This window comes from Adiantum capillus-veneris, chromosome 23 (assembly GCF_014529385.1).
Source record: "Adiantum capillus-veneris isolate H3 chromosome 23, ASM1452938v2, whole genome shotgun sequence".
In the NCBI taxonomy this organism is placed as follows: Eukaryota; Viridiplantae; Streptophyta; class Polypodiopsida; order Polypodiales; family Pteridaceae; genus Adiantum; species Adiantum capillus-veneris.
Genome location: NC_140953.1, coordinates 101,995,962 through 102,068,050, shown reverse-complemented (window position 1 = coordinate 102,068,050; position 72,089 = coordinate 101,995,962). Strand labels below are relative to the sequence as shown.

The 72,089-nt window shown below is 41.5% G+C and overlaps 2 protein-coding genes across 5 annotated transcripts; both read left to right on the top strand.

The window, feature by feature from the left end:
- The first annotated feature begins 52,972 nt into the window (after positions 1-52,972).
- LOC147428259 (pentatricopeptide repeat-containing protein DOT4, chloroplastic-like) lies at positions 52,973-55,466 on the top strand. Its single transcript, XM_086497209.1, has one exon. The coding sequence runs from the start codon at positions 53,480-53,482 to the stop codon at positions 55,457-55,459; it is 1,980 nt and encodes a 659-aa protein (XP_086353335.1). The 5' UTR covers positions 52,973-53,479; the 3' UTR covers positions 55,460-55,466.
- A 636-nt stretch (positions 55,467-56,102) lies between these two features.
- On the top strand, positions 56,103-57,730 carry LOC147428258 (uncharacterized). 4 transcript variants are annotated; one of them, XR_015186027.1, is made up of 4 exons: positions 56,153-56,561; positions 56,653-56,852; positions 56,962-57,005; positions 57,323-57,730. XR_015186027.1 is itself a non-coding variant. In XM_086497210.1 (3 exons), exons 1-2 carry the CDS (start codon positions 56,107-56,109, stop codon positions 56,956-56,958), a joined length of 219 nt encoding a protein of 72 aa, XP_086353336.1. In that variant the 5' UTR covers positions 56,103-56,106; the 3' UTR covers positions 56,959-57,005; positions 57,323-57,708. The 4 variants fall into 4 exon arrangements, 1 of the variants encoding a protein (XP_086353336.1); XM_086497210.1 differs by lacking the exon at positions 56,653-56,852 and having other exon boundaries at positions 56,103-56,295; positions 56,929-57,005; positions 57,323-57,708; XR_015186026.1 differs by having other exon boundaries at positions 56,153-56,852.
- Positions 57,731-72,089: the final 14,359 nt, after the last annotated feature.

Sequence of the window (72,089 nt, the reverse complement as noted above, 5' to 3'; positions counted from 1 at the left end):
GAGGTTCTTGTCAGGCTCTGGGCATTCATTCTTCCAATTATCATCTACACCACAATTATGACAGTTTCCAGTTCTTGGCTTAATCATGGGTCTTACCATAGGAGGTCTAACACCTTGATTAGCTACATAATACATTGGTGCAAGCTCTGGTGTAGCATAAGTCACAGGTTCTTCCCTTGGTGGTGAATGTGAATTATACCGCTCTCCTTCTACCATTATTGTAGATGGACTAGGCTCATCATAGGGTGTAGCAGGCACTAGTGCTTGGTCATCTATGACTCCCTCTAGATGCATGTTCTTTATAGGCACTGCATTTTGTCTCGGATATGGAGGTTGTTGGCCCAACACGGGTTGAGGTCTTTCCATACCCATCTGTGGTCTTTGAGCTGGGGCCATATTAGGTTGATATTTGTACATGGGTTATCCTTGTGGCCTCATAGGCACTTATTGAACATTCCCATCATACTTTGGTCGATAATAGCACTCATTGGTCTCATGGTTGGTCCATTTACCCTCGATTGCACACCAATTCTGCAGCGTAATTGGTTATCCTTGTTGAAGTATCCCTTGTCTTGGGCCCCTCATAGGTGCTTTTTGCATGTTATTCATCATGTCATTCATCCTTTTGAGCATGTCTTCTATGGCTGAAAGTGGTGCTGCAGCAGCCGTTCCCACTTGTGCTAGTTTGGTGGATGTTGTTTTCTTGCTTTGGTTATCCTTAGGGATATCTTCTTCATTGAAAATATCACAATTTTGTCTCCTAAGTCAATAGCATCTGACACACACACTCTTCTAGGGTTGTGTGATTCTTGCTATACAGTATAGCATGAAGTTCTTTGTTTAGCAGTCCCTCTAGAAACAATGATATTAGTCTTTCTGCTGCAGGTATCTCGAGCTCTGGGCATCTTGCAATATATTGCTTTATTTGAGTTGCACAATCCCTAATAGATTCACCTTGTTTCTGCTTAAAGCTATAGATTTGAGCTACCGTGTTGTGCTTGATCCCCATTTTGGAACAAGCAACTACAAATCCTTGAGATAATGTATTTAAGTCCATGATTGACCTTGGTGGAATGTTTTGGAACCATGTCAATTCTTTCCCTTCTAATGTCATTCCAAACCCCTTGAATTGAGTATGGAAATCAAATATGTGTTCTGCTCTTACTTGTTTAAAGCTTGCTAAGTGGTCATATGGATCCCCGATCCACTGTTTTGACCCATTTCTAAAATTCAGCTGGTCTGACACGTCTATTTGGTTCAAGTCCCGATCTCCTGGCAGTTGGTCCTATTCCAAGTCCTTCAAACCAGTCTGTTGGAAATAGTGACTCATGTAGCCCTGAACCAGCCTTAGTGTCACCCGGTTTTCTTCGTGATGAGGTGGTTTCTAGTTTCTTAAATTACTCTCAGAAGATCTCTCATAGTGTTCATCTCTTGGAATAGTTTCTGGTCCTTGGCTCAATATAATCCCTTATGGAGTACCCTTGGTATTTGGTTTGTTCTACCTCCTCAAGGAGTCATCATAACAAAGTTATTATTATAGCAAACCCTAAACAGGTAGGTTGGTAGATCTGCTAAACCCTAATTTTTTATCTTGAAGATATAGATGATCTTCATGGGTGTTAGTTGTCTTCATTTGGCATGCAAGGTCCATAGAAGATCTTTGACGTTTCTATCCTCCCAACAATAGACTCCAATCCTAGGATTGTCCATACTAAGCCTTTTGAAAGGCTTCAAATCAACTTGATCGTATCCCTCAAATTCTAAAGTAGGTGGTCCTTCTTTTGCTTCCATATCTGGAATTATGGTATTTACTTCTAACCCCCATTTGTCTATTACGTCAGGGTTTTCAACTTGTAAATAATGAGTTCCATTTCTATCCATATACATTTTTCCTTGTTTGTTTGTCATGATCTTCTCTTCAAACTCAATACCATGGTCATCAATGAAAATAGCATACTCTTCATTAGGATCCAGGTAAACGTGAGCTCCATGGCGATTAGTTTTATAAAAAGAGAGTCTATGCTTATAGCGCACTATTGTTCTGGTTTCTGAGTGAGTCGAATAGGAAGACATTTCAGATGTTGAATCCGAAAAAGTATCTGAAACTTCCTCAAGGATAGTGTGCAAGGGATTGCCTTGATTCACACTTTCTTTGGTGGATACTCTAATGGAGGTTTCTCCAAATATGCCTTGGTTTCCTAGTACATGGCCAGATCTAAGGTTCATAAAGACTTGTGATGCCCTGGATAGAGTACATACCGTCGAAGTGACTTGTTGTCAATTTCTTTCACTTAATTTGATTGCAAATTCTGAAAAGCTTTGAATTCCTTGTCTGCAACCTGATTCCTGTATCAATTTTGATCAAGTTAGCTATTCTTTCACAAAGAATGTATACTTCTTGCCAACTATTATGACTGGTCTATGTGTATCACTTCAATTCAAGCTAAGTAAGTTAGCAGTTGAGACTTTCAGATATCACTTTTGCAAAAAGCCAAAGGACTAATCTGCAACTTGGAAACTGAGTGAACATGTACCAATTTGGATCCGATTGAACCCAAAATTTCCCGGTGGCCTTGTATTCTGTTGGTCTAACACTGTACAAGTTCAAAAGTCAACAATGGTGTCTCCGTGTAGGAGAAGTAAATAATCGTGATTATTTACTTTTCTCAAATTTTTGCACTTTATGGCTTGATTTGCCTAGTATACAACCTGTTAAAGTCTCTGGACAATTTTCACTAAGTTTGGACAAAATTTGTTCATGTTATCATATGTTTCGTGTCCGTAGACTCAATTTTCAAGAATCTAGCTTAAGTCTGACTTTTGTGATCCAAATTTCACCAGAATTGATTTGTGTGGTCTACTTGATATGCTTGACCTTGTGTTATACTCAAATATGCAAGATTATCAATTTTTGTAGCAGATGTAAATAATCACAATTATTTACTCCTACTATGTTTTTGCAAGTTTTTGTCCCAATCTTGACACATATCTGTTAAGCACCTCAACTTAAGCTCCCTAGCCAAGTTTCATCAAGTTTGGACAATTTTTGTTCAAATGGTCATCAGTTTTATATCTGCAAACTGACTTTGCAAATTTGGCCACAATTTTCAATCCAATGGTCCAAATCTTACCAAATTTGATTTGTGGGCTTATTATAGCATGCTAAAGCAAGTGATATGCTGACTTGGTCAAAAAAGTTGAAAATTGGGACAGATGTAAATCATCACGATTATTTACTTTTGGCAAATTTCTGCATCTTTTTTATCAATTGAGCATGTACATGTCTATCACATCAATATAAGCCTATGAATCAAGTTCCATTGAGTTTGAACCAAATTTTTCCCGTTTACACTCAAGTTCTCGAAAGTCAGTACAGATTTTAGTTTTTACCCAGTTTTTGGTCAATTTGATGATCCAAATTCTATGGTCCTTTACAAAAGTCGTTTGTATATATGCATAGAGTCTCTGGTATCAACCTTGGTTAATTTTGAGCTGAAAGTAAATAATCGTGATTATTTACTTTAGGCCCAAAATTAACACTGTTTTGAACTTTTTCATTGGACAGTCTTTTCATGAGCTATTTTAAGCCTCTAAGTCGAGTCAAAACTTAATTTGGCCTACAATGTCAAGAAAAAGTAAATAATTTGAGTTTTGGCATACTCTCCAGTCGGATTGAGTGGTTGACAGTCTTCTGGTGCTATTTCTAGCCGTAGACCTGAAATAATGTAACTTCACATAACAACTCACAACTGATTCTTTCGGAGAGAGAAATGTTTTGAAATCCATCTCGGATTCTACTTATCCTACTCCTAGATTCTATTGTAATGGAGTTGTGGAAAGTGTTCACAAACACTCGTTTTCTTGTTTTTTATGGCTTCTTGAGCATTGATCTTAAGACTTGTCTCATCCATCAATCATTCTCAAAACCCTAATCTAATTCTGCAATCCTATAATCCTAAAGGTACTCAACAAGTACGATTACTTCCAAGCTATCTCTACATAGCAAAGGACAACAATCTTAAGCTATGCGGTTTTAAAAAAAGTGTTTCTACTCTAGGAGATCCTAGAGGAAGGTAAAGGATAACTTCACAAGATGCTCATGTTTTCCCTAATTTAGGTCTCTTCGATCCCCAGCAGCGGCGTCAAATGTGGGACGGGTGTCTAACCTCACTCCTATCTTATTGTAGATGTAGCAAGAACCACGAATAAATTGTCAATCCGGGATGAAACTGACTCGACTAGTGCATAGAGGCTACAAGAGGTTGTTAATCTCTTGGAAAACAACAAACAACTCGCATCTAACTCAAGCTACACTCAAGTGACTGAAATCACCAAAAGCCAATCGCTCATCAGCAAACAAATCACATCCATTACAACATCAAATGATATCTAAACGTAGTAACGAAACTTCTAGGAGATGTTTATAAGACCTAAGCACACATGCTTATGGTCTCAATTCCCACTTTAGGTCAAGTGCAAAAATCGTCATTATTAACAGCAGTGGATTTTTGACCTAGTCGTTTTCAACCCATAATGCATTCAAATGCTTAGCAATGATGCCCCAATACCCCGCCTATCCTTAGTTTTTTATTTTGAATTGTAAATTCCTACTTATAATGAAATTAGGCCGCGAGTCGGCAACACCAAAAGCTACAAAATACCGTGAAATGCTTACGTCAATGCGTAGAGCTCTTACCTGCGGTTGCAATGCAATAGACGCAACTGCAATGTGACAACCGGGGAGGGAGTAGGAAGCACGAGAAGGAGAGAAGTGAGCACCGTTAGCTCATGTTGTGTATTTCATTATCCAAAACTTAATAATAACTTACAAAAATTGGCTTTTTATAACTTAGCCAAGGTTTTTGGTGGTCAAAACTAATAATCTGGGAGCTCTAACTAAAGATAGGTTGACACAATCTGCAATCTTGTAGCCCTGGCTCATCGATTACAAAGTTTATCCTAAAAATAGGAGTTACAATATTCTCGATTCATCAAAATAATAATTGTTTTTACAATGAAAGCTCCAAAAAATGGTATCCGGGTTAGCTTGCTGCTAATAATGAGCAACTACCAAAAGTTGATAACTGAGAAGTCTTTGACTCACCATTCGTTTGCAAGTACAAGTAACAAACAAACCCGTGGTTGAATTCCACTAAGCGACACTTTTTTAAGTGCTTCATACACCTGTCTTATACAAGTAGTGCATTGGAGGGACACTTTTCTAGACAGCGATTCAGTCTCCTTCCCGCACTTTTGTAAGGGTCAAGGTCGGTTGAGTGCACATATCTCATGCCATCAATTGTCATGAAATTGTCACAAATGACTACCTCATACTGTTGCAAATGGGTTTGTAGGTACTCAAATGAGCAATCAATGATCCTCTATATAGAAAACTGTGCAGTAAACATTATTGATAGTTTTGGTGCACGGTGATGAGCACAAGCGTTGTATAAGAACGTGTATAGTTTTTCTTCACATGTATCTCGCCCATATCATATGTCTCTAGGACTATGATCCCCATGTCTGAAAGAAAAAGCAAGCCAAAACTACTATTCAAAATTGGTATGTATTTGGTGTCATAAACAAGCGAATATTGGGCCCGGAGTATCCCTCAAGGTCTCTATTCGCTTGGTTCTATCCCGTGCGCTAATATCATAATAGGTGACGTGACTAGAGTCAGAACCAGGCGAATAGGGGCTCCAAGAATCTTCAAAGGGCCCTATTCGCTTGGTTCTGACCCAAGTTGAATTCACGTTGTACCCACGTCCGTTCGATACAAGTGGATTGGAATAGAGCATTTAATGTTATCAATGAAAGATATGTAAGCCTACTCATTCACTATGCCCAAACATAGCATTGAAAAAAAACTCAAGCATGGTCACATTAGGAGTCATTATTCCAACCATGCCTTGAACCTCACAATGCTGCATGGAGAATATCAACTAATACATACGATTTGTAACTATGCCATTCTTGAGGTTGCGAATCGTCTAATCTTACCCAAATGACCACTCTTGGCCCTTGGAGTGTTGTTCCCCTTGTGCCCCAACTTCGTAACGCAGTGGCTCACAGTGCACACAAAGTTAACAACACACAGGTAGAGAAGAGCGACCGGGGGGGGGGGGGGGGGGAGAGAGAGAGAGAGAGAGAGAGAGAGAGAGAGAGAGAACGCAGAAAAGCACGAAAAGCTAAAAACAACGGAATTTTTCAAAACTGAACCAAACGTCCATCTAACCTACTGGAATATGGAAACGACCTTACTTTTCACTTTAGAACCTTCCAATACTATCAATCAAGCATCTTAGGTCAAAATCTGGTAAAATAGATATTGAAAGTTATTTTTCTTCTTTTTAGAAGAGACCCAAAAATTGGGGATCTTACATCCTCCCACACTTGAAAAATTCGAGGTGTCCTCACCTCGACATGAAGTCTGGATAATTTAGGCTCATTACATCATCATGTTCCCAAGTGGCATCTTCTTGAGGTACTTGACCATTTAACAAGGTGTTCAATAATGGTCCGATTATGAAGAGGCTTGGTTCTGCTCTGAAGTATTGCTTCGGGATATACTTCAAAAGTTCCATTAGTAGATGTAGATAATAGAGAATCGTCAAGAATATGTTGTGGATCAGGTACATGCTTCTTGAGTAAGCTGGTGTGAAAGACATCATGTACCTTTATGTGTGGTGGTAACAAGAGTCTGTAATCTTGATCATTAATTCACTCTATGATTACAAAAGGTCCACAATATCTGCACTAAGCTTCTTACACTTACCCATTGATAAAGAACTACGATTTGGGTTTCACCCTAAAAAATACCATATCGCCTTCTTCAAAAATTCTAGTAGATCGTTTTGGATTAGCATAACTCTTCAGTCTATCTTGAGCAGTTTTAATATCCTGCCGAATAAGTTCGGTTTGTGTTTGCATTTCATCCAACATTTCTTTGGACGCTTGAACTCGTATGAGAGGGTCTGTCCATTGAGTGGAGTAAGACACTGGCCATGCAATGCTTGAAAAGGAGACATTCCAATTGAGCATTGGAATGAGGAATTATACGCAAATTCAACCAAATACAAATATATGGTCCATTTACTTTGTTCATGCATACAATAAGCTCTCAAATGGCTTCAATGATTTGATTTGTTCTTTCTGTCTACCCATCAGTTTGAGGATGATAAGTAGGTTTAAAGGCTAACTGGGTTCCTGTAGCTGAGAATAAGGCTTTCCAAAAATTAGAGGTGAACTTCGCATCACAATCAAAAATTATCCTTCGAGATAGACCGTGATACATGAAAACGCCTTTCATGAAGACTTGAGCTATATCCTTAGCCGTAAATGTTGTCTTGACTGGAAATAAATGGGTCATTTTTGTAAGCATATCAACAACCATAGAAATAGAGTTATATCCTAGAGATGTAAGAAGTCCTGTAATAAAATCCATGGATATGCATTCCCACTTCATTTGTGGAGCATAAATAGGTTGAAGCTTATCAGGATATCGAATTCATTCAGCTTTAATACGTTGACATGTTAAACATCTTGTAACATAGTTCAAGACATCGCGCTTTAGTCTTAGCCAAAAGAAACTCTTTCTTACAGTAGAATAAGTTTTAATGTATCCTGGATGTCCTGCTATAGGTATAGCATGAGCTTCCTGTAATATATGAAGTTTGATTCCACCTTGATTTGCAATACAAAGACGATTACCGAAGTAAAGGTCATCACCTTCAATATGAAAGCCTTTGATTTGTCTTTACTGCTCCTCTGTGCGATTATTTAGGTCTATCAAGTAATGGATCTCCAAGTAATACGGTTCCTGAGTCATACCTTCTCGAATAAGGTCAATTAAAGAAGTAGTAGAGGTTGTGACAGCCGCTACAGTACTCTTCATGCTTAAGGCATTGGCCACAAGATTTTCCTTCCCAGGTTTATATTTGATTCCAAAATCATATTCGCATAACAACTGCATCCATCTTCGCTGCCACATATTAAGGTCAGGTTGGGTGTAGATCCACTTCAGGCTTCTATAGTTGGTATGTAGTTAAAATCTCCTTCCAAGAAGATAATGTCACCGTACTTTAAGAGCATGCACAACGGCCAATAATTCCAAGTCATGTGTAGGATAATTCGACTCATGTATATGTAACTTACAAGATTCATAAGCTATTGGTTTTCCTTCTTGAGACAGAACGCCACCAATTGCTTGTCCACTTGCATCAGTGAGCACAGTGAATGTCTTTGAGAAGTCTGGAAGCTGTAGTATCAGAGCATTCACCACAGCTTCTTTGAGTTTCTCAAAACTAGATTGAGCACGTCCATTCCAAGTAAACACTTTAGCTTTCTTAAGCATATTAGTCAATGGAGATGCAATCTTAGCGTAACCTTCAATAAATGTACCATACCATTCTGTCAAATCAAGAAAGCCACATACTTCTTGTATTGATTTCAGTGTAGGCCAAACTCTAACAGCTTTGATCTTACTTGGGTCAGTAGAAACACCATCTTTGGATACAATAAATCCCAAATATTTCACCTTGTTAGTGAAGAAGGTGCATTTGCTACGTTTGGCATAAAGTTGATTTTGACGGAGAAGTTCAAGTACTCACCGCACATGTTGTTCGTGTTTTTCTCTGTTTCTTGAGTAAACCAAGATATCATCAAAGAAAACAAGAACAAAATCATCAAGATGTTCTTGAAACACGTCGATCATAAGACGATTAAAAGTTTCAGGAGCATTAGTAAGACTAAAAGGCATAACTGTAAATTCATAATGTCCAAAACGAGTATTAAATCCGGTCTTTGGTATGTTCTCCTCCTTGATTCGGATTTGGTAATACCCTGACTTAAGATCAATCTTTGTGAAGATAGAAGATCCATGTAATTGATCAAGAAATTCATCAATTCTTGGTATTGCATATTTATTCTTGACTGTTGCCTGGTTCAGTCCACAATAATCAATACAGAGACGTAAAGGACCATCCTTCTTCCTATTAAAGAGAACATGAGTACTCCATGGAGAAATGCTAGGTCGAATGAAGCCTTGTTCAAGAATTTGAGTTAATTGCTCCTTGAGTTTCACAGATTTGGGTACTGACATTTTGTAAGGTCTACGAGCAACTGGTTGAGCTCCTGGATTAAGCTCTATTGCATGCTCACCATCACGCTTGGGTGGTAGATGAGAAAGTTCTTTGAGAGATACATCATCAAACTTTGTTATCCATTCGGGTTCAGGTGAATCTATCTTCTTCTCTTTAGGGTTAAGCTTTCCTGTGTAAATCCTCTCATTCTTCCTATGACTCTTCATAAGTGTGGTAAAGTTCACTAGTTTGAGCTCAGGCTTTCCCCATTTCCCAGTAAATGTAACTCTAGAGTTTTGATCATTTTGAAAATTCAATGAAGCGTCTTTACAATATATGTAAGCATCATTGGCTTTAAGCCAATTAATTCCTAGGATTCCATCATAAATTCCGATGGGTAAGACTCTGAAGTTTGTAGAAGTATTATGACCATCCAAAACAAAATTCAAGTTACCTACTGAAGTAGAAGATCTAACCTTCCTACTTGTAGCTAATTCTATTGTAAGGTCTGCATCAGGGTGTTCAGCCTCATTTTACCTGGACGTTTCTAATAAATCCTAGTGGCTCTAACATAATTCACTCGGTAATATCCATTGTGACATCCTTCCACCAAATGGAGCATAGTTGTCCCATTCCTTGAGTATGTCTAATGGTTAACTCCAATAGTCCTTTATGATCTTTGGCTGGAACATTTCTTTGTTGGCATGTGAGTCATACCATTCTTGAGTAAGAGATCTGTTTGTTACAGGTACCCCCATTTCAGTGTGAATAATCGCCTTCCTATACCCGAAGTAGTCAAAAAAGAAAGCAGATTCCTTTGAAAACGCATTCAGTGTGTCCCATCCAACTGAGCTGTGAATATTTGCACAATCTGCAAGGCACTGAGGTCTACTATAGGCATTGTATAAAATTTTTACATTGTGAGGGTTGTAGATTAGTGACCTCCAAAATAAGTCAAAGAATAACTCCCAAGGTACTGGACTATAGGAATGTCGATCATTGTTTTTGCACTATCATCCCCATACATTAAACATAACAATGTTAAAGCATCCTATAGCCACTACTAAAGAAAGTATGTTTCTGGCCATCCATGTTTCTTTTGTCGGTCTTAGGATAAGTTCATATGCATTTATGTACAATATTTGATTAGTAACAACAATCTCTATTCCCAACTTAGACTTTATCCACTCGATACTCCCAACAGGCGAGGGTTTATGCTGAGGTGGTCTAAACTCGGGGTTCCCTGCATCATAATGATACCAAGCTTTGAAGGTATTTGGTACAATGAAATCCTGTAGACATCAAACTTTTCTTCTCTTCCTTGTTATACATGGTAGTGACAAGTCTTTGTACTTCCACTCCAGTTTGGAAATGCTCCTCCACCATAAGGCGAGAGAGTATATCCGCCCATATCCCTCAAGGTAAGATGTCAATCATCTACACACACACCCCATCACTCATGTTGGTTAGAATGATGAAAACCAAGATTCAAACTCGAGTATCATATCCTCAAAACAATATGTTTTATATCAAAATCAAATTTTTATAGCTGCAGAAGATCAAAAAGATACATAGTGTTTCTAGGGAGATACATAAATAGGAAAGGGTCCAATGAACCAATTCTAGGTACCTACAACTGAGGTTCTACCCCTATATTTGTTCACATCTCGGGTGTCAAAGTTTAGCACTTCAACTTGGGCACTAAAAGTTGTGTCTTTCTTTTCGTACCATTCTTCCTCCCGTGACACATCCTTGGGTGATAATCCATTAAAGCAGTTTACATGGGCATGCCGTTCATTTACATCATTTCTGTAGAAATATTTACTCGATTTCACTGCTATTGGTTGTGCTCGGGCAAAGTCATTAATGCACCTTTGTTTCTCGTAGTCATCAAAGGTAATGGTAACATTGTGAGGGTTATATCTAAGAATAGGTCCATAGACTCTACTGAACCAATCTTGGGGTACATAATAGAATTGGTTGCCGCCATTTGACTTCTTCCATACTTTGATTATGACCTTCTCACAAAAGCCGTATCTTTGGTTTAGCATAGGGCCTTCTTACTAAGTATGAGTTCATGACTCGGTATGTTCAAAAGAGAGCATAAGTTAAGGTAAAGAACATACCCTTGCACTTTAACATCACCTTCTTGGATCTTTTCCTTCACCCAAAGCTGTGGGTTGGTCATGAACCTAGCAAGCACTTGTGTTTGATGTTCAGGCTGAGCTTCAACATATAACTCCCATGCTACGTAAGTGTTGGGTATAAGGAAATCCCTAGTCCTTTTGAAACTCGAGTCACTTCAATTCCCCAATGGAGACTGAATCCAACCGCGTAACTGAAAAAGATTCTTTGTGCAAAATCACTTGGAAGTTCATCTAGACAATTAAGAAGATCTATCTTAAACAAGACAATGAGAGAGAGAGAGAGAGAAAAATTAGTACACATGTCAACCAAAACTAAGTCTATACTTCTTTTATTCATCAAAATTTGATCTTTATGATTTCATTACAACATTATGGGCGTTTTGGAGCTAATGCTCTAAATATTCTTTTAACTCTCATAACAGGGTATTCTCTCATACCTCCCACACGACAACATGGTCTGTAGTTATCCTCTAACGTTTCTTTTCCTATGACAGCTGCAAGTTCGGCAATTCTTAACATTTGGGAACGCATCGCCAAGTAGTAGAACATGTCTTCTAGGCCTAGCCATATTCTGAGTTGAAGTAGTCTGAGGTTGGCAAACCAATCTCTTGGACTGTCGTCAATATAGATGAAGAATTGACGGAAAGGTTTCTGGCGACGGGTAAGGTAACTACGGTCAACACTCTTCCAACAAGTTGTGCTTCTTGGTATGCCAAATACTTTGGTCCCAATTTCTAAGTAAAAGAGTTTTTGTTCATCCCTGGACAATCGTGTCGCCATATTGCTGAACACTATGGCCAAAACCTTATTCCCTTGGCTAAAGCATTCAGACGTCACTCTAGGATCCATTGGTTACTACAAAATAAACGTTCAAATAAAATTACATCACCGTTGTTGAATACTTCAACCACTTTATCATAACACAAACCAAACACTTCCACTCAAGAAGACAAGTCAAACAAGTACCATCAACCAATATCACTTATAGATGCATCATGAATACAATATCCTTTCTCAAACAGCATGCATTGAAAGCGTGCACAATGCATAGCTAACCCAACCAGTATCAGGCTTTAGGCTATCTCCATAACCTTAAGCATTGGCTCTGATACCAGGTGAGAGATACCACTCTCCAGGGGTCTATGCACAAAATATATAATTTACACTTTTATACAATTTTCAATATACATCAGAGTTGCAGAAGCATTTGCATAGGGGAGGAGTTCTCAGCACTCGACCAATCATGGAGTTTAGGCCATGAGCCAGACTGCATCCAAAGGTACCTAGCGACTAGTGCTACCCGTGAATGGGTGTTATGAATGAAAGTGTACTCAAGGAAAATATAACATTGTGGAGAGTAAATATATGTGTACAACGCGTTGCGAGAAGAGAGAGAGAGAGAGAGAGAATATAGTGGAGGGTGAAATAGAGTGCACAGAGACATGAGAAGATGACAATAAAGAATCTTTAAATTCCCATCTAGATGGAACAGGCAACCGTGTAGTGATGCAATGACAAAATGAGGCCGCTGCTCCTTCCATGAACCCGAGCTCTGAAAGGATCCCAAATACCAGCAGGTGGTAGGTTATCAACACCAACCATACCAATTTAGGCGCCACGCCTCTTCAATGCCCAGAACCGGGTGTTTAGGCAAAGCCAAGGCAAAATCCCTGACACGTTAGCCGTGTAGGTCATTGTCATAATAACTAATATCTAATTCTCCTAAATGATTTTCTCATGCTAAACTGATCATTTAATATGCGGAAGTTCCAGGAGAGAAAAAGCTAGAATATTGGTTAAGCTGACAGACCGTGGCCACAGTAGGGATCCAGAGGAGGGAAAATAGGAATCCAAGGGGGGATGGGGGGTGGGCATCTACACAAGAGGAATGTGCAACAATGCACTTTAAAGATTCTAAGGTTCAGCCCATTAAGACTTCCAAAATGCTAAGGTTCCAAAATTCAAAGGTTGTGTCCAAAGGTCAAAGCTTAGGAAAATTGGATACTTTGTGTGTGTACAAAAAGTTTTCAATGATTCCTACATAGGAGGGGGCGAGCCCTGAAAGTAGGGGATGAGAGAAAATCACACACACACACACTCACAAGCTTCCTTTACACAAAGGAAATGAGGGACACATGTTAGCTCCCTAGCCCAGATGCCCACAAGGTGTACTCAATTCCTATTGGATGGTCATGGAGGTGGACCAATGAGAATTAAGCTAGAGTAAATCTAGTTTAATTAATTTAAAAACACTTAAAAAAAGAAACAATAAGAATTAAGCTCTCTAGAAGACTATTGGACAGTCTCCCAAGGGGTCCAGCACCATATCCATGGTTATACACCATACTATGGTGGCTTCTTGAATCAATTTCCAAACAGGGGCTAAGAGAAATCTTAAGCCCACGAAAGAAAAAGGGTTTCAATGAGCCTAAGGGGAAGGACAATGTCCAAAAGTCTCCTAAGGGAAATTCTAATAACAACAAAGCTAAGGAGAAGGGAGTTTACAAAGGCAAAAACAAACTCTTTCCTGAAGAGCTCTTGAGCGTTATCGCAAGGATAACCACTGTTCAAGTGCGGCGAGCAAGGGCATGTGTACCACGTTGTCCCCAAAAGAACACCCACCATGAGCCTCCTAGAGCTACCTTGGTCGAAATCCAAGAAGAGGAAGCTCACCACAAAGGATCTCCTCTATGCCATGCTTGGGAAAAGGTAAGAGAACATGATGCTTTTATTCTCTTTGACCCTATACACAGAGTTGGCCACCAAGCTAGGCATCCAAGCCTGTGAGATGCGAGATGTCCTATCCGCAAATGGTGCTTTCAAGGGGCAAGAAGCTTCAGTTACTCCCTTAATCGAGAAATTGAGGCTCCATGTCCAAAGCTATGTGGACAAAGAGGACTTCTTTATCTCTCCTCTCAAGCACGAGGATGTAATCCTAGGGGTACCATGGTTTGATCGCATGACCGCCAATGTTAAATTCCCTAAAAGGAGAATCTACTTTAGGTTCATCGAAAAAGATATGTACATAGATGCCAAAGAAATGGGTAACGCCATACTCATTGTACATACGCAAGCTTTCAATAAGTCAATAAAGAGCTCTATTTCCGTGTACATGATTTTTGTTAAAGATTCTCAAAATGAACCTAATGCTTTAGCAAAACAAAATATAAACAACCACAAGGAATTAGAGTTATCCAATTTTCTCAAGGGGTTTCAAGATGTCTTTATTGACGACATCCCTTGCAAACTACCTCCTAAATGAGGCAATGATGACCATGCAATTGAACTTCTTCTAGGAAGTTCACCACCTAATAAACCTTCTTATAGAGTTTCTCAAGCTCAACAAGAGGAGATTATGCGGTGATGAGGGCTTTTCACAAGCCAAGCTCCCATACCCCTCTTCTCTCGTCCCCACCCCATCAAAACCCCCTCTTAGGGAGGGAGTGATAAAAGGCATTGGAAAAAGTAAGAAAAAAATAAAGTATGATTATGTAAATATATAAGAAAGGTAAAATAGGCCACCTCATGCCTGCGGGTAGCCCATCCCCACCTTGCCTCTTTTTTCTTCACTGTTGCCCCGTCGGGTGTCCCTTTTCCTCTCCTCCACTCAAAAGGTCAACCCCCTCTCTCTTGCCCTTGTCCTTTCTCCTTTCTCTCTCCCCTCAAGCTACCCCACCTCTCACCAATAATGCATTCTAACTCACCAATAATGCACCCTAACTCACATGCAACTTACCATATCTTCCAAAATAGTATACCCCACCCCCCCTTTCTCTCTCCTATCATATCCCATGACCCAAATACCCCCCCCTCTCTCTAAAGGGCGCCATGTCTCTTGTCTTGTAGCTAAATAACCTCCCCCACACTCACACACACTCAGTTTCACTAAAAAAGGTGCCCACAGACCCATCCCCACCCGGTGGTTACCTGATTTTTCTTGTGTTCACACACATCTGCACACAGATTCACCTCTGAACACACTCCTCTCTCTCCCCTCTTGTAATTACTTTATTCTCCATGTCACCTCTCACTTTTTTTCATCAACCCATCTCTCTCTCTTAGTCTCTCTCTCATGAGACTGCTGTTCTGGCACATATACACACAGCCAGACAAGTGGGGCCCACAGTCACATGGCCTATGTAGATAATGATTTCTTCATTTCTAAATTCTAGAATTTCTCCCCCCTCCTCCCCTATATAAAGAGGGGTCACCATCACACAAAAACACACAACATCACCAAAGAACACACTATGCACTGTGTGTGCCTAGTGCACACACACACACACCCACACCATCACCATCACCATCACCGCAATCACCATGCTTGTCTTGAGCATGACCTCTACACCCTTGGCTATGGAAGATGAAGGGCAACTAAATGAAGGATGATGGCCATAATCCTCGTGCGAGTCTTTGCCATCAACTCCCACCTATCCGCCATGTGCTCTACCACTCTCTCCCTTCTCATTCCCCTACCCTATGCTCCCCATTTCATCGCCTAATTCTCTAAATAAAGCTTGACGTTTTGTGAGTATGTTTTCTTGCAATGTTTTGCCCATGTGAGGTGTGCGGAATCGCCACCTAGTCTTGTGTTTTGGAGTGAGCTTGTGTATGTGTGAATGGTGTGCGGATTCGCCATCCTTTTGTGGTGCCTAAGTACTAAGCCGCTATACCCCCTCCCTCAATCTCTCTCTCCCTCTCTCTCTCTCTCTCTCTCTCTCTCTCTCTCTCTCGATCTCATTCCCTTTCCTCTTCATCATTACTCCCAAGCATCCATCTCTCTTGGATGAAACCTTTGTTATGGTGGTGTGTTGTTTGCGTCCTAGCCGCTGAAGCTAGGTGGTGCCCCCTGTTTGCTTTACCATGACAGGCTCGAGGCGCGCCATTCGGTCCCGGTGTTTTAGAGGCCGTCGGGGGTTCGGGGTTCGCTTTGCTCCCGTCATTTGGTGCCCCCACTGAGGATCTTTTCATGAAACCCTTCAGTTTACAAGACTGAAACCCTTAAACTATTGTGAATGGATGAATGGCTAGCAGGATTTGCTAATTGGACAACAGAAGAAGAAGAGCTCCAAGCACAACTAGACGAACTCCGCATCTCCATCGAAGCTCAAGTGCCAGGCATAACGGTAATCGATTTGCAGTGGGAGAGTCAACCAACACGCCAAACCCAGTGGATATACATAGGCCAAGTGCCAAGAAGAAGAAGGAGAAGGTCGAAACCATGTCCGCAACCTACAACCAACCCACAACAACAAAATGGAAGGAGCTCTACACAATAGAGAATCAACACTATTCTACTTTGAGAATCGGGTAACTCAAGTCACCGAGGTAATTATCACAGTCAGTTTTCAAGTCACACCTGATGCTGCAGCACAGATAACGAAAGCATTGGCTCACACTCTCACTAGAGAAACTAGGGATCTACTGAGTTTGTTTTAGGAAAAAACACCACCCTCTCCCACAAGCTTGGACAGTGACTAAGCACCTCTAAGCTTCACATGAATCAGTACAACCTACCTCAAGACAGATCACACATACCAACACGTGTACGCTCAATCAAGGTAATACTGGATTTGAAGGCTCACTACCAGCACGTCATTGACACCATGCTGGGTGGGGAGCGATTTTTTGAGGTTCTGGCATCAGATCAACCATTTGTCCTACCTTTGGTACAAGGCAATGTACCGTTTGAAGTTTTAATCTATGTCCTAGTATAAGAGGGTATACACGCCTCCTTGTAAAGAAGAAAAAAACTTTTGCAAGTTAAGCAGTGTGTCTTTCTAGCTCTCTCTCAGTAATCATGGCAAGTGTAGCATTTCCAACATTTAAAGGAAAGAAGGGGGAGGATTTGGTAACAGACTTCCTAGATGACTTTGAAGTAGTATGTGTAGTGAGCAACAAAGATACGGATGAATCCCGGGTTAGAATCATTAAGCATCTCATGAAGCTAGAAGCTAGATCATGGTACAATGCACTTCCACAAGCAACCAAGGATGACTGGGAACCCTTAAAAACCGCTTTTAAGAGGCGCTTTGGGGGAGGTACCACTTCAGAAAAGTTGTGGGACAAGATGAGAGACTTGAAGCAGGAGGGTCTTTTAGAATATGCCACCTATGAGTCCAAGTTTGTGGATTTGTGGGAACGGTGGGTTGAGTCATTGGCAAGGGGGGAAGCTGCACCCGATTTCCTAAAAAAAGATCGGTTCACGCATGGCTTATGGCCGCTTCTCAAGGAGAAGGTGAAAGGTAGATTCCCGGCTACGTACGAGTTAGCCGTTGAGATTGCTCGCCTTAAGGACAAGAAGCTGCGAATGAAAGCCAAAGAAACCGAGTCAACAGAATCAGGAACATCGCGTCGATCAGCAACTACGACAACCACCATTCCACCACCACCACCGGCTCTTGGGGTAAGAGATGACCAACAAGATATGTTGGCCCATATTACTGACCAACTGCAGAATTTGTCTGTCCACTTAATACAACAAGGGAGGAGTCAAGAAAGAGATCAAGACCCTGGAAGAGCACGACGACAAAACAGGGAGTATCATTGCTACAACTGCGGAGAAGACGGTCACGGTATGTACTACTGTCCCAAACCACGACAAAACTATAATAGAGGAGGTAGGAGGAACCAATTGTCACCCCCTAGAGAAAGAACACCCCCACCCCGAGCACCACCCCCACCAACACAAATTCTACGTCCACCCCAGACACCACTACAAGCATCCATTCCACCTCTTCCACCAGCCCCACCACCTGATCGCCCTGTAAACATCATAAGGCTAGAAGAGAAAGGAAAAGCCGTAGTAGTGGATCCACCCAAAGCAAAGGAGAGGGACAAGGGTAAGGAGAAGGTAACCTTTTTAGAACCACTTGAGGCCATGACTGTGAAAAGAGCTAGGATGGAGAAGGCTACACAATCAGATGATGAGAGAAGCATGAGAGGAGAAACTAGCAAGAGGCCATCTAGGCCACGACGGAAATTGGGCATCACCGACTTCCAGCTAGGGGAAAGTTCTAAGCCCTATGATCTAACATTGGATGTGGCAGATCAAGGACCGAAGATTACATGACCACAGCTGCTACATCTTGCACCAAAACTAAGGTGACAATGGTCTAAAATGGTAAGTACAAGACGCTCCAAAACAAAGGTAGCCGGAGCAATTTTGGGATGCAACATGGATGACATCCTTCCAATTGTCGACATAAACATAAAAGGAAAGAGGGTTGGAAACACCTACATTGATGGAGGTGCACAAATCTGTGTAATGAGCGAAGCTATGATGCTTCGATTAGGGCTCGAGGTTCACAGGCCTTCTCCATGCAAGGCAAAGATGGCAAACAACGCAAAAGTAAAGTGTGTGGGTGTGGTAAGTGCCGTGAAAATCAAAGCTTTCAACACTGAGGTAGAGGTAGATGTTTTTGTAACGCCTACTAAGGGGGAGGGCTATCCACTAATTTTGGGAAGGCCATGGTTGATGGCCATGAAGGCAAAACAGGACTGGGGTACTGGCCTTCTACGCATGACCGGTAAGAAAGGGGAGACAATCTACTACGACATGAGGATTGGCAAGCAGAAGCAAATGAATCTGGAAACATCGGCAGATGATACCACTAGCGAATCTTCCAGTTCTGAGGAGGAGACCACATCCACCGACGAAAGTGACAGTTCCATTGATGTGATGGGTATCATTATGAAGGATCCACAAAGGGTAAGCACAACTGGTGATCCATCACCAAAAGGGCAACCCAATGAAGAAGAGAGCAAATCACCTAGCCTAGGAGGAAGTAGGTTGAAGGGTATGTTGTCTACGGAATTAACACTTGAGGAGAAAGATAGTTTTTTGCAAATGTTGATGGGATTTCCTAGCCTGTTCATTGACAACTACGAAAGAATCACAGGCATTACAGTGGTGGAACATCATATTAAGCTGAAGGAAGGGGTAAAACCAATTGTGCAAAAGCTACGACGACTGGGGGTCATACAAGAAAAGGCACTCTTGGCCGAAGTAAGGAAATTGCTGGAGGCGGGATTCATCTATCCTGTAGAAAACACAGAATGGGTGTCACCCGTAGTGGTGATGCCTAAAAAGAATGGTAAGTGGAGGGTCTGTGTTGACTACAAACCACTAAATGCAGCTACAAAGAGAGACCACTTTCCTCTCACTTTCTTGGATGAAATTCTGAATGAAGTAGCGGGTTTTGAATGCTATACCGTCTGTGATGGTTATTCTGGATACTTTCAAATACGCATAGCCTTGGAAGATCAGCTAAAAACCACTTTTATCACGCCATGGGGTTGTTTTGCATACAGGGTTATGCCATTTGGTCTCACAAATGCACCTGCCACATTCCAAAGATATGTCACATATGTTTTTCAACCGTTCTTTGGAACATCCATAAGAGTGTTCATTGATGATTTTTGTATATAGAGCTCCCGTATTTCACATTTAGAAAAGGTAACTGAAGGTTTGGCCAGGTTGCAGAGCATAGGTGGGCAATTAAATGTGGATAAATGCCACATTGGGGAGAGTAAAGTCATTCTACTAGGCCATGAAATTTCAGCAAAAGGTATCAACGCCGACCCAAGTAAGGTGTCTGCACTCATAGCCCTACCTTCACCAACGACCGCACGTCAACTGGTCTCTTTTCTACAGAAGGTGAGGTACTTAAGTAGATTCATACATCTACTATCACAACTTGTTCTACCACTGCAACAACTCACTCAAAGATCAACTTTCACTTGGGACGAGGAAAGCGAACATCACTACAACAAGGTAAAGGAGGTCTTAGCCACTCTGCCAACTATCTCACCACCTAAGTGGGATGAAAAATTCTATGTCACCTCAAGTGTTGGTGATGACTCATTGGGGGTTGTGCTACTCCAAAAGGATACGACGACATCTTTCATGAGGCCAATCTACTTCTCTAGTCGAATGATGACAGCAGGAGAGAAAGGTTTCACCCATGTGGAACACTTAGTCCTAGCTCTTAGATTTGCAACTACAAAGTTTAGGTCATATTTGCTGCCTAAGCAATTTGTGATTCTAACCACGGATGAAATATTTCCCTATGTTGTACAACACATGGATGTGTCTGCTAGAATTACTAAATGGCTAGTTCGTCTGCAAGAGTTTGACTACACGGTACAGGTAGAAAGCACGACAAGGGCAAGTTTGGGGGGACTCATGACCTACCAAGTCTTTGAAAGGAAGGAGAAGAAATCTAAGGAAGGAGAAGTCCGATTACCTCCAGTACCACCGATGGTAGAAGGAGCATACTCTCTCTACTTTGATGGAGCCTACAAGCGAGCGTCCGACAAAGCAGCTGCAGGCATAGTGGTCTTTGATGACAAAGGGACAAAGGTATTTTCATTGGGCCAATTGTTAGATTCACATTCTAACAATGACGCTGAGTATGCAGCACTAACCAAGGGTCTACAATGGTGCGTCTCGCAAGGTGTACAACGCCTTAATGTATTTGGGGATGCTCTACTTCTGGTAAGGCAAGTAAATGGAGCATGGACATGCAAGAATCCTAGTTTAAGGACTCACTTAAGTGGTGTAAAAACCTTGTTGGGTAAGTTTGAAGAAGTTCAAATACACCATGTCCCAAGGGCTCAAAACCAAGAAGCAGATGCCCTAACAAGTGAAAGACTACAGGAAGTGGTGGTTGGAGCAATAAAACTAAAGCTCCCTCTATTTCAAGGCAGTGATGCCTTGCTTGACATCATGCATTTTTTGGAAACAGGGGAATGCCCATCAGATTTAACAAAGGGACAGAAGCAATGGCTCACGCAGAAGGCCACAAGGTATCGACTCATCAATGACGGTTTGTACTGTAAGGGTAAGGACCAAATACTCAGGAAGGTCCCTCTCTCTCAGGAAATCACGGGAGTAATTGCTAGCTGTCACGACGGGGTTTGTGGTGGTCACTTTGCCCTAGACATAAAAAGTAGGAAAATCTTGCAGGCAGGCTTCATATAGCCTAGCCTCAACCGTGATGTACACCACTGGTGCAAAACATGTAAGTTGTGTCAAAAGGCCGGCACTAGGTCACTTATGCCTGAACCACAGACACCTATTCTCTCATATGGCCCATTTGAAAAATGGGGTATCGATGCCATTGGGCCATTACCTAGGGCCAACTCAGGAAAATTCTACGTTATCATGGGGGTCGACTACATGACTAGATGGGCAAAGGCTACAGCCACCACTAGAATCACAGCGGTAGAGGTAGCTAAATTTATCTACGATCACATATGCTGTAGGTTTGGCACACCTTTAGAGATCATCTCTGATAGAGGGCCAGGTTTCAGAGCAGACTTGGTAGGAGAATTAATGCAGAAACTGGGCATTACAAGGAGGCACTCTTCACCATATTACCCTCAATGTAATGGCCTAGTTGAAAAGGTAAATGGAATGGTTTCTAAAATTATTACCAAGCAGGTAAACAATCATCCTGGAGACTGGGATAAGTATCTACTACCATCTTTATGGGCCTACAGAACTTCATTTCGTACATCCTTGGGATTCACACCGTATCATCTAGTATTTGGTAAGGAAGCAATCTTGCCCATGATGGGGGCTTTTCACAAGCCAAGCTCCCATACCCCTCTTCTCTCGTCCCCACCCCATGAAAACCCCCTCTTAGGGAGGGAGTGATAAAAGGCATTGGAAAAAGTAAGAAAAAAATAAAGTATGATTATGTAAATATATAAGAAAGGTAAAATAGGCCACCTCATGCCTGCGGGTAGCCCATCCCCACCTTGCCTCTTTTTTCTTCACTGTTGCCCCGTCGGGTGTCCCTTTTCCTCTCCTCCACTCAAAAGGTCAACCCCCTCTCTCTTCCCCTTGTCCTTTCTCCTTTCTCTATCCCCTCAAGCTACCCCACCTCTCACCAATAATGCATTCTAACTCACCAATAATGCACCCTAACTCACATGCAACTTACCCTATCTTCCAAAATAGTATACCCCACCCCCCCTTTCTCTCTCCTATCATATCCCATGACCCAAATACCCCCCCTCTCTCTAAAGGGCGCCATGTCTCTTGTCTTGTAGCTAAATAACCTCCCCCACACTCACACACACTCAGTTTCACTAAAAAAGGTGCCCACAGACCCATCCCCACCCGGTGGTTACCTGATTTTTCTTGTGTTCACACACATCTGCACACAGATTCACCTCTGAACACACTCCTCTCTCTCCCCTCTTGTAATTACTTTATTCTCCATGTCACCTCTCACTTTTTTTCATCAACCCATCTCTCTCTCTTAGTCTCTCTCTCATGAGACTGCTGTTCTGGCACATATACACACAGCCAGACAAGTGGGGCCCACAGTCACATGGCCTATGTAGATAATGATTTCTTCATTTCTAAATTCTAGAATTTCTCCCCCCTCCTCCCCTATATAAAGAGGGGTCACCATCACACAAAAACACACAACATCACCAAAGAACACACTATGCACTGTGTGTGCCTAGTGCACACACACACACATCCACACCATCACCATCACCATCACCGCAATCACCATGCTTGTCTTGAGCATGACCTCTACACCCTTGGCTATGGAAGATGAAGGGCAACTAAATGAAGGATGATGGCCATAATCCTCGTGCGAGTCTTCGCCATCAACTCCCACCTATCCGCCATGTGCTCTACCACTCTCTCCCTTCTCATTCCCCTACCCTATGCTCCCCATTTCATTGCCTAATTCTCTAAATAAAGCTTGAGGTTTTGTGAGTATGTTTTCTTGCAATGTTTTGCCCATGTGAGGTGTGCGGAATCGCCGCTTAGTCTTGTGTTTTGGAGTGAGCTTGTGTATGTGTGAAGGGTGTGCGGATTCGCCATCCTTTTGTGGTGCCTAAGTACTAAGCCACTATACCCCCTCCCTCAATCTCTCTCTCTCTCTCTCTCTCTCTCTCTCTCTCTCTCTCTCTCTCACTTGATCTCATTCCCTTTCCTCTTCATCATTACTCCCAAGCATCCATCTCTCTTGGATGAAACCTTTGTTATGGTGGTGTGTTGTTTGCGTCCTAGCCGCTGAAGCTAGGTGGTGCCCCCTGTTTGCTTTACCATGACAGGCTCGAGGTGCGCCATTCGGTCCCCGGTGTTTTAGAGGCCGTCGGGGGTTCGGGGTTCGCTTTGCTCTCGTCAGCGGCAAGTGCATGAATTAGTTGAAAAGGACATGGTTAGGCCTAGCTCATCTCCATTTTGCTCACCCGTTTCATTAGTGCAAAAGAAAGACGGCACATATCATATGTGTGTCGACTATAGAGCACTAAAATAGGATTTCCCATTCCACATGTAGAAGACCTATTTGATAAGCTACAAGGATTGACCTACTTCAGTAGGATTGACCTAAAAAGTGGCTACCATCAAATAAGGATAGTTGATCAGACATTGTAAAGACCACATTTCGCACTACATTTGGTCTTTACGAATACATTGTTATGCGTTTTGGCTTGACCAATGCACAAACCACATTCAACCGCTTGATGGAGAAGCTATTTAGGCCTCACCGAACCTTTACTGGAGTGTTCTTTGATGATCTTATCATCTACTCTAATTCACTAGACGAACACAAGCAACACCTCTAGGTAATATTTCAAGTCTTAACAAAGAATAAACTTTATGTTAATCGAAAGAAAAGTGAGTTTTTTTACAAGAGATTCAGTATTTAGGTCACATTATCTCTCAAGATGGCATCCAAATGGATCCATCAAAGTTAGAGGTAATAAAAGGATGGCCTAAACCAAGGAATCTTCATGAACTAAGAAACTTTATAGGTATGTGTGCATACTATAGACGCTTCATAGAAAAGTTCTCACAAATTGCAGGACCATTACATGACCTAAAAAAGAAAAATGTTAGGTATACATGGTCTGCCAAGGAGAACAATGCTTTCGAAAATCTTAAAGAAAAGCATATCTCTCAACATGTGCTTACACTATCGGATCTCTCAAAGCCATTTGAGGTCCAATGTGACGCTTGTGGTGATTTCCTTGGAGCTGTTTTGCTCCAAGAAGGGCATGCCATAGCCTATGAAAGTCGAAGGCTTGACCCTGTTGAGCAAGCTCTAGGCATATATGAAAAGGAACTCCTCGCAGTTCTACATGCCTTAGAATCATGGAAGCACTATTTATTTGGGACTCTTTTCATTCTGCGGACCGATTACCAAAGTCTTAAGTACTTCATTACGTAGACCAAGCTCTCCGACAAACAAATGAGGTGGAAAAATTATCTTTTTCAATTTCATTTTCATATTGCTTACACTGCTGGCAACATAATCAAGTAGTCGATGCACTCTCAAGACGGCTGAGAGTGAATGTGGTTTCCATAGCAACTCACAATGATCTATCTTCTATGATAGATGAGTATGCTATTGATCCCGATTTTAGAGATGTGATTTCAGCCCTTGCATTAGGAAAGAAAGAGGAACCATTTACTTTACAAGATGGTTATCTTCTCTATGGAAATAGACTATGTGTTACTAACTCACTACGTGAGAAAGTAATGTATGAATCTCGTGCTCCTCCTTATGCAGAGCATAGAGGGATTCAGTCTACCCTAAAAGGTATTGAAACATATTTCTATTGGCCTACCATGAAAGAAAACATACAAGAGTAGTTGCCAATCCCTAATTCACCATGGGAGAGCATATCCATGGATTTTATCTTTGGATTGCCTAAATCTATCCATCGGAATACGGGAATATGGACGATAGTAGACAAGTTCAATAAACAAGCTCATGTTATACTTGTCAAAAGGACTATCAAAACCCATCAAATGGCAACCCTCTTCATTTCACATATCTTCAAGTACCATGGATTGCCAATGTCCATAGGATTGGTTAGAGATCCTAGAATGACCAGTAATTTTTGGAAGGGTCTCTTTGAGAATTTAGGGACAAGGCTAAACTTCTCTACGGCCTATCACCCGCAAACGGATGGCCAAAGTGAAATAGCTAACCTAACAATTCTTGACCTACTAAAAGCCTATGTAACGGAAGCAGATTAAAGGTCCCAATGGGAGAAGTACTTACCCTTAGTGGAGTATGCCTACAATAACACTGTACATACTTGAAAAGCACCTTTTTCGAGGTAATTGAGGGAAGATCAAAAAGTCCCCTTCTACTCAAAGTACACGGGAAGATCTTCGTTGCAGATGAGTATAGCCGAGACCTACAAGAATCTTTCCAAAAGATTAAGGATGCTATCTCTATCTCACAGCAAAGGCAAAAGGCTGCTGCTAATAAGCACAGAAAAGCCCAAGCCTTTAAAGAAAATGATTGGGTCTTACTTAAATTTCCTAAGGCTCGATTAAGGCACACACGATGGGCAAGAATCCTACGGGACACCAAAAGTACTATGCTAGGTTAGCAAAAAGGTACTATGGTCCCTTCCTGATTCTTAGACCAATCAATCAGATGGCCTATCAACTCAAGTTGCCCAGCCATTGGCTGATATACAATGCTTTTCATGTGAGCCTACTAAAGCCTTACAAAGGAGAGCCACCTCAAGAACCAACTATTGAAGACCCACCGAAAATCGAGGACCTAGAAGAGGTATTGCATCCCGAGTCCATTCTCCGACATGAAGACAAGGTATTAATAGGCGGTAAGACTATCTGACGATATCTTATTAAGTTTAAGAATCATCCTTTTGAAGATGCTAGATGGATGCAAGACATACAATTAAAGGATAACCTAAACCTTGTCAATGCTTACAATGCTTCCCTAGAGTAAGCAAATGTACAAATGTCTAAAATGAACAAAGTTTTTGTCGTATAAGACTCTCTTTTTCTTTATTGTGCACAAATGTTAAGTAGTATGCATGCTTAGATCAAGTTTGTGAAGACGACGTCTCCCAAACACCAAGTAGAGCTTGTCACTCTACTATGAAAGATTGATAGGACTAATGTGCAGACATGCTTGCGGCAGCTTAAGCTCTCAAGCGCCAAATGGATTAGTCATCCATTCTGGAACGATGTCGTAGGGTAACATAGGGATCCTCTACCTGCTAGAAAAAGGACTAATGAATAGGCTTTATCTTCTCTACCCCATAGTCAAGGACGACTATGATTTCAAGAGAGAGGTAATGTCATAATAACTAATATCTAATTCACCTAAATGATTTTTTCATGTTAAATTGATCATTTAACATGGAGAAGTACCAGGGGAGAAAAAGCTAGAATATTTGTTAAGCTAGCAGACCGGCCACAGTAGGGATCCAAAGGAGGGAAAATAGGGATCAAAAGGGGGGGGGGGGGGGGGGGGGGGGGGCATCTGCAAAAGAGCAATGTGCAACAATGGGCTTTAAAGACCCTAAGGTTCAACCCATTAAGACTTCCAAAATGCTAAGGTTCCAAAATTCAAAGGTTGTGCCCAAAGGGCAAAGCTTAGGAAAATTGGATGCTTTGTGTGTGTACAAAAAGTCTTCAATGAGTCCTACATAGGAGGGGGTGAGCCCTGAAGTAGGGGATGAGAGAGAATCACACACACACACACACTCACAAGCTTCCTTTACACAAAGGGAATGAGGGACACATGTCAGCTCCCTAGCCCACAAGGTGTATTCAATTCCTATTGGATGGCCATGGAGGTGGACCAATGAGAATTAAGCTACAATAAATCTAGTTTAATTAATTTAAAAACACTTAATAAAAGAACCAATAAGAATTAATCTCTCTAGAGGACTCCCAGGGGGTCCAATGAGCATTCAACAGCCCACTGGCTTGCTTGATTCCTATTGGCCAGGAGACAAAGGGGTCCAATGAGAGTTTAGTTGCATTAATTAATTACCTATAGCTCTCACAAAAGGGGAAAGGGGGCCACATGTCAGAAGGCTATCACTTATGTTGCTTAATTTTCATTGGCTAAGCTGGGAGAGGTCCAATGGGGTGCCATGAGTAAAATGCAAGAGGGGTCAACCAAGAGAGAGAGGGGGCTGATTTGTCAAGTCATTATCACACACACACTCACACAATCTCATGTGCGGAGCAAGAAGACTCTCTCTCTCCTTCTCAAGCTTCAATGGAAAGCTTATCACCTACTCCAAGCTTGTGAGAAGCGAGGCCTACACCAACAACTCTTGGCTTTGTGATGCAAATCCAACCAAGAGCCAAGCTTCAATTCATGCTCATCTCCTCTACCATGCTAATTACTAAGCTATGCTATGCTAATATGACTGATTACGTGAGAGATGTACATCTTTCTCGTAAGACTACTCCTTCTTCCTCTCAATCTACTCTCATACCCCGCTAGCTCTCACCATCTTCGAAGGTGTGTGAGGTCTTGGGTCTGAGACCGTGAGGGAATTGATGTTGTGTTTTATAAGTGTTTTGCTTAGTGCTTGAAGCTTCCATCATCATTGCACTAGCTAGTATTGAAGGAACACAAAGAATTGTATTGTAAAATCTCTTGATGGGAGAAACCTATAATGCAAAGCCTTTTGGAGGGGGGACCGGCTCATGTAAATTTGGTCCTCAACTGCTGTCAATAGCTATCTAACTAGGTGTTATGCTTTTTGTTTCTCTCTCCACCCAAGCACTCTTGTTATGCTCATTAGTAATCTATTCTAATGAAATCTCACTATGTTCATGCTATTTTCCGCTACACACAAGTTAGTAGGCCATTAAATGTTACAGTCATTCAACCCCCGACGCACTAACCGTGTAGATGATTCTAACAAAAAAGAAGAAGACCTAGGCAGCACCCTCGATCTAGCAAAGCCCATGTCAGCAACCCTTTAGTCTAAGGCTAAGCGATGTAGGTGATCCTAGTCTTGTAGCGACGTTGCCATGAGAAACATAACACATGAGTCCAATGACAATAGCACTTCCCAGATGCATAAACAATCCTTTTCCAAACAGTTAGACTGTATAGGGTCTCTACCGTTATACGTCTACCATAAACCATCTTGATCACTTCATGATCCAATCCAAAAAAAACATAAACCATAATCCAATCACAACACACGGGTGAGCATTCCACCCTTCTTGGGTGACGCATGACCAATCCTGCATAACCACTTTAGAACATAACATGGTTGCAAAAATGTTGGCAGCATTTTGGCATAATAACCCAATCCAAAAAAAAAAAGACCATAAACCACATCGGCTTTCACCATAAAATTTCAACCATAATCCATTAGGGAATCTCAGCCCATGACCATAAATCATAATCACACTGAACCAACTCCCACACTTGGAGTTTGACACATCTCCTGTAATCAATCAAACTCTACACACATGTGACCCTTAAGAAGTAATTCTTTCATGCATGAAAAGAGTCCAACCAGAAACTAATCATGATATTAAAAAATCCAATTTTGACAACATCCAACCATGCAAAGTAGATGCATCACAGCTGCACTTCACCACTCTAGCACATAGAGCTAATTTTGACCTAGAAAGGTGGAAAGTAGTCATAACCGCACATATGAGACATCCACATCAATCCATGAGTCCTGATACATCATATGATAACATTCCAACACCATAAACATGATGCAAAACAACTCCGACCTTTAGGTCAACCATAAACCATAACATCACACATATGCAAAAAACAATTTTTTGACATTGTCGGAAGGATTCAAAACATGCAAATAAAATTTTTGACCTCAAATCAATGCATCAAGTTCAGCTCCATAATATAGCATATCACTCCATCACATCACTTTGACCATATGGTACTCACACAACAAACGGTAACCCCAAAAGAAAGCCACTTTATTCATATATGCCTATGCGGTTCGGGATGTCTAACCATAATTTTATGGCCATATAATAATTGAAATCAACTCACCAAAACCAACCATAGAACATATCAAGACGGCTCGGTTAACTCACGATGTCATATGGTATCCTCCCTTGATAGCACTCCTACGTGTGTAGATAAAAATGATAATAGAGTGATTAATAACTCGCATTCCCGAAGTGATAACAGGAGACCTAAATTCATTTATCATCAAGTTTCATCAAGATTTTCAATTGGTTAAGTGGGTTTGCCCATCCGGTGAATCTATATAGTGGTAAAGGAGCCTGGAGTCAAAAATATTTGGTTTAGTGGGTAGCAAACTATTTTTTGACCGTATCTCTTAGCTCGTGGTGTGTTTTTCACATGACACCAAAGAGAGAAAATGTTCTAAATGGATGTGTTTTATCTCTGGCATAAAAGGTTTGGGCATATTCATAACGGTTTGTGATTTATGACCAAAACCGTGTTCCTACCGCCTCTATGACGTGAAACAAAAAGTGATTTTTATGCACGCACGTGATCATAAACGTATCATGTGCATAAATCAGCGTGTTAAACATGATGAAATAATCATGAGGTAACTTTGTATGTACTTAGTTAATCCATACAAAGTTGCCGGATCACCAGCATCATGAAAATGCACTTTCGAACCTGTTTCCATGGTAGTGGCCGTAGGTTTGCAATCCTCAAGTCCAAACTTGCGTAGCAATGTCTCTATGTAACTTGTCTGACACGAGGCAATTCCACCATCATACTGCTTAAACTCTATACCTATGTAACAATGAAACAACCGCAAATCTTTCATCTTGAAATTAGCAGTCAAAGCAGCCTTAAATTCAGCAACATGTCTCTCATTTGGTCTAGTGATCAACAAACCATCCACATAGAGAACCACAATGAGAAGCACATCACCCTCACGATTTACATACAATGTGCGCTCTGTTGGACTGTTACAAAAGCCTCGTTTGACCAAATGACTATCAACTTTCTCAGACCAAGCACGAGGAGATTGCTTCAACCCATGCAAAGCTTTCTTACATGTGCACACTTTATCATCTTGTCTTTTCTAGACAAAACCGCGAGGCTGCGTTACATAAACTTCCTCAAATATGTCACCGTTCAAGAAAGCAGTAACAATGTCTGACTGATGTACATCCCAACCAAAATGAGTTGCAATGCACATAGAAAATGCATAGTAGTCATACAACAAGTCGGAGCAAAAGTCTCTTCATAATCTATGCCTTTTTGTGGTGCATAACCCTTGGCAACAAGTTGAGCCTTATAGCAATCAATCTCACCATCCGGCTTGCATTTCAACTTGTAAACCCACTTCATACCAATGGCCTTTTTTCCAGGAAGAAAATCACATAAAGTCCATGTGTCATTTTCTATAAGTGCATCATATTTTGATTGCATGGCAGCCAGTTTTCTGAATTTTGTGCTTCATTAGAAGACAGAGGTTCCTCAACATCATTTAAACTAGACACAGCTAAAGCATAACAATCTGACACGTAAGATGCATGGCAAGAACCTAAATGACTATACAAAGGTGCATCCAATTTACTGTCACGCAAAGTATGCACCAGCCATTTACGCATACCTCTAGCCTGCTCATTCTCAACCCTTTCCTCATCAAGTACGTCATGTACATCTACATCAATAATAGGCTGATCTGTAACATTTTCAGAAACCCCCATACGGCTGTACAGTTGCCTCATTGGAATTTACAGTTGTACATTTGCCTCATTGGAATTTAGATTATTTGAACTTCCACCACTGAAAAGAGGCAACAAAGTGTCATAAATGTCCTGTAAGCTTACATTACTATCTCTAGTACATGATAACAAGGGTTGTATAGAATCTTCCACAAACACAACATCCCGTGAAACCAAGATACGCTTTTTTTTGCGGATGATACGACCTATAACCTTTGCTTTCAGCACTATAACCAACAAAAATACATTTGACTACCTTATCATCCAATATTTTGCGTTGCATTTGTGGCATCAAAGCATATGCCAAACAGCCAAAAACACGCATGTGCTCAAAAGAAGGCTTTCTATCATGCCATGCTTCATAAGAAGTCATAGACTGCAAAGCTTTTGTAGGACAGCTGTTAAGTACATAAGTGGCACACATGATGCCCTCAAGCCAAAATGAATGTGGCAAAGCTTCACTTTTGACCATACATTGTTCCATTTTCATAAGAGATCTAATTTTCCTCTCAGCAGCACCATTTTGTTGAGGTGTTTACGAAATTGTACATTGGTGTTTTATTCCACAACTAGCAAAAAATGCATTAAATTCATGAGACATATAGTCCCCCCCTCGATCGGGACGAAGGGTACCCATAGTATATTTTGAGACATTTTTAGCCATTGCCAGAAAGTGTTTGAAGCACATAAACACTTCGGAATTGTCTTTAAGAGGATACACTCATGCATGCCTGGAGAAATCATCAACGAAAGTCACAAAGTAAAGGTAATTGCCCAAGGATGGAGTTTGCATGAGCCCACAAACATCACTATGCACAAGCTGCAACCTACATGTGGCCCTAACTGAACCATCCTTTGGAAACTTTGAACGTTGCATCTTAACCAAAATACAGCCTTCACAAACATATTTGACAGGTGATTCAAAAGGCGGCAAAGAAGCAACCAGATCAGGTTTCTCTAGGCTGGCAAAATTGAGATGCCCAAAATGTGCATGCCAAAGTTTTGCATTTGAAATAGCATTAGAATCCACAAATACATTAGCAAAATTCTACCCACACTTGTCATACAAAATGAGCTTATACAGCCCACAACATAAAATGCCAGATGCAACAATTTCATCACCAAAACTGAGATCATGTACTGTAAATTTGTCATCGACAAATTTGACTACAATGAAAAATTTGACAACAAGACCAAGTCTAGCAAGTGCATGTTGGGGTATAAAGCCCAATGTGGTCGCCCAGGTAACTGGGCGGGCCGCCAGGTATGTACACATATTCTTTTGTAAAAACTTAATAAGAACTCACTATGCTCTACACATTACAGTAGAGCGAGTTCACCATATCGTCGTGCTCTTCTTCTCGCACTCTCTCTCGCGTCGCACTTCCGCTCGCACTCCTTCAACTGGTATCAGAGCTCAGATCGAGGCTCGGGGCAGCATTTGCAGGTAGCCAGAGTCACTTGCTCAGATTGGAGTGAAATTCGAAAGGCGAAGACACGGCCCCAAATCCTGTGGGAAAGCTCGAAGGGATAGGTGTTCTCAGAATTTCATTCTGAGGTCATCTCGGCCACCGTTCGGCTTCGACAAAGTTCTGCGCAAGCCATTTTCGACTACGTGGTCTCGGCGGGTGCAGATCCGACTCTGCAAATTTGGGGTTTCGGCCTACGACTGCAGGTGCTGAGGATATCGGCACTCCCAGAGTGTTGATTTGTGGCTATCTACACATCGAAGGACGGCTCACAGTTCCTGGAGGCGTGTCACATACGACACGGGCGCATCTACACACAGACTGTAGGCGACATCCACTAGTTCATCAGGTAGCTTGTGTTTGCTGCTTGATATTCCAGATTTCATCCTGACATTGCAGGTACTTCCACATGGGATGTATTGTCAGAGATGATGTATGTCTGTTGAGGGTTTGCTGGTTGTGAGTCATGCAGCAAACAACCGCTGCAACGGTTACAGCATATAGTGGGAAATTTGTGGATGTATGACTTTGTGGGAAGTCTATGTATTGTCAGATTTACTGCAGCCTTTGTTGAGGGTCGAGTGAGGTTTTATTGAGCTAGGGGATTCTCGAATGTTGAGATCCTTTCGGTGATACAGGTCTTGGAGCGATCCCCTCGAGCACCCTTAGATAGGCAGCTAGGATGTATTGACTGTGAGTTAGACAGTTGGGATTGCATCTTTGCTTTACGGCCGTTGAGGCATTGTCGCAGTCTATGCTTACAGGACAGTGACAGGACAGTGAGAGACAGTACAGGTGCAAGACAGGTTTACCCGCAGCTTACAGTGTTAGAGAGACAGTGTTTTTGAGCTGTTTTTTGGTCTGTTTTTTAGTACACCAGAGCCATTTTACAAAGGAGACTCTGCCAAACTTTCTGTAGAATCTGAAGCTTTCTTGGTTCATTTGACAGGTTGATATTGGCTATGTTCAAACCATCTGGAGGTGCAGAATGGACAAAGGCAAAGGAACAGCCTTAGTTGTCAGGGGAAGGACCAAAGAAAAGTACAAAGGTGGAAAGAGGAATCAGTCTCGTAGCAAGTCCCGCAGTGCTAAAGGCAAGAGTGACATAGAATGCTACCATTGTGGCAAGAAGGGTCACATGAAAAGAGACTGCAGAGAATGGAAAGCAGAAAAAGGCAAAGAGAAAGCTGAAGACCATGGTGAGAAGAACAGGTCCCCACTGAAGATCCAAGAAATAAATGTGACAAACATTGTTGCAGAGGATGAAAGTCTAGTGTCAGGAGACATCTACTTCTTGAAGAATACAATGGACTCAGCTCTTCTTATAGCATCTGATGGAAATGCACTGAGTGACTGGATTATAGACTCAGGGGCATCACTTCATGTGTCTCCAAACAAGGAGTGGTTTACCTCTTATGTGACCACTAAAGATCATGTTCGGCTAGGCAATGGGCAGACATGTGAGATCTTAGGTGTTGGAGATGTTCAATTGAAGTTTCAGAATGGCTCTTCTTTCACGCTGAAGAATGTGAGACATGTTCCCGCAATTACAAAGAGATTGATTAGCACAGGTTTACTTGATGATGCTGGCTACGTCACCACTTTTGGACAGAACATGTGGAAGATATCCAAGGGTTCTATGACAGTAGCACATGGAGTAAAGTCTGGAGGACTTTTCATGATTTATGTAAGTGGGCGGGCTGCCAGGTATGTACACATATTCTTTTGTAAAAACCTAATAAGAACTCACTATGCTCTACACATTACAATAGAGCGAGTTCACCATATTGTCGTGCTCTTCTTCTCGCACTCTCTCTCACGTCGCACTTCCGCTCGTACTCCTTCAACTGGTATCAGAGCTCAGATCGAGGCTCGGGGCAGCACTGCAGGAGGCTAGAGTCACCAGCTCAGATTGGAGTGAAATTCGACAGGCAAAGACACGGCCCCAAATCTTGTGCGTCAGCCCGAAGGGCTTAGTGTTCTCAGAATTTCATTCTGAGGTCATCTCGGCCACCGTTCTGCTTCGACAAAGGTCTGCGCAGGCCATTTTCGACTACGTGGTCTCGACGGGTGCAGATCCGACTCTGCAAATTTGGGATTTTCGGCCTACGACTGAAGGTGCTGAGGATATCGCCACTCCCAGAGTGTTGATTTGTGGCTGTCTACACATCGAAGGACGGCTCACAGTTCTTGGAGACATGTCACATACGACACGGGCGCATCTACACACAGACTGTAGGCGACATCCACTAGTTCATCAGGTACCTTGTGTTTGCTGCTTGATATTCCAGATTTCATCCTAACATTGCAGGTACTTCCACATGGGATGTATTGTCAGAGATGATGTATGTTTGTTGAGGGTTTGCTGGCTGTGAGTCATGCAGCAAACAACCGCAACAGCGGTTACAGCATATACTGGGAAATTTGTGGATGTATGACTTTGTGGGAAGTCTATGTACTGTCAGATTTACTGAAGCCTTTGTTGAGGGTCGAGTGAGGTTTTATTGAGCTGGGGGATTCTCGAATGTTGAGATCCTTTCGGTGATACAGGTCTTGGAGCGATCCCTCGAGCACCCTTAGATAGGCAGCTAGGATGTATTGACTGTGAGTTAGACAGTTGGGATTGCATCTTTGCTTTACTACCGTTGAGGCATTGTCGCAGTCTATGCTTACAGGACAGTCAGAGACAGTACAGGTGCAGGACAGGTTTACCCACAGCTTACAGTGTCAGAGAGACAGTGTTTTTTGAGCTGTTTTTTGGTCTGTTTATTGAGTACACCAGAGCCATTTTACAAAGGAGACTCTGCCAAAATTTCTGCAGAATCTGAAGCTTTCATGGTTCATTTGACAGGTTGATATTGGTTCAGAGGTCAGTTTACAGGGGAAACTCTGCCGAATTTTTCCCGGGAAAGTAAACTACTGTGAAGCGTAGCTATGCCTGGATCACAGGACACTGATCTTTACAATATCAAGAAGTTGGATGGAACCAATTTCCCATTGTGGAAGAAGCAGATTTGGCACGTGTTGGTACAAAAGAAGCAGATAAAACCTATAAAGCTCAAGGGGATAAAACCAGAAGATATGGACGAAGATGAATGGAGCGAAATGGATGAATTGGCACTTTCTACCATTATGCTGACTTTGGCAGAAAGCGTTTACTTCAATGTAGCAGACGAGATGTCGGCTTATCAAGCATGGTTAAAGCTGAGTGATCTTTATGAGAAGCAGAGTGCAGCTTCACAGGTATACTAGCTTAAGAAGCTTGTTGACTTGAAGATGAAAGAAGGGACACCTATGTCCAATCATCTGAATGAATTCAACACAATCTATAATCAGTTGTCAGCTCAAGGTGTCAAGTTTGATGAACGTGTTCGAGCTATGTTCCTGTTGATCACATTGTCGGAAAGTTGGGACACTTTTCGCACAGCTTTGAGTAATTCTGCACCTCCAGATGGTTTGAACATAGCCGGTGTAGAAGGAAGTCTGCTTACTGAAGAAACCTATAGAAAGACAATGGACAAAGGCAAAGGAACAGCCTTAGTTGTCAGGGGAAGGACCAAAGAAAAGTACAAAGGTGGAAAGAGGAATCAGTCTCGTAGCAAGTCCCGCAGTGCTAAAGGCAAGAGTGACATAGAATGCTACCATTGTGGCAAGAAGGGTCACATGAAAAGAGACTGCAGAGAATGGAAAGCAGAAAAAGGCAAAGAGAAAGCTGAAGACCATGGTGAGAAGAACAGGTCCCCAGTGAAGATCCAAGAAATAAATGTGACAAACATTGTTGCAGAGGATGAAAGTCTAGTGTCAGGAGACATCTACTTCTTGAAGAATACAATGGACTCAGCTCTTCTTATAGCATCTGATGGAAATGCACTGAGTGACTGGATTATAGACTCAGGGGCATCACTTCATGTGTCTCCAAACAAGGAGTGGTTTACCTCTTATGTGACCACTAAAGATCATGTTCGGCTAGGCAATGGGCAGACATGTGAGATCTTAGGTGTTGGAGATGTTCAATTGAAGTTTCAGAATGGCTCTTCTTTCACGCTGAAGAATGTGAGACATGTTCCCGCAATTACAAAGAGATTGATTAGCACAGGTTTACTTGATGATGCTGGCTACGTCACCACTTTTGGACAGAACATGTGGAAGATATCCAAGGGTTCTATGACAGTAGCACATGGAGTAAAGTCTGGAGGACTTTACATGATTTATGTATCAAATGTCTCTAAAAATGTAATCAATGTAATCGAGCAGCCGAACGTTTCTTTGTGGCATAGCCGGTTAGGACATATGTCCAAGAAGGGAATGGAAATCTTGTCTCGTTCTGGTTATTTGCCTTGCTTTTCATTTAATGATTTTGAATTCTGTGAACATTGTCTGTATGGTAAGCAAACACAGCAGCCACATAAGCATAGAAGCAGTAGAAGCGATACACAGTTGGCACTTGTTCATAGTGATTTGTGTGGGCCTATGCCTAACCTATCTCTAGGGGGAGCTTCTTGTTTTATGACATTTATAGATGATTACTCGAGGAAAGTATGGGTTTACTTTCTCAAGCACAAGGATGAAGCGTTTAGTGTTTTCAAAACGTTTGTGACACTTGTGGAGAATCAAAGTGGCAAGAAGCTTAAATGCTTACGCACTGACAATGGTGGAGAGTATGTTTCAAAGGCCTTTCAGGACTTTTGTGAGTCAAAAGGTATAAAACATGAACTTACTTTTCCTTACAATCCTCCTCAAAATGGTGTTGCTGAGAGGATGAATAGGACCATACAAGAGAAGGTCAGAAGTATGTTGTCTAATGCACAGCTGCCAAATGGGTTTTGGGCTGAAGCTGTATCAACAGCTGTTCATCTTGTAAATAGATCTCCTAGCAAGGTTTTGCAGAAGGATTCAGTGCCCGAGATGGTATGGTCAGGCAACATGCCCTCATACAAGCATCTCAGAGTCTTTGGCTGTGAGGCATATACTCACGTTCCAAAGGAATTTAGGAACAAACTTGAGCCAAAGAGTAGAAAGTGCATCTTTCTAGGCTATGGTAATTCTGGTGAGATGGGGTACAGACTTTGGGATCCCGAATCCAGAAAGGTTGTCCGCAGCAATGATGTTCACTTTAATGAATCAAAATATCATTCTAAACCAGAGAGGGTTGAGGAGATTAGAAGAGTTGTCTTCCAAGAAGATGGACGTGCACGTGCAAGACAAAATGTCAGGGCTCAAGAGGAGCAAGGACAGGATAGAATGGAACCTCAGGTTGTGGCTGAGCCTGAGCCACCTATTGTGCGTAGATCTGGACGTGTCACACGACCTCCTGATAGGTTTGTTCCATCTATGAACTATGTCATGTTGACTGATTGCAATGAGCCTTCATGTTACAAGGAAGCAGTGCAAATGAAGGACTCCGGGAATTGGCAATTGGCCATGCAGTCAGAGATGACAGCTCTGCATAAAAACAAGACATGGAAGCTAGTTAAATTACCACAGGGCAAAAAGGCTCTACCTTGTAAATGGGTTTACAAGTATAAGATCACCGCTCATGATAGTCGGCCAAAGTACAAAGCAAGGCTTGTTGCCAAGGGCTTTAAGCAAGAACAAGGCATTGACTTTGATGAAGTCTTCTCTCCGGTGGTCAAGACGACTACATTGAGATGCTTTCTTGCATTGGTTGCCATATTAGATTTGGTGTTGCACCAATTGGATGTCAATACAGCGTTCTTGCATGGTGATTTAGATGTGGAAATTTACATGCAGCAGCCAGAAGGGTTTGTTGAGAAAGGCAATGAAGATTGGGTATGCCAGTTGTTAAAGAGTCTTTATGGCTTAAAACAATCATCGAGGGCATGGTACCATAAATTCCACAAGTTTATGCTTTCTCAAGGCTACAAACGTAGTGAGTTCGATCACTGTCTATATACAAAGAAGGCTAAGGATGGTAGTTGGCTGATCCTTATTTTGTATGTGGATGACATGTTGATTGCTGGCAAGCACTTGAAAGAAATTTCAGCTTTGAAGTCAAAGATGGCAAAATCGTTTGACATGAAAGACATGGGTGAGGCGAGTCGTATACTTGGTATGCGCATTGAGAGAGACAGATCAAAGAAGTTGATTTGGTTATCTCAAACAGAGTATATTGACAAGGTTTTGCAACGTTTCAATATGGAGAAGGGAAAGGCATTGAGTGTTCCATTGCCACCATATGTGAAACTTAGCAAACAAGATTGTCCTGTGTCTGAGGAAGAAGAGGCTGAAATGGATAAGATTCCATATGCGTCTGCAGTGGGTAGTTTGATGTATGCAATGATTGCTACTCGCCCAGACATTGCATTTGCAGTGGGAGTAGTAAGTCGATACATGTCAAACCCAGGCAAGAAACATTGGGAGGCAGTGAAAGGAATATTGAGATACCTGAAAGCTACAAAGAGTATGCGTATATGCTATGGGAGTCAGGAGCTAAGTGTAAAGGGTTTTATAGACTCAGATTATGCAGGTGACTTAGACAACCGAAGGTCTACGTCAGGGTATGTCTTTACATTGGCTGGTGGAGCAGTATCATGGAGTTCTAGATTACAAGATTGTGTTACTCAGTCTACTACAGAGGCTGAATATGTTGCAGCATCAGAGGCATGCAAAGAATCAATTTGGCTTAATCGACTAGTAACAGATTTGGGAATCAAAGAAGAGATGCCTGTGTTATATTGTGATAGTCAAAGTGCTATACAATTGGCTCGCAATCCAGTTTATCACTCAAAGACAAAGCATGTGGATGTGAAGTATCATTTCATCAGGGAAATGCTCGAGGATAAGCAACTTTAGCTTGTCAAAGTTCACACCACAGAAAATCCTGCTGATCTACTTACAAAAGGACTTCCCTTAGAGAGCTTTGCGCATTTTCGCAAGCAGTTAGGTGTAGGGTAGTACATCACTTCTCTACATCTCTTGTACATTAGCTTGTATAGTAGGTTCTCTCACACTTAAAGTACCACATTGGACTTTAAGTGGGAGGTTGTTGGGGTATAAAGCCCAATGTGGTCGCCCAGGTAAGTGGGCGGGCCGCCAGGTATGTACACATATTCTTTTGTAAAAACCTAATAAGAACTCACTATGCTCTACAAAATTACAGTAGAGCGAGTTCACCATATCGTCGTGCTCTTCTTCTCGCACTCTCTCTCGCGTCGCACTTCTACTCGTACTCCTTCAGTGCAGATACATTCAAAAGATTCTTCTTGATCTCATGTACATACAATGCATCAAAAAGTGTGAAAGAACTGCCATTTGTAGCAGTAAGCACAATCTTTCCAACTCCCTGAATTGGATAAGAGGCATTGTTGGCACAAGTGATTGAATTTCCATGAGGGATAAACTCAAGAGAGGTAAACACATCATGATGTGAGGTAATGTGCTTTGTAGCACCACTGTCAAAATACCACACTTGTGAATTTGCATCAACTGACATGCATGCATCAACAACAGGATCATAAGTGCACTTTGCACTAAAAGCCCATTCTGCATCAACATCAACATCACAATCTCCTTTCCCAAAAGACTCAACAATAGCTGCTATTGTAGTGGAACCAGCATTTGTAGTTGAACCAGCCTCTTTCTTCTTAGCCTCTTTTGCCTTCAACTTAGGACACTGCTTGATCAAGTGATCATTAGATTTACAATAATGGCAATGCATCTTCTTCTTGCCGTTTTCACCAGAATTCCCAAACAAGTTGCTACCAGCAGAATCATTAGGAACTAGTTATCTACCACCTGTAGAAGAACCATGATAAGTGGCTACATTACTGTTACCACCTTTTCTTTGAGTAGTAATAAAGGCTTGTTCAACTCCACGCTGTCTAGTCCTGTTTTTTTTTGGAAAGTGACTCTTGCAATAGCAATGTGCATAATGCATCAAACTTGTTAAGTTCTGGATTTCCTTGGGTCATAAGTCTCCAAGTACTGGAGCAAAAGTCTGGTAATAATCTGGGAAAGCATCAAGACTAGTCTGCACAAGGGAATTGTCAAAATTGACTTTGCCTACAAAAATAAGTTGCTCATTGATGTCCTTAACACCAGCAAGGAAAGTATCCATATCATCTTCCTCATGCATAATCTTCGACTCCATCTCTTTACGCAGCAATGCAATTTTTGCTTCATTGCGACTTGCATAAAGACCAGTCAGAATATCCCAAGCCTGTTTTGCAAATTTTACGAAAAAAATGTGAGTACTAATAGTGCACTTCGCAGAAACACAATCAATGCATGAGCCTGCGCATCTTTTACATCTTAACGAGCTTGCTCAGTCGTACGCAAAACAACTCTGGCAGTAGCAATCCTGCCACCAAAACATGCAACATCCTCAACATCGCTTACATCCTCAGAACCAAGATGTACATCAGTGCCCTGCACAATATTCTAGACACCCTTTGACACAAGGACATGTTGCATCATATAAGCCCACATAGGGTAATGTCCCCATCTAATATATACTCAGTAGCAAACATCTTGGACACACCTGTGTTGTTTTCAGCCATGGTAAATGCTTCACCTGATATGAAAACTACCTGAAAAGAAAAGAAACAAAGCAAGAACAACACGTGCTATATAGCACAAACCATAGAAGACTCTAAGGGGCCTGTTATGCAGAAAATGGCACTGACAAAAATTTTGCACAAAATGAAAAAATAGCTTGCGCAATACTGCTTGTAGTGGAAATGGAGGCTGAAATGAGCCCGAATCAAAAATTTGAGCAGAGTAAGTACAAGCTCTCCCATAATATTTTTAGACTTGCGGATGCTTGCCAAAGCTCATAGGAATTGGAGAAAGTGAGCAGGCATGTTGTTACCATATACATGTGGTAGTGATGTGTGCTAGGACCACCGGGGCATTTTTCCCCTCTTTAGGAGGTTTTTTTCCCCGTGCATTGTATATATGCCCATCACTCTAGGGCTATCTATCTTTCCATTGCACACTAAGTAATACACTCTCTGTTGTGTGCCTTGAGCTTCCTTTGTCTTCTCCAAACTGTGTGTGTTTTCTTGCAACCCTAATTCCAACAATGATATCAGAGTAGGTTACGTCCTCCCGAGCTTAGTCGCCAGTAGCTCCTGCACATGCCTTCTTGTTTTCTTAGATTTCAACGAGCTTAGGCAAGCGTCAACAGGTCGACAAAAAACTTGGGTAGCTCGTAGAGCTTGGTCTGCTCAGAATTTCATTTCGGGCTCATTTCGACCTCCGTTTCCACTACAACCAGATATGCACAGGCAATTTCGTCATTTTGTGCAAAATTTTTGTCAGTGCCAATTACTGCATAATAGGTCCCATACAGTCTATTGTGGTTTGTGCTATATAGAACGTGCTAGTCTCACTCAGTTTCTCCTCATTTTGGATAGTTTTCATATCAAGTGCATGCATTTTTCATGGCTGACAACAACTCAGATGTGCTCAAGATGTTTGTTGATCACTGGTCCCAATGAGGAACATATTGCTAAATTTAAGGCTGATTTAAATGCTACTTTCAAGATGAAAATATTTGGGACTATTGCATCATTACTTGGGCATACAGTTTAAGTAGTGTGATGGTGGTATTGCCTTGTGTCAGAAAAGTTACATAAAGACATTGCTATGTAAGTTTGGACTTGAGGATTGCAAACCTATTGCCATTCCCATGGAAACATGTTTGAAGTTGAGTTTACATGATGCTGGTGATCGTGCTGATGTCACTCTTTACCAAACTGCTGTTGGCTGTGCAACACGAGGTCGGATATTTAGTTTGCAGACTTATAAGTCAGCGGATTTATACATAGCCTAGGGTCTAAGCATTGGCAGGCAGTCAAGAGGATTTTTCACTACTTGAGTGACAGTTTTCATCCTAGCTTCTTTTATCCCAAGGGGGGATCATTGCCGCTAGATTTACATGCTTTTTCAGATTCATATTGTGCTAGTTGTTATGACAAGCAAGTGTCCACAAGTGGTTTTTGTTTCATGCTTGGCACTTCATGTATTTCATGGTTGAGCAAGAAGCAACCTACTGTGGCCACTTCCAGTCGTTAGGCTAAGTACAGGGCAGTCTTCACATCTACGGGTGAGTGTGTATGACTCAGACGCCTTATGGATGATTTGGGTGTTGGACAAGACATTGCCAACATCTTCTACACTGACAATCAGAGCGCATTGGCAGTTGTTGCGAGGAACCCAATTTTTCATGCTTGCACAAAGCACATTGAGGTGCATTACCACTATGTCAAGGAGAGGCTCTCAGCAGGAGAGATTAGCTTGGCTTATGTGCCAACACAGGACAACCTTGTAGATATTTTCACAAAGGCATTGTCTTATGAGAAGTTTGAAGCTTTCCGCAAAGCTTTGGGCTTGCTGCCCTTTGTGGACTGATCTTGTACTTAGGACATAGCTTGAGGTGGGAACCCGACCTAAGCTTGAGGTGCTTGTCATTCTTGCTGACTAAGGTGCTTGTCGTGCTTGATGACTAAGGTGCTTGAAGTGCATGCTTGATGACTAAGATGCTTGAGGCGCTTGTCATCCTTGATGAGAGGAAGGTGCTTGAGAAGGTTCCCATGCATGGGGGGTAAGGTGCTTGAGTCAAAAAGAGACCCTACAAAGGAGGGGGGAAAGCCCCAAAGTTAGGGGAATCTTTGACTTAACCTCCCACTCACCCAAAGGGAACCCCCTTTTCTCAAGGGGCACATGGACACATGTCAAATTCTTCCTATGCTTAGCCACATGGTGTGCTTGAATGCTATTGGCTGGCATAAAGAGGGGTCCAATGAGCTTCTAGTTCAATTCAACAAATATCTATGTATATCACACACTCTCTCTCTCAAAGGATAAGGAGGACACTTGTCCAAAGACTACCCATGTGCTTGAAATGCATGTTGCATGTGATTGGCTAGGGGGAGAGGGGTCCAATGAGCTTGAGGCATGAGCAAAAAGTAGAACTCACCCAAAGCAAGCAAGGGGTGTGATGGGGGGGTATACACCTCCCACACACTCATTTTTTTCAACTATTATCACTTAGTAAAAGTAGAGGAACTTCACCTCCCTCTCCAAGCTTGTTGAGAAGCTTGTCGTGCAGTCGAAACCTTCATCCGAGCTACGCTTCAGGAGTTGTATTTTTCAACTCCACTTTTGCTACAGCTACAGGTTCAGGTACAGGACACAGGTGCAGGTTGTTCAAAGACTATTTTGGGATGGTATATAGCCGTTTATGGCTATTATGTGTTATTGAGATGGTGTTTATGGGCTGATTAGGAGCACTTTTTGTCATCGACATTGTCTCGGGTTTTTCAGGCATCCATCTCCTCATAGGTTATTGCATACATACAGGACATCCAGGTTTCTTACAGGTTGGAGTGTTTAGCATCAGCACAGATTTCAGTGGGAGTACTTGATGCGCATATGCATTGTTTTGGCACTTTTGATAGTGCTTGACATCTTTTGAGAGTGGTTTTACTCCCCACAGGTATTTGTTTACTGCTTACACATTTTGTTTGGCGCCTGTTTGAGCAAATATATTGCACCTTGTAGTATTGTTGACAATGGATGTACGTTGAGTTGCGGAAACTGCCATATGTACCTTTTGTGGAGCCGATTTGGCTTGTTTCTGGTAGTCCCGAACGTTTTTAAGACTCGGTTCGGAGACCCTTTCTGAGACTGGGCTGGCATCTTGTCTGTATAACCTTTAATGAGGGTCGATAGTGTGAGGTTTTCTTGAGCTGGGGTATTCTCGAATGTTGAGATCCTTTCGATGATACAAGTTGTTGGAGTACCCCTCTTTCGTGGCCTCGCCATAGGACATGTATAGAGAGGGATAAGTGCATTTGACGCCGTGTTGGCAGTCTTGGGTCAGCTTTTTGACTTTTTTATGCACAGTTAGTGGTTGATTAGCCTGTCTTATGCTCTGACAAGAGAGGAGAAGAGATGAGACACAGGTCTGGGTGGACTCCAAACACAATAGAGGCATGGCACATTAAGCTTTACCACCCCAAAACTTGGAAGAATACAATAGATTACATGAAAAAACCTATGAAGAGATGAAAAAATTGCAAGAAGCTAACCGCAAGCAACTAGAAGAAATGATCGATATGACTATGATCATGTAGCATCTCTCAACCGCAAGTAGAGAACATTAGAAGAAGATTAAAGAGCTAAATACTTAGTTTTTGGACACAAGTGCCCATGCACAATGTTTACAAGTACAATTAGATGTGGCAAATATCCAGATAGCACAAGCCAAATCAATGGTTGAAGATCGGAATGAGCTTCTTGACAAGCTAAGGACCAACCCAACCATCCTAGCACTCAAAGGATCTGACGTGGCCTGTTAAGCATTGTAAAAGAGGAACAAAGATCTGGAGACAGTCAGAACTAAAGATTGGGCAAATGCAAACAAGATAACTTGCCATCAGCTTTATGCATAAGGATCAACCTATCACTAGGAGATAGAAAGCTTAAGAAATTCTCTAAAGATGACACAAGACCAAGGAAAGTAGGTGGCAAGGTAAGATTAGTAGTTGGAATCACCGATGGGTGACTCTAAAGCTCTACAATTTTGATAGACCCCAATGATGATGCAACACAATTGATAGAGATAACACCTACACATACAGAAGCTCAAACTTCTACAGATATATCATTATAATCGATATCTAATTCTCCTAAATGATTTTCTCATGTTTAACTGATCATTTAATATGGGGAAGTGCCAAGGGAGAAAAAGCTAGAATATTGGTTAAGCTAGCAGACCGGCCACAGTAGTGATCCAAAGGAGGGAAAATAGGGATCCAAAGGGGGGGGCATCTGTAAAAGATCCATGTGCAACAATGGGCTTAAAAGACCCTAAGGTTCAGCCCATTAAGACTTCCAAAATGCTAAGGTTCCAAAATTCAAAGGTTATGTCCAAAGGTCAAACATTGGGAGAATTGGATGCTTTGTGTGTGTCCCAAAAGTCTTTGGCAATCCCTACATAGGAGGGGGCAAGCCTTGCAAGTAGGGGATGAGAGAGAAACTCACACACCACACACACACACACAAGCTCCCTTTACACAAAGGGAATGAGGGACACATGTAAGTTCCCTAGCCCAGATGCCCACAAGGTGTATCCAATTCCTATTGGATGGCCCTGGAGGTGGACCAATGAGAATTAGGCTAGAGTAAATCTAGTTTAATTAATTTAAGCAACCTAATGGCTTGCCTGATTCCTATTGGCTAGGAGGCAAAGGGGTCCAATGAGAGTTTAGTTGAATTAAATAATTACCTAAAGCTCTCACAAAAGGGGAAAGGGGGACACATGTCACAAGGCTATCGCTTATGCTGCTTAATTACCATTGGCTAAGCCTGGGGAGGTCCAATAGGATGCTAGCAAGAGCAAATAGCAAGAGGGGTCGACCAAGAGAGAGAGGGGGCTGATTTTTGAAAGGCATTATCACCTACAAACTCACACTAGCTCATGTGTGAAGTAAAGAAGACTCTCTCTCCTTCTCAAGCTTTAATGGAAAGCTTATCACCTACTCCAAGCTTGTGAGAAGGGAGGCCTACACCAACAACTCTTGGCTTTGTGATGCAAATCCAACAAGAGCCAAGCTTCAATGCATGCTCATCTCCTCTATCATGCTAATTATTAAGCTAAGCTATGCTAATATGAGTGATTATGTGAGGAGATGTACATCTTTCTCGTAGGAATACTCCTTCTTCCTCTCAATCTACTCTCATACCCCGCTCGCTCTCACCATCTTCGAAGGTGTGTGAGGTCTTGGTTCTGAGACTGTGAGGGAATTGATGTTGTGTTTGATAAGTGTTTTGTGTAGTGCATGAAGTTTCCATCTTCATTGCACTAGCTAGTATTGAAGGAACACAAGAAATTGTATTGTAAAATGTCTCTCTTGACTAGAGAACCCATAATACAAAGCCATTTGGAGGGGGGACCGGCTCCATGCAAATCCGATCCTCAACTGTTGTCAATTGCTTAATTTCTCTCTCTTTTGAAGTATTGTTCATGCTATCTAACTAGGTGTATGCTTTTTGTTGCTCTCTCCACCCCAGCACTCTTGTTAATCTCATTAGGAATCTATTCTAATGAAATGCTCACTATGTTCATGCTATTTTCCGCTACACACAAGTTACTAGGCCATTCAATGTTACATTGGTATTAGAGCACAAGGTTTCTCTTTTCTTGCTCAAGAAGGGAGGTCCTCAAGCTAGCTATAAATGGTTGGTACTATTAATTGCATGTGAGTAAGTTGAATAGGGATTTTTCAGCCTTGCAATGCGCCTGCCTTTGTGCAGTTAACGGGGCATCACCGTCGAGAGCTATGGTCTTAATAGTGGAGTCCTATGGGGCTTGCCTATGGCTTAACCACTATTGAGCTATTAGAAGCTTGACAAGAGCCGGTGTTGTTTTGGTGTTGAACAACCCTCTCTTCTATTCCTTGCAATTAATGGTATTCAAGCCACAGGTACAGTAGCTTGAGTGCTTTTTCTAAAGGGGTAAAGAGGAGTAGCAACTAGGGCTTGAAGTGCCAAAGTACACCTAAAAAGTTTACACCTAAAAGTTGCTAGAATGGCTGACAATAGTAAAGAGAGTGAAATTAATGTTGATAACTTTGATTTTGCTAATGAGCAAGCTACTAATGATGCCCCGATGCTTGTTAACTATCTTGTTTCTAGGCTTCAACAAGCCATGGGCAATCCATCCCTCCAAAGTGAAGTGCAGCGACAGCTTCGTGCTCATGGGATTCTCCAAGCTCCCCACCATGACGAGAGAGTACCTAGGAAGCCTCCTTGCAAGACTTCCAAAAGAGGTCTCTCTCCAATTCGGGAAGAAGAAGAGGATCCCTATGAAGGGCTCAAAAATTTGCTCCTTGATGACGCATCTCCTTCTCAAAGGAGAATTCAAGAGCCTCCACCGAAGGAACGAGAAAGAAGTGAGTCTATCGCCATTTTGGCAGAGATGGCTCCACGAAGATGGCGAGCTAAACGCTCTCCATCACCTCCAAAACGGAGAAGACCATCGCATACTTCTCCACACCATACTTCAAAGAGGGATGACAAAAAGCAAGAGAAGAAAAGGCGAGAAAGAGGACACCCTCTTCTCCATATTCTTCATCCTCTTCCTCTTATGAAAGTGATGGTGAAGACAAAGAAGATCAAGGAAAGAAAAAGGTAAGAAAGAGGTCACCCTCTTCTCCATCTTCCTCAAATTCTTCATCTTCTGAAGAAAGTGATGGTGCAACCTTTGAACCATTAAAAAAAAGAGGCCATAGGAAATCCTAGGCCGCGTGGAAGAGGTCATCCAAGCTCAAGAAATTCAAAGAGGGAGGAAAGAGCATCTCTTTCCTTACCTCTGATGGCACTTTTGGTGCTACAGACAAAGTCTTGGCCTTTATCCAACAATTTGATGCGGCGTTCGGAGATGAGGGCTTCACGGAGTCCTCTAAGTTATGCCATGTAGCTATGCACTTTCAAAAGTCCACCAGACAATGGTGGTCTAGCCTACGGGCCAATGGTGAAGCTCCACGAACATGGAAAGCTTTAAGTGCTTCCATTGTGAAGCAGTTTTTGGCCACCGATGCCAAAGACAAAGTACTCACCGAATGGTGAAGCTTGAAGCTCTCTCCCTATGAATCCATCCACAAATATGTAGACAAGTTTTGGGACCTACAACTCAAAGCCACTGTCTACAAAAAGTTTGATTTTGGAGAGCAAAAGCAGCAATTTTGTGCAGGCTTAACCGAAGAAATGGCGGAGTATGTCAACTCCCAAAGGCCACTCACCATATCAACGGTAATACATCATACTATGGTGGCCTCTCGAATCAATTTCCAAACAGGGGCTAAGAGGAATTCTAAGCCCCTTGAAAACAAGGGTTCCAATGAGCCTAAGGGGAAAGACAATGTCCAAAAGTCTCCTAAGGGCAACTCCAACAAAGCTAAGGAGAAGGGAGTTTATAAAGGCAAAAACAAACTCTCTCCTGAAGAGCTTGAGCGATATCGCAAGGATAACCGGTGTTTCAAGTGCGGCGAACAAGGGCATGCGTACCACGCTTGTCCCTAAAAGAACAACCGCCATGATCCTCCTAGAGCTACCTTGGTCGAAATCCAAGAGGAGGAAACTCACCACAAAGGATCTCCTCTATGCCATGCTTGGGGAAAGGTAAGAGAACATGATGCTTTTATTCTCTTTGACTCCGGTCCTACTCATAATTTTTATAGAGTTGGCCACCAAGCTAGGCATACAACCTACGAGATGGGAGATGTCCTACCCGCAGACGGTGCTTTCAAGGGGCAAGAAGCTTCAGTCACTCCCTTAATCAGGAAATTGAGGCTCCATGTCCAAAGCTATGTGGACAAAGAGGACTTCTTTATCTCTCCTCTCAAGCATGAGGATGTAATCCTAGGGGCACCATGGTTTGATCGCATGGCTGCCAATGTTGAATTCCCTGAAAGGAGAATCTTCTTTAAGTTCAGGGAAAGGATATGTATATAGATGCTAAGGAAATGGGTAACACTATACCCATTGTACATACACCAGCTTTCAACAAGTCAATATAGAGCTCTATTTCCGTGTACACGATTTTTGTTATTCTCAAAATGAACCTAATGTTTTAGCAAAAGAAAATATACACAATCAAAAGGAATTAGAGTTATCCAATTTTCTCAAGGGGTTTCAAGATGTCTTTATTGACGACATCCCTTGTGAGCTACCTCCTAAACGAGGCAATGATGACCATGCAGTTGAACTTCTTCCAGGAAGTTCACCACCTAACAAACATCCTTATAGAGTTTCTCAAGCTCAACAAGAGGAGATTATGCGGCAACTGCATGAATTAGTCGAGAAGGGCATGGTTAGGCCTAGCGCATCTCCATTTTGTTTTCCTGTGCTACTAGTGTAAAAGAAATACGGCACATATCGTATGTGTGTCGACTATAGAGCACTAAAAAGGATCACTATCAAAAATAGGTTTCCCGTTCCACGGGTAGAAGACCTATTCGATAAGCTACAGGGATCCATGTACTTCAGTAGGATTGATCTAAAAAGTGGCTATCATCAAATAAGGATAGTTGATCAAGACATTGTAAAGATCGCATTTCGCACTACGTTTGGTCTTTATGAATACATTGTCATGCCTTTTGGATTGACCAATGCACCAGCCACATTCAACCGCTTGATGGAGAAGCTATTTAGGCCTCACCGAACCTTTACTGGAGTGTTCTTTGATGATATCATCATCTACTCGAATTCATTAGATGAACACAAGAAACACCTCCAGGTAATATTTCAAGTTCTAAGAGAGAATAAGAAAAATGAATTTTTCTTACAAGAGATTCAGTATTTAGGTCACATTATCTCTCAAGATGGCATCCAAATGGATCCATCGGATAACCTAAACCTTGTCAATGCTTACAATGCTTCCCAAGAGTAAGCAAATGTACAAATGTTAAAAATGAACAAAATTTTTGTCTTATAAGACTCTTTTTCTTAATTGTGCACAAAAATGAAGTAGTATGCATGCTTAGATCAAGTTTGCGGAGACGACGTCTCCCGAACACTAAGTAGAGCTTGTCACTCTACTATGGAAGATGATAGGACTAATGTGCAGACATGCTTGTGGTAGCCTCAGGCTCTCAAGCGCCAAATGGACTAGTCATCCATTGTGAAATGATGTCGTAGGGTAACATAGAGATCCTCTACCCGCTAGGAAAAAGGACTAATGAATATTCTTTATCTTCTCTACCCCATAGTCGAGGATGACTATGATTTCAAGAGAGAGGTAATGTCATAATAATCAATATCTAATTCTCCTAAATGATTTTCTCATGTTAAACTGATCATTTAATATGGGGAAGTGCCAGGGGAGAAAAAGCTAGAATATTGGTTAAGCTAGCAGACCGGGCCACAGTAGGGATCCAAAGGAGGGAAAATAAGGATCCAAAGGGGGGGCCATCTGCAAAAGAGCAATGTGCAACAATGGGCTTAAAAGACCCTAAGTTTCAGCTCATTAAGACTTCCAAAATGCTAAGGTTCCAAAATTCAAAGGTTGTGTCCAAAGGCCAAACACTAGGGAAATTGGATGCTTAGTGTGTGTCACAAAAATTCTTTGTCAATCCCTACATAGGAGGGGGCGAGCCTTGCAAGTAGGGGATGAGAGAGAAACTCACACACACACACAAGCTCCCTTTTCACAAAGGGAATGAGGGACACATGTCAGCTCCCTAGCCCATATGCCCACAAGGTGTACCCAAATCCTATTGGATGGCCTTGGAGGTGGACCAATGAGAATTAGGCTAGAGTAAATCTAGTATAATTAATTTAAAAACACTTACTAAAAGAACCAATAAGAATTAAGCTCTCTAGAAGACTATTGGACAGTCTCCCAAGGGGACCTATGAGCATTCAGCAGCCCAATGGCTTGCCTGATTCCTATTGGCCAGGAGGCAAAGAGGTCCAATGAGAGTTTAGTTGAATTAAATAATTACCTAAAGCTCTCACAAAAGGGGAAAGGGGGACACATGTCACAAGGCTATCACTTATGCTACTTAATTACCATTGGCTAAGCCTGGGGAGGTCCAATAGGGTGCTAGCAACAGCAAATAGCAAGAGGGGTCGACCAAGAGAGAGAGGGGGCTGATTTTTGCAAGGCATTATCACACACACACACACACACACACACACACACTCACACAATCTCATGTGTGTAGTAAAGAAGACTCTCTCTCCTTCTCAAGCTTTAATGGAAAGCTTATCACCTACTCCAAGCTTGTGAGAAGGAAGGCCTACACCAACAACTCTTGGCTTTGTGATGCAAATCCAACAAGAGCCAAGCTTCAATGCATGCTCATCTCCTCTACCGTGCTAACTACTAAGCTAAGCTATGCTAATATGAGTGATTATGTGAGGAGATGTACATCTTTCTCGTAGGAATACTCCTTCCTCTCAATCTACTCTCATACCCCGCTAGCTCTCACCATCTTCGAAGGTGTGTGAGGTCTTTGGTCTGAGACCGTGAGGGAATTGATGTTGTGTTTGATAAGTGTTTTGCATAGTGCATGAAGTTTCCATCTTCATTGCACTAGCTAGTATTGAAGGAACACAAGAAATTGTATTGTAAAATGTCTCTCTTGACGGGAGAAACCATAATACAAAGCCTTTTGGAGGGGGGACCGGCTCCATGCAAATCCGGTCCTCAACTGTTGTCAATTGCTTAATTTCTCTCTCTTTTGAAGTATTGTTCATGCTATCTAACTAGGTGTTATGCTTTTTGTTGCTCTCTCCACCCCAGCACTCTTGTTAATCTCATTAGGAATCTATTCTAATGAAATGCTCACTATGTTCATGCTATTTTCCGCTACACACAAGTTACTAGGCCATTAAATGCTACATTGGTATCAGAGGGTACATATTTTAGCCGAGACTGAGCTCAAGGCCAAGATTCTTGAAGAATTAGAGCAAATCTAGAAAAAAGCCATGCAATGGGAAGAGAGGGTGCTACTCTCCCTCAATGTCACTCAGATTACTCCCAAAAAAATAGAAGTGGATTGGCACCAATAGTCCTTGCCTTATCCTCTCATAAAATTTGAGTTGCTATCCATCAAGGAGAGGCTACTGAAGGAACATGAGATTGACTTGACCTTGACACACCCACGATGGAGACAAATCTAGTTGGCAAATCATCCCAGGTACTTGATACCCCACACGAATGAACCAAAACATATTAGAAAAGATCCAACACAATGCCTAATGCCAACAGTAGCAAGGTGGAGCAGCCACATCAAGTCATACAAAGAAAACATCTAACTTGACTAAATTATCCAAGACTCTTACCACCAAAGGATGGAAAACTCTCACAAACCTACATGATCAAGACACTCACAAAGGCTACATATATGTTCAAGAGAATACCAATCTTGGCTTGTATTATGCTCATAAAGATAGCGCGCATGGTGCTCGCATGCATTGAAACTTTCTAAAAGTCCAAGCAATCAGGAAGAGCCTAGATGTCATTTCTGGAGGGAAACCAAGGCTTGTGCTATGATGAAGATGCACCAAGGATCTTGTCCGTCACAATAGAGGCAATAATAGGCAATAATAGCAGCTTATTCATTGTCCTTCCTTTTGATGTAAAGAAGACAAATTATGTCAAGTTGGAGGGACAACTCTATGTATATAATGTGAGACTTTTCAAATTGGTATTGCATATGGGTTTGTTCCCTAGCCACATGGTAGGTAAGAGAATTGAATTTTGGTATTCCCAAGTGAGTTACACATGAACAATGAGAGCCTTTCTTCAAATGAAGTAACCTTTACTTGCATGTGGGGGAGGTGATGAGTACAAGGTGGGCAAGGAAGCTACTTATTGGAGCAACACATGAATGGTTGGATGCCACTATACAAGATTTCATTCCAATGGGTCATGTTTCAACATTGGAGAAAATTAAAAAATGTTTTCGATGGGAGGGAGAGAGCTTATTTCAAAATTTTCTCTTTCCACTATAGATGGTGCTCACTCTTTGGATACAAAAACATGGTATGTGAAACTTATGGGGATCAAAATGCTGGCACACATAGATACAATGAGAGAATTGGAGGGATTAATTTGGATGCAAGACCTTATTCCTGTGTTAAAGATCCATCTAAGGATAGTCTACCGAGCATATTTGTTGAAGCTTCAAAATGCTTTAGGGACTTGCATCTCAACATTGCCTCCATGAGAAGCAATCCCTCTACCTATCTATAACTTGACGGGACAAGGATGGAGCTTTAATGTTAATTTGTGATAGTCAAGAATCGATCTCGAACTTGTTACCCTGTAGTTTGAGAAAAAAAAAAGGTGGCTCGTTCATGTGTGTGTGTGTGAGAGAGAGAGAGAGAGAGAGAGAGACAGAGAGAGCGCCGCTCCCGCTTGTCTGGCTTGCTTGATGTCGAATCCTGCACCTAAAGACCATTCGATGTTTTTGGGAGAAATAGTGTTGAGGAATCCGTTCATGGCATACAACAGGAGTGCCGCCACAGGTCCTTCATTTCGAGGGTCCTGCATAGGTTCCCCATCAACATGCTCGATTTCGAGGTCACCCACTGCGATCAACCAATTTTGGAGGGCCTTGAAATTGCGCAAACTCTACCACTGGAGCTGCCATGGATCCCTTTGATGTGGCCCTTTGCAATGGAGTCATTGCATCCTTCCTCAATATTTTCAATACTTTGATTCAACCATGTGGACATTCGTATGGGCTTGTTTGTAGACAAAATGCACATATGCTGTGCATTTTGATATGACCATGAGACAATCAGGAGGCAGCCAGTAAAACTATGAGAAGCAGCAGAGTTGTCTATTGCTTGTCAGAGTCCCTCAGACAAAATGTCATGCTGGCAGACTGTGGCAATTACGAGTCCCTTCTGAGACAGTGTGGGGAAGCAAAGGATTTGTCTCTTGGCAGGTATTTGCATGTCCACATAATTGAAAATGGCCAGGAAAAACATCCGTTTTTTGCGAACCTCATAGTGCAAATGTATGGAAAATGTCAAGCAATAAATGATGCCTACCAGATGTTTTCTGTTTTGCAACATAAAGATGTTTTCAGCTGGACTTTCATGATTGGTGCATATGCCCAAAGTGGTCGACGCAAAGATGCACTGGCTGTTTTTCAGCAGATGCAGAAGAACAACGTGGCACCAAATGCTCACACTTTTATTTACCTTTTATCTGGGTGTGGGAGCAAAGGAGCCTTGTTTGAAGGCAAGCTCGTGCATACATTTATTCTAAGTAGCGGCTTTGAACGAGACGGAGCTGTCGCCACCGCACTTCTTTGTATGTATAGCAAGTGTGGTAGTATTGATGATGCTCTACAAGTGTTTCACAAAAGTTGTGATAAGGATACCATCTCTTGGAATGCCATTATCTCAATGATTTCAGAGTATGGATTTGAACAAGATCCGCTCAATCTATTTCAGCAAATGCAGGTGGAAGGCTTTTTACCAAGTAAGGGTACTTTTGTTTGTTGTCTCAATGTGTGTGCAGCACATCCCGCACTTTCAAGAGTTAAGAGGATTCACACTCTTGCTATAAGCTGCGAGTATGGTGTAGATGATGTTATTTCGAATGCCCTTGTGACTATGTATGGGAAGTGTGGGAGCATCAAGGATGCACACACCACTTTTCATAGAATGCCTGTACAGAATGTCATTTCTTGGACCGCCCTGATTACTGCATATGCAGAGCGTGGGCTGAGTAAAGATGTAATCCGAATGCTACGAAAAATGTCATGTGAAGGCTTCATACCTGACAAAATCACGTTCGCCACCAGTCTTACCTCATGCATCAATGAGGCAAGTCTTCCAGATGGCTTATGGCTACATTGTTTCATATGTGATAGTGGGTTTGATTCAGATGGAATTGTTGGAACCGCCCTTCTCAATATGTATAGCAAATGTGGCAGTGTGGAAGGGGCTCAAAGGATTTTTGAGAAGCTCCATTTGAAGGATGTGGTTTGTTGGAATGCTATGATAGCTATGTATGCTCAGCATGGGCATGGGAAGAAGGCTTTACAATTGCTGCGAGAAATGGGCATGGCTGACCTGGTACCTAACAAAATAACATTTATTAGCATTTTGGATGCTTGTGCAAATGAAGCTTCCCTAGATGAGGGAAGACTACTGCATTCCTGCCTGATGGAGTTTCAGTATGAGTCGGAGCTTGTCGTCGGGAACTCCCTTGTCAATTTATATGGGAAATGTGGGTCCCTTGCAGATGCTGTAAGGTTGTTTTGGAAATTGCCAAAAATAAATTTATCATCTTGGACCGCTATCATAACAGCCTATGGGCAACAGGGATGGGGACGAGAAACGTTCCTTTTGTCTCAGCAAATGATGGAGAATGGAGAGGTTCCAAATGAGATTACCTTTATTAGTGTGCTTTCTTCGTGTAGCCATGCAGGCATGGTGGAAGAGGCCTGGGAAATCATGTTTGCGATGCAAAAAGAGTGCTTTGTGACCGCTAGACCGGAGCATTTTGATTGTTTGGTTGATCTTCTAGGCCGTGCGGGACTTCTGATGCAACTGCAGGCCGTAATTGATAACATGCCTTTTCACCCTGGTGCAAATACATGGATGGCCTTCCTTGGTTCTTGCAAACTGCACAACAACGGTAGTCATGCGACACATTTGGCTCTACATTCTCTTGAAGTAGATTCTGCCACGGCGGCACCTTATGTACTACTCTCAAACATCTGTACCACAGTTGGTGACGACTTAGAGGAAGACTCTGCAATGTTACCACAGTTGAAGACCTAAGACAGCCGTGGCAATGTGGTTTGGCCCGGGCTATGTAGGATATGCTTGTGAGAACGCACTGAAGTGTTCCAAGTTGTCCATTTTGTGCACAAGACTTTGTGGGTCGGTGGCTACTTTGCTGATGATCTGGGAGAATTTAAATTGACAAGAAATTTGTCATTGTTTGATTGTGATGAGCCTTCAAAGAAATGCACCATCAAAAATGGCAATCTGCTCATTTAAACTTTTACCAATGATATCAAACCTGGCGATTATTTTCTATTTATTTCTATTAGAACAGGCAGTGGCTTTCTTTTTCTTTCTGTCCTTTACTTGCTCGGGCCTCTCAGATCCAACTAGACCTATAGTAATCAAAAGATGGGATTATGGCTGGCTCTTTGCTTCTTTCCCCCATTCGATTTTGGCTTTAATATCGCCCTTTGCTTGAAACTCCCTTTGTCAATTACAACAGCGGTGGAATCAGCTATGCAGGACTCTTATCTGGTCAAAGAAGATAGCTTGAGATGAAAGCCATTGTCTTGTGAAGATACAGGCTCCACATGGACCAATAAACAGTCAAGTTTCTGCTACAGAGTTAATCTTACCAACTCTCTCTTATCTTGAGATTGAGCATATGCAAGATCGGAAGGCCCGCAAGGGACGATCAGATGCCATTATGGAAGCTCAACATATTTCTCGCCCCCCTGTGGTCGTTGCATTGCGCTTTGCTAACCACCCATTATCTCATGAATGCTCAGATTCTGGTTCCCCTCATGCCAACAGCAGTAGCTTTGTCAAAGCTTTCGACACAAAAGCGTGCAGGTATCCCTAGACACTCGAGCTGCAACCTCATCAAGGTAAGTGTCTCAACTTCTCATCTGCATATGTTATGTACCATAGCTTCTGTGGATGTGTAATTACTGCGAAATTAATACACAGACACAAAATGAAGATTTTTAGTGTTAAACGAAGATTTTCAGTTTTTTTGTTAATTCATTTAATCGGTTGAATTCTTTGGAGAGCAATTTTTTTGTGCCTTTCTACTGTCTTTACATGACTGTAGAGAAGAAGAGCAACTATTGAGTTCTTTCCCGGCACAACGTTTAGAGTACAGGCCAAAAAGGTGAGGTGTCTCTGTCAACAAAACAAGTTTATAAACAAGGACAATATATGTCAATTTACCTTTTTCAAGCTCTAAGGCTACGGTTTTGCAGCTTTAGAGCTTGAACAGAGACTCAAACTTGAAGTCGAGTGAGGAAAAAGCATGGCTCTACCACCAATTGTAACTGTTGATATACCATGTATCTCAAATGTCTCTCATAGGGACCAAAGCATCCTATTGCTTTCGTTATTCATATTATCACTAATAGATTGAGAGCACAACCATCTATCTTGACAGTTGATCTAGATTGCAGTAAGGATGAATATAATTTTCGGATTATTGAGATTTTCTGTTGGTTTAAGAATACAACTTGCACTGTTCATTGCAGATAACATTTGCCAACTTCTGTTCATCTTAACAGGCCGGATACTTATGATCGTCGTGATGTATCAAGTTGCAATCAATGTGCGTCCTACTATATACACAAGAAGATTTTGACATTTTCTCGATGCATCTCTTTCTCATTGTTTGCATGTCTTGTTTAACATCACGAACTTCGACCCGGGAAGTATCGCATACCTAGCTAGGTGTGGTTGGGGGCAAGGACCACTGCCCGTCCACTAGGCCAGCGATCCGTTGCCCCCAACCGCACCTAGCTAGGTATGTGGTGCGTCCCTCACAGAAGCTCGTGATGTGGTAAGTCACAATTTGAGAATTATTGTAGGAATTTGTTCAAAAGCTCTTGATTATTGGCTGACAAGCTGGATTATTGACTTGAAAAGGTACGAAAGTGTTGCATCTTCCGACGGAAGGTATCTCTAAGCAAGGTTCAACCTCCAAGGTGAAAAGACTCACATGCTGACAATCTTTTCCAGGCATGAATGCAGTCCATAACCTTGATCTGCAACATGGAGCTTCGGCAAGAGGGCATGCCCGCATTCAGCCACCTGGTTTGAAATCAAGTACAATCAGACCCACATCAGTCGTTAAATGGTCCCTGATTAACATAATAAATATAAATATTGATGCCTATAATAACTGTCAATACGCCAGTGCAAGTGCAATTGCCATATTTAATGATGCTGTTCCCACCACCATCAAATACTCCTACCTTGTCTAAAGCAACCATCCTTGAAAAATTCTTATATATTTTTTTGTTCTGTCGAAAGAAGAGTTTTAAAATAGCTCAACGTTGGTTTTGTTCCCTTTTGACCTCAACCCATCTTCAATTTTAAATTAACTTGTCCAATAAGGGTACGTGGAAATTTCATCTTGAAAGAGTGTACGTTGATTAAGTATCGCCTTTGAAGCAACAAGAGAGACACCTCCTTGTCAACTAGTATGTATTGGCATCCGGAATGAAATAATTAGCCTCCTCTCCCATTGCCAATGTAGGCTTGACAAGTCAGCAAGCGGAATCGTTTTTTGCCCCCTTCTCGTGGACTCTTGACGGCTAGGAAAGGAGTGAACCCTTGATTATATCATAATAAAAAATTAAGAGAGAAAGTGACAGATTGCTACACTTCTCTCTCAAGATCGAAGCGGATGAAAGCATTCCAGCATATGTATCTCACTTGTAGAGTTCAACCAAAACATATTCACAAATGAAACTAAACCAAATTATATAGTACTCACTATGACGTGGAAAATATCTTATACTTACTCGGAGGTCAAGTGCAATTTTCAAACCCTCAACAATACATTACCAAAATTCTTTTGACTTATTAAACCTTAAAAGTAGAGATTAGGGAAGATAAATAAATATCCAATTGATAACCTTAGGTGTTGCCTTGGCAATCCAAACCCCTTGTTTAGATTTTGCAAAGAAGGTAGCCAAGGCCAGCATAATCCACCATGCTACCAATAGTGATTGTAATAAGCAGCTTGCTAAGTTGAACTTAGCCCTACCCATTGACAATTGATAACTTCTTTCCTTAAAAGTACGAGTGTGAAGAGGCCAATCAGTGGCTATCAACACTCATGGAGTGATTTGTCATTAGCTAGGTCATACCCTGTAAATACCACTTTTATAGTCACAATCAATGCTATAGACTAAGCATGAGATCCTCTCAAGTTAGAATCTTATTCACAATTGGATCTTGAAACAATCATAGCTCCTCATTGAAAGAAGATAAAAATTCCCCAAACTGAAAAGAAGGTAGTCATACTAGATATTCTTTGGTTTTTAAAGTAAGAGATTACCTGCCTTAGGCTCTCTTACTGGATTCATGATATCCCATGAATTAGGTGGTTGATAGCGAGGCCATGCATGCTTGCTATAGATGGAAATTATTATCTAAAGTGCATGCACCTTATGCATTTAACCAATGATATAGAGTGCCTGTTGTTGCAGCCATATGCAAAGAACACAAGCAAATATACCAGCCTCAATTGTTATTGAGTAGAAGGTTACAACTATGGGTAACTCTTGCAACAACTTCAACAACAGATGCATCAAGAAAAAACATTAGAAACAAACAATATCTTACCTCGTCCTTGACAAAGTAGTTGGCAGTATAGTGGAAGCGTAAACAGTGATTGAGTGGACTTAATTCGAGCTTATTGGCATGCCATGCATGCAACTCGAAAAAATAAAGTGATAAGTGATGGCATCAACAACTTGAGTCAATACCATGAGTGCCTTGCACAATCTATACTGGCATGGATACGTCACAATTTGACACTATCATACGTAAACCTCTTATTGCCAATGTCCTAAACCGGTTTGCCATTGCCCTTGATCCCAAGTCAATGGGTAATGCCTTGGCATGGCGTAGAAGCCTTGCTTCTCATGATTGCTTGCAAAAGCATATATGATTCTCTCTTATAGAGATGTAGCAAAAACATAAGTCACATCTTGACCCACCTACCTTGTGTGTGGTCGTGAGGTTGACTTAATCATGGCACTTTGCTTGATAATTAAATTTCTTTGATTTAGGTTCCATTTACTGTGTTATGGTTGTTGTTTGTTAGAATGCCCCAGAATGTACAATTTTCTATACAAAGGAAAAAGTAGACACATTCACGATTGACCAAAACAAAACATGAAATGTATCAAAATGGATATTCTAAACCCAATGTGCCACTGCACCAAAAAAAGTTGAGCTCATGCTTGACCACTATTATGCCTTTCCCATGGACAATGCTTTCACTGGTGTGGTCTCAAGCAATTGAAGTAGAGATTTTAGCACTTTGCCCTTTGAAAATCTATTTTAGACAATCGGTTCTTCCCTTGAATTCCATCCAAAAAATTATCTTGCTCACACTTCCCCACTATCTGTGGTGGAAACTGAACCAATGTCCTCCACAACTGGCTCGTTACTGGGAATAACTCTCCCGTATGACCCGGGAGTGGACGACCGACTTCAGGCCATCTACTTTTTGCTTGAGAAGGTCATTCTTGGCAGCTAATTTCCAGAACGGTCCTCTAACTTGTCAAAATCAATTCAGCTTACCGTGTCTCTAATCTCTCAAAGGTGACTCGTGTCCTTTAGTACATCGTATATACTTTTTGGACAGGACATGAGATCACCCTCAGAGTAGAATGCTATGTGTGACTCTTCCTCCATCTGGACAATATGCTTGATAAGGAAGTCATAACCTTGCTATTTCAAATTCAAGCCGTGCTTGAAATAGGTTAGAAAAACATATCAAACCTATCAGCTTATGTAGAGATACTTCAACAATTGCATATGAATTTATGCACAAAACAACAAATTAGCAACATCCCAATGTACTTATAACCTTGATGTGACTCAACGCAAGCCATGCTTGCCTAAAATGTTTTGCAAACTTCAAATGAGCAATGCATCATGACATGTAATAAACAAATTTTGCAAGGTTCAAGAATACCACATATGCATGTGCAATTTTGAAAGTAACAACCTTTCTTAAGATTAATGTTTATCATGCTTCCAAATCTATGCAGATGAATGGAAATTGTTAAGTCTAATAACAATCTTGTTGTAACGATAATCAAACCAGGCTTGATAAGCTCTTATATACTCCTTGGGTAGTATTCATTGCACAAGTTCCAATTCAAATCACCAAATTGAAATTGAAACTATAACTTGAAAATGAGTACATGGAATCTTGTTGGATGCACCAATATTCCTCCCAATACGTTGAAGAATTTGCAACAAACACCTTGCATGTAGGTGAAAAGAATCCCATGATATTGTGTCTTACACAATCTTTGAAAAAGATTGTCCATCCCCTAAGCTTTGCTCTTGAAACAAATGTTTGGAAGACACTTTTAAAAATCTCCATCCTGGATTCTACACATGTAAGGCATCCTGCATATAGGAAAATCACAGCATGGGGTAATAGAATTCTGATGCCATGGGTAGTGATTCAAGCAAGTCGGTAAGCAAGTTAAATTTAAAGTTTACAATTTTAAACTTATTAAGTCTTGTAGAGTTTTTTACAAAGCCAACGTGTGTAGCTCAAGTCTGGACGTGAGATAGTCAAGTAGATCGAGCTATCAACCATGTCCTTGTACATGGTAACATTCTCGAGCACTTGGCCTGGATCATTTCCCAACTTCAACTTTTGATCTAAGGGCGTCACAATTGGCTTAGAATCACCCATACCATACTTTTTTAGCATGTCCAAAGAATATTGTCTTTGTGACATACATACACCCTCTCTAAGAAAACAATTTCAATGCCTAAGAAATACCACAAGGCTCCCAATTCTTTCATCGCAAACTCCTACATAAGTAGAGCCTGTACACCCTCTACTTTAGCCACATTATCACCTCAAACAATTATGTCATCCACATAAATGCATATCACAATTCCCACTTCATTCTTTTGCACATACAATCAACGACTATACATACATAGGCCACTTGGACCATGTTGCCCTTCAAGTGGGATCTAATCCACTTGGAACCATGTCATTGGCTTGCTATTAAAGATGATCTTAAAAAAAGACTTGACCTAAAAGTATGGAAATAGATCTAGAAGTATGAAACAAATCTAGAACATTGTGAATGATTGGGGGACTGGCCTCTACAACACTTCAAACCACCACAAAGAAAAGAGGATGAAGAGAATAGGTCTCTCAAGATAATATGACTGATCTCAACTCACAAATTTCATTAACATCACACATGCCCAACCTCAAGTAACCCCGACTAACTTCCCTCTACATTGTGATAGCCCTAGCTATGAGTAGTTTGCCTCTAAGTTGCATTGTACGTTATACGGCGTACGTATTGTATAATTTCTTGGAATTTCAATCGAAATATTACTTCGATAGAAATGTAGTTCGATCAAAATATTAGTTCGATCGAAATAAAGTTCATTATATACCGTGAAAACGAACTGTTTTCCTCAATCCATTGAGCTTTCTCTCTTCCCCTTCACCCATCTATAGGTGAGCGTCAACAACAAGAAAAAAAAAATGGTTTAAATTAGTTATAGAATTTTTAATAGAAATTTAGAGCTTTGGAGTTTGGTGCTTTGGAGGTTTGAGTTTTTTTTAGATTTTGGAGTTTTGAGTTTAGTATTTATATGCTTTGTGTGAAGTATATCTTACACTGAGAGGTAAATTAAGTAACGTAGTTAATGATTACTTGCATTGTGTAGAGGAAACTCACACTTGAAAGTGATTCAATAGAGTTAAAGTTAGTAGTTATTTGCTTTGTGTTGAACTATGTTCACACTTAGAAGTAACTTAAGTTAGATAGTTAAAGTTAGGAGTTACGTGTTGTGTGTTGAACTATGTTCACATCTGAAGGTAACTTGGGTTAGATTTATTTAATGATTGTCTGTCATGTGTAGAGTAGTACTCACACTACAGATAATCTAGGTAGATTAAATAATAATCTCTCTTTTTGTGTAGAGGTATTCTCACACCTAGAAGAAAATTATAGAAGTAGTGGATTTTGATTGCTTACCATGTGTAGAGTTACACTCACACTTGGAGGTAATTTAGGTAGTTTTTAAAAAATATCTTGCTATGTGTAGAGTTTACTCACACTTAGAAGTTATTGAGATAGATTAAGCAATTTATTTATCATGATTCAGGTGTAAAGTGAGAGCTCGCACTTGAAAAAAAATCTATTTTTGGTATTAATTTATTGAAGAGGTTGAAAATGTTGACAAATAAAGTAATGTAAATGGTATTAGAGTTTGGATTTAGATGTGTATTTAGTGATTAGTTATGTTTGAGTTTGCAGATCTTAAGAAGATGGTGAAAGGATATGAGTGGAACTATGTACATGAATTGGCCAGTGGAAAGACTACATCAAAGTTGAAGTGTAAGACCTGCGGCCATAATTTTAGCGGAAATGCTCACAGGATAAAAGAACATGTGTTCAAAATTCCTCAAAATGTTTTAGCTTGCAAATACCCCCCAAAAGGTATTGAAGAAAAATTTCCCAAGTGGGCGCTCAGGGCAAAGAGAGTACATCTTGAGGGCAAAAAAAAAGGAGGTCCCAAAATGATGGATCCCTCTATGGCTAGGAACATCAAGATGACACTCGAGAATGATCAAAACCTTCCCTCGATCCCTATTTCAAGTCAAGGAGGGTGTCATTCATCCTTTTGTTGGGGTATAAAGCCCAATGTGGTCGCCCAGGTAACTGGGCGGGCCGCCAGGTATGTACACATATTCTTTTGTAAAAACCTAATAAGAACTCACTATGCTCTACACATTACAGTAGAGCGAGTTCACCATATCGTCGTGCTCTTCTTCTCGCACTCTCTCTCGCGTCGCACTTCCGCTCGCACTCCTTCAACTGGTATCAGAGCTCAGATCGAGGCTCGGGGCAGCATTTGCAGGTAGCCAGAGTCACTTGCTCAGATTGGAGTGAAATTCGAAAGGCGAAGACACGGCCCCAAATCCTGTGGGAAAGCTCGAAGGGATAGGTGTTCTCAGAATTTCATTCTGAGGTCATCTCGGCCACCGTTCGGCTTCGACAAAGTTCTGCGCAAGCCATTTTCGACTACGTGGTCTCGGCGGGTGCAGATCCGACTCTGCAAATTTGGGGTTTCGGCCTACGACTGCAGGTGCTGAGGATATCGACACTCCCAGAGTGTTGATTTGTGGCTATCTACACATCGAAGGACGGCTCACAGTTCCTGGAGGCGTGTCACATACGACACGGGCGCATCTACACACAGACTGTAGGCGACATCCACTAGTTCATCAGGTAGCTTGTGTTTGCTGCTTGATATTCCAGATTTCATCCTGACATTGCAGGTACTTCCACATGGGATGTATTGTCAGAGATGATGTATGTCTGTTGAGGGTTTGCTGGTTGTGAGTCATGCAGCAAACAACCGCTGCAACGGTTACAGCATATAGTGGGAAATTTGTGGATGTATGACTTTGTGGGAAGTCTATGTATTGTCAGATTTACTGCAGCCTTTGTTGAGGGTCGAGTGAGGTTTTATTGAGCTGGGGGATTCTCGAATGTTGAGATCCTTTCGGTGATACAGGTCTTGGAGCGATCCCCTCGAGCACCCTTAGATAGGCAGCTAGGATGTATTGACTGTGAGTTAGACAGTTGGGATTGCATCTTTGCTTTACGGCCGTTGAGGCATTGTCGCAGTCTATGCTTACAGGACAGTGACAGGACAGTGAGAGACAGTACAGGTGCAAGACAGGTTTACCCGCAGCTTACAGTGTTAGAGAGACAGTGTTTTTGAGCTGTTTTTTGGTCTGTTTTTTAGTACACCAGAGCCATTTTACAAAGGAGACTCTGCCAAAATTTCCGTAGAATCTGAAGCTTTCTTGGTTCATTTGACAGGTTGATATTGGTTTAGAGGTCAGTTTACAGGGGAAACTCTACCGAATTTTTCCCGGGAAAGTAAACTACTGTGAAGCGTAGCTATGGCTGGATCACAGGACACTGCTCTTTACAATATCAAGAAGTTGGATGGAACCAATTTCCCATTGTGGAAGAAGCAGATTTGGCACGTGTTGGTACAAAAGAAGCAGATAAAACCTATAAAGCTCAAAGGGATAAAACCACAAGATATGGACGAAGATGAATGGAGCGAAATGGATGAATTGGCACTTTCTACCATTATGCTGACTTTGGCAGAAAGCGTTTACTTCAATGTAGCAGACGAGATGTCGGCTTATGAAGCATGGACAAAGCTGAGTGATCTTTATGAGAAGCAGAGTGCAGCTTCACAGGTATAATGGCTTAAGAAGCTTGTTGACTTGAAGATGAAAGAAGGGACACCTATGTCCAATCATCTGAATGAATTCAACACCATCTACATTCAGTTGTCAGCTCCAAGGTTTCAAGTTTGATGAACCTGTTAGAGCTATGTTCCTGTTGATCACATTGCCGAAAATTTGGGACACTTTTCGCACAGCTTTAAGTAATTCTGCACCTCCAGATGGTTTGACCATAGTAGGTGTAGAAGGCAGTTTGCTTGCTGAAGAAACCAATAGAAAGACAATGGACAAAGGCAAAGGAACAGCCTTAGTTGTCAGGGGAAGGACCAAAGAAAAGTACAAAGGTGGAAAGAGGAATCAATCTCGTAGCAAGTCTCGCAGTGCTAAAGGCAAGAGTGACATAGAGTGCTACCATTGTGGCACAAAGGGTCACATGAAAAGAGACTGCAGAGAATGGAAAGCAGGAAAAGGCAAAGAGAAAGCTGAAGACCATGGTGAGAAGAACAAGTCCTCAGTGAAAATTCAAGAAATAAATGTGACAAACACTGTTGCAGAGGATGACAGTCTAGTGTCCGGAGATATCTACTTCTTGAAGAATACAATGAAATCAGCTCTTCTCACAGCATCTGATGGACATGCACTGAGTGACTAAATTATAGACTCAGAGGCATTACTTCATGTGTCTCCAAACAAGGAGTGGTTTACCTCTTATGTGACCACTAAAGATCATGTTCGAGGCAATGGGCAGACATGTGAGATCTTAGGTGTTGGAGATGTTCAATTGAAGTTTCAGAATGGCTCTTCTTTCACGCTGAAAAATGTGAGACATGTTCCCGCAATTACAAAGAGCTTGATCAGCACAGGTTTACTTGATGATGCTGGCTACGTCACCACTTTTGGACAGAACATGTGGAAGATATCCAAGGGTTCTATGACAGTAGCACATGGAGTAAAGTCTGGAGGACTTTACATTATTTATGTATCAAATGTCTCTAAAAATGTAATCAATGTAATCGAGCAGCCGAACGTTTCTTTGTGGCATAGCCGGTTAGGACATATGTCCAAGAAGGGAATGGAAATCTTGTCTCGTTCTGGTTATTTGCCTGGCTTTTCATTTAATGATTTTAAATTCTGTGAACATTGTCTGTATGGTAAGCAAACACAGCAGCCACATAAGCATAGAAGCAGTAGAAGAGATACACAGTTGGCACTTGTTCATAGTGATTTGTGTGGACCTATGCCTAACCTATCTCTAGGGGGAGCTTCTTACTTTATGACATTTATAGATGATTACTCGAGGAAAGTATGGGTTTACTTTCTCAAGCACAAGGATGAAGCGTTTATTGTTTTCAAAATGTTTGTGACACTTGTGGAGAATCAGAGTGGCAAGAAGCTTAAATGCTTACGCACTGACAATGGTGGAGAGTATGTTTCAAAGGCCTTTCAGGACTTTTGTGAGTCAAAAGGTATAAAACGTGAACTTACTGCTCCTTACAATCCTCCTCAAAATGGTGTTGTTGAGAGGATGAATAGGACCATAAAAGAGAAGGTCAGAAGTATGTTGTCTAATGCACAGCTGCCAAATGGGTTTTGGGTTGAAGCTGTATCAACAGATGTTCATCTTATAAATAGATCTCCTAGCAAGGTTTTGCATAAGGATTCAGTGCTAGAGATGGTATGGTCAACCAAAATGCCCTCATACAAGCATCTCAGAGTCTTTGGCTGTGAGGCATATACTCACGTTCCAAAGGAATTTAGGAACAAACTTAAGCCAAAGAGTAGAAAGTGCATCTTTCTAGGCTATGGTAATTCTGGTGAGATGGGGTACAGACTATGGGATCCCGAATCCAGAAAGGTTATCCGCAGCAATGATGTTCACTTTAATGAATCCAAATATCATTCTAAACCAGAGAGGGTTGAGGAGATTAGAAGAGTTGTCTTCCAAGAAGATGGACCTGCACATGCAAGACAAAATGTCAGGGCTCAAGAGTAGCAAGGACAGGATAGATTGGAACCACAGGTTGTGGTTGTGGTTGAGCCTGAGCCACCTATTTTGCGTAGATCTGGACGTATCACGCGACCTCCTGATCAGTTTGTTCCATCTATGAACTATGTCATGCTGACTGATTGCAATGAGCCTTCATGTTACAAGGAAGCAGTGCAAATGAAGGACTCCGGGAATTGGCAATTGGCCATGCAGTCAGATATGACAGCTCTGCATAAAAACCAGACATGGAAGCTAGTTAAATTACCACAGGGCAAAAAGGCTCTACCTTGTAAATGGGTTTACAGGTATAAGATCACCGCTCATGATAGTCAGCCAAAGTACAAAGCAAGGCTTGTTGCCAAGGGCTTTAAGCAAGAACAAGGCATTGACCTTGATGAAGTCTTTTCTCCGGTGGTCAAGATGACTACATTGAGATGCTTTCTTGCATTGGTTGCCATATTAGATTTGGTGTTGCACCAAATGGATGTCAAGACAGCGTTCTTGCATGGTGATCTAGATGTGGAAATTTACATGCAGCAGCCAGAAGGGTTTGTTGCGAAAGGCAAGGAAGATTTGGTATGCCAGTTATTAAAGAGTCTTTATGGCTTAAAACAATCACCGAGGGCATGGTACCATAAGTTCCACAAGTTTATGCTTTTCAAGGCTACAAACGTAGTGAGTTCGATCACTGTCTATATACAAAGAAGGCTAAGGATGGCAGTTGGCTGATCCTTATTTTGTATGTGGATGACATGTTGATTGCTGGCAAGCACTTGGAAGAAATTTCAGCTTTGAAGTCAAAGATGGCAAAATCGTTTGACATGAAAGACATGGGTGAGGCAAGTCATATACTTGGTATGCGCATTGAGAGAGACAGATCAAAGAAGTTGATTTGGTTATCTCAAACAGAGTACATTGACAAGGTTTTGCAACGTTTCAATATGGAGAAGGGAAAGGCATTGAGTGTTCCATTGCCACCATATGTGAAACTTAGCAAACAAGATTGTCCTGTGTCTGAGGAAGAACATGGTGAAATGGATAAGATTCCATATGCGTCTGCAGTGGGTAGTTTGATGTATGCAATGATTGCTACTCGCCCAGACATTGCAATTGCAGTGGGAGTAGTAAGTCGATACATGTCAAACCCAGGCAAGAAACATTGGGAGGCAGTGAAAGGAATATTGAGATACCTGAAAGCTACAAAGGGTATGCGTATATGCTATGGGAGTCAGGAGCTAAGTGTAAAGGGTTTTACAGACTTAGATTATGCAGGTGACTTAGACAACGGAAGGTCTACGTCAGGGTATGTCTTTACATTGGCTGGTGGAGCAGTATCATGGCGTTCTAGATTACAAGATTGTGTTACTCAGTCTACTACAGAGGCTGAATATGTTGCAGCATCAGAGGCATGCAATGAATCAATTTGGCTTAATCGACTAGTAACAGATTTGGGAATCAAAGAAGAGATGCCTGTGTTATATTGTGATAGTCAAAGTGCTATACAATTGACTCGCAATCCAGTTTATCACTCAAAGACAAAGCATGTGGATGTGAAGTATCATTTCATCAGGGAAATGCTTGAGGATAAGCAACTTCAGCTTGTCAAAGTTCACACCACAGAAAATCATGCTGATCTACTTACAAAAGGACTTCCCTCAGAGAGCTTTGCGCATTTTCGCAAGCAGTTAGGTGTTGGGTAGTACATCACTTCTCTACATCTCTTGTATGTTAGCTTGTATAGTAGCTTCTCTCACACTTAAAGTACCACATTGGACTTTAAGTGGGAGGTTGTTGGGGTATAAAGCCCAATGTGGTCGCCCAGGTAAGTGGGCGGGCCGCCAGGTATGTACACATATTCTTTTGTAAAAACCTAATAAGAACTCGCTATGCTCTACACATTACAGTAGAGCGAGTTCACCATATCGTCGTGCTCTTCTTCTCGCACTCTCTCTCGCGTCGCACTTCTGCTCGTACTCCTTCACCTTTGCTGGGGATTGTAGCTCTAATCCTACCGGAAGCTCTGCTAACATAAGCCGAAGTGAAGCATGGACTGGTGGAGAACCTGCACCAACTGGTCCTACTTTGCATCATGCATTTGATAAACAATCTGCTTGAACTCCATCTTAAGTGGATGCAAGCATTTGTTGCATGTGGAATTCCTTTTAATGTCATTCAAAATCCTATCTTCAAAGATGTTTTAATGAGCACAGTGAAGAAGGGTTTTGTGGTACCTGATTACAATAAGATGCGTACAAAATACTTAGATGAAGTGAAAACTACAGTAAAAAATATTTTAAAGCGCACAACTCTTGATTATGTGCAGTATGGATGCACAATTGCTCTAGATGGTTAGACAAATTGTCAGAAGAAACCATTGATTAATGTGATGTTGATTTGTCCAAGAGGTTCCATCTTTCTTGAGGCGATTGATACATCCTTGAAAGAGAAAACTAGTGGATATCTTGCTGGTGTGTATGAGCATTTGATCAGAAGAGCAGGAGGACCTAAAAATGTGACAGCCATTGTCACAGATAATGCATCTAACTACAAAGCAGCTAGAAAAGCAATTGAAACAAAGTATCCAGAGATAACATGGGTTCCATGTGCTGCTCACACTTTGAATCTGCTCTTGAAGGACTTTGGGAAAGTTCCTTCTATTAAGCAAACTCTTCTAGATGCAAACCACTTGGTGAAGTTTATAAGAGAGCATTCATTTTCTTATGCCTTGTTCAGAACAAAGTCCCCAACAAAAAAGTTACAGATTTTTTTTGTGACCCGTTTTGCAACAGCATATTACGTTCTGTCTACGCTGCAACAGGTTAAAGCAGCCCTTGTTGAAACAGTGGCAGATAGAAGATGGGATATTTGGCTTGATAAGTATCCCAAGTATGAACATGCTGCTTCCAAATGCTATCAGCTTGTAAACTCTCCTATTTTTTGGAGAAATGTAGACAAAATTATTACTGTCACAGAATTCTTCACTCATCTAATATGATTAGTGGATAAAGAAGCCTCTATCTTTGGACGGGTTTATTGGTACATGCATGAAGCCACTCGCAAGTTAAAATACTGTGCATCTTATGCTGGAAAAGAGAAAGCCATGATGATGTCGTTTGTCAAAAGACGATGGGAGCAGCTACATACTCCATTACATGGAGCAGGTTTTGTCTTAGATCCTAAGTTCCAGAGGCACAAGCAATCTTCAAACAATGAAGTGATCAGTGATTTCAAGAAAGTGTGTGCTCAACTATTAGGCAATGTGGATGGACAGTTGGCATACACACAGAAGATGGCATATACTAGCAGGGAAGGAATGTTTGGGGATCCTTGGCATATAGATGCTATCAAGACGATGAGCGCACCAGTTTCATGGAAAGAGTACAATGGAGAAAAAGTGGAACTTCAACATGTGGCTGTGAGAGTATCGTCTATTGCCGCCTCGACTGGTAGCTGTGAAAGAAATTGGTCTTCGTTTGCTTTCATGCATACTAAAAAACAAAATCAATTAAGTCATAAACGAGTTGCGAACTTGGTGTATGTATTTTGTAACATGCGACTTATGCACAAGCCAACAAAGTTAGCCACACGTGCCACATAAGAAAGATTTGGGCGCTTTCAAACACACAAAGCAATTGCAAATGAGCTCAACTTCGATGATGAATTAGAATGGAACCCCGAAGATATTGATCTAGAATGTTCCAATGTTGAAGAAATTGATGACATGGTGCCTGTGATTGAGGGGATGGATAAGATATAAAGTTTGTACTGTAGACTCTATTAAATTTGCAATGCAAAAGTTATGCAGAGTTTAGCTTCACAATCTCTCTCTCTCTCTCTCTCTCTCTCTCTCTCTCTCTCTCTCTCTCTCTCTCTCTCTCTCTCTCTCTCTCTCTCTCTCTCTCTTCCTCTTTCATTGTCTCCCTTTCTCTCCATTTGCTCCATATCATTGTCAAAAAGAGAGAGGGAGGAGTACAGAACTTACACAATTGCAACAACATCCGATGTGTTCATTTGTTGCAATAAATAGATATTTACATACCAAAAAGAGGTTTTAGTTACAAATCTTGAGATTTAAGATACAAAAAGAGCTTAGTATTATGAGGGAGATTCAATTTAAATCATGGGCTACATCTCCTAAAAGATCATATACACGAAATTTTGATTGGGCAACTGAATCGGTTGCACCCGCATTGCCTATCTCTTCTTCGATAACAGGCCATACTTTGCCTCGTACCATGCCAACTTTCTTTCTAGCACTGCTATACGAGCGCGCAGCATGGATGGGGTCTCTCCTTGACTTGCCAAATCCACGCCTTGGGTTGCAAGCTGCTCAATGACTGTGGTTTCTTCGGGCAAGTATGTATATCCTCTCTTGCGAGGAGGGTCTTCTTGATTAGCTTCCCGTGCATGAATCTTCTCATATGGGCATCCTTTGCCAACACCTCCTCTAGTGGGATGATCGTTCCAATCAACTTTGAGCCGCAATACATAGTAGCAATAGCATTGTTGCACAAAGTAAATTGCCACTTGATTATTATTTGGTGGCGATCTGTACACTTGGATAAATCTTACAAGGATATTTCTTGCGAGGATAGTGTGTTGCAAATTTGAAACCTTCAAGGGAGCAGTAGCCTTAGCATTTCCACCACTGACTCAAAATAATGTGTTGTGTACAAAGTGATTCGAGCATAGCTTTCTGCATCACCTATAATTCAGTGGCTCCCCTTGAAGTTCCAGTTCGTCTTGTTGGGTTGCAACCAAAGCGCTGAGATCTCCTTGAGCTACCCAAATCTCTTCCTCTCTATAATTTGTTGAGCCAATGCATGATTAAGCAAAGGATTATTAGGCTGCGATGCATTCTGGTCGAGAGTAATATCTTCCATAACTGAAATGCAAAATAATAAATTTTAGTGAGACAAGTCTTAGCACTTGAAAAAGAGAGATGGTTTAGAGAATTGAGCAATCCAACTTGAAATACTTTAAAACCTCAACTTGAAGAACTTTAAAGACGTAACTGAAAAATACGAGTAAAGACGTAGTTTGAAATATCACCACACATTGCACACCATTAATGTTAAAAAAGTTGATTACTGGTTTAATCATCAATAGGCCTCAAGCCAGATTTGGTTACAATATGATAGCCAACATTATGGCCTCCATTATTTTCCACTAGCAAGATGTTTGTTTACATTTCACAAAAAATCACGCTTGAGAATTTCAGTGGGCTCTGGAATACACGCAAGCAAGCGTCTAAGAATATATGAGAGACTATATATATCAGATACCTTGGTGAATGGAGGAGGATTGGTGCTGATATTTTCAGGGGCAGTCCATGGATAATCTCGCTCAAATTGAGCTCTACATTGAGGGGTGAGATTTGCCAGCTTGGGAAATTTTGCCAAAGTGCTTGATGGTGTACT

Excerpts from the sequence above, each read along its gene's own strand:
- LOC147428259 (XM_086497209.1), top strand. The coding sequence starts at position 53,480 with ATGAGAAGCAGCAGAGTTGTCTATTGCTTGTCAGAGTCCCTCAGACAA.
- LOC147428258 (XM_086497210.1), top strand. The coding sequence starts at position 56,107 with ATGCCATTATGGAAGCTCAACATATTTCTCGCCCCCCTGTGGTCGTTG. Across the intron at positions 56,296-56,928 it reads CGAGCTGCAACCTCATCAAG|ATAACATTTGCCAACTTCTG; the intron begins GTAAGTGTCTCA and ends TGTTCATTGCAG.